Source organism: Rhinolophus sinicus, linkage group LG09 (assembly GCF_036562045.2).
Source record: "Rhinolophus sinicus isolate RSC01 linkage group LG09, ASM3656204v1, whole genome shotgun sequence".
NCBI classification, from domain to species: domain Eukaryota; kingdom Metazoa; phylum Chordata; class Mammalia; order Chiroptera; family Rhinolophidae; genus Rhinolophus; species Rhinolophus sinicus.
The window spans coordinates 113,687,198-113,759,286 of NC_133758.1; the positions used below are offsets into that span (position 1 = coordinate 113,687,198).

Below are 72,089 nucleotides of genomic sequence, written 5' to 3' on the forward strand. Positions count from 1 at the left end.
CAGAGAATTCAGAAATAATGGGGCTTTGCAGACATGAACAGCAGTGGATCCTATCACCTAAGATATTATTACTGACATGGCATAAATGATATGAAACTTGTTATCTCTGAATATCAATAGATACGTAACCTATTGTTACATAAAATTTTCTGGGGCCAAGAGATGGTAGGAAGAGGCTGACAAGTCCATTATTATATCTAGAGTTTATTAAGGGAACTTCCGTATGAACCACTCTGAGGTGGCAGTCAGAACACATGGCTATCCTCCATGGCAGGTGGCAGGCGCTACATGGTCATATAGGACTGGGCAGGATGGATGGGGTACTGGGACATGATCTGCCCCACATATGGGGACAAACACCTTACATGCTTGCCCGAGGGCTGGGCAAGTGCCTGTTCCAGGAGCCAGCGCAAACTTGCCCTCTGTGGGGTACAGGGGAGGCGTCAGACAGTCTCTGAGGGGACTGAGGGAAGCAACCTCTGTTCTGGCCCGGGTCTGCATGGCTCTAGCCCAGGGCCTGGTGGTGATCAGGGGACAGTCAGGACATGGACTAGTTTCTCCTCCACGCCTATGTCATGTTAATACATAAATATATGGAGAACAGCATTTGTTTCCTGTTACTATTGTAACAAATCACCACACACTTAGTGGCTTAAAGCAACACAAATATACCCTTTTATAGTTTTTCCGAGGCCAGAAGTCAGAAATGAGTCTCACTGTGTTCAAATCAAGGTGTGTTGAGGCTGCATTCCTTACAGAGGCTCTAAGGGAGAGCCTGTTGTCCCACCTTCTCCAGCCTCCAGAAGCCGCCAGCACTCCTTGGTGGTGGGTTCCTGCCATCTTTGAGACCAGCAATGCCACCGAATCTTCCTCATGCTTCTCTCTCTCTAGTTCTGACTCTTTTGCCACCATGTCTCCCATTTAAGGACCCTGGCGATTTCAGTAGACCTACTGAGACAATCTAGGATGATCTTATCTTGAGGTCAGCTGGTTTGGTAAAGGGCAACCTTACTTCCCACCTGCCCTGTAACACAATATTTCAGCCTCTGGGAATTAAGGCCTTGACAGCTGTGGGGAGCATCATTCCACCTATCACAGTAGCCTGGACCATTTGTTTGTTCTATTGGAGGATTTTCTACTGGTCCATTTGGCTGTTATTCTTGAAGTCTGTCCTCTGACCATTTTTAAAAAGACATATCCACTCATTCTTTTTTGGCTCAGCTGTTGAATCTCAGAGCACTGACCCTGAATTTGGAACAGGGCCCCACATGTTTCCTTATAAATCTCCTCAATGTAACATATGTTCCGGAGAAGGCATTGCCAGAGATTTTGAGGTCACAGACCGGGGAGTAAAAAAAAAACCCACAAACAAACACATCACAGGATGCCAGTTCTTACCACACTTTCATTAACATTTTCAGACAAACTCATAAGGTGGAAAAGAAGAAAGATAAAGCTTAAGCTGAATTTATCTTATTACATTCAAATTAGAAAATGTGATGGCAGTTTGAGTTCAATGAGTACAAATTGACCCTGAGGACTCCCCGAAAAATTCTCCATTTGTAAGAACCTTATGGTAAAGGGAAGCAGTAGCTCTCAGAAAATAGAGAAGAAGTCACAGCCCTGGTTATTAATTACTTCTTACTGAATAGGAGCTCATTACTCCCTTCTTGAGTTTGTTTCCTTGTGATACTAAACTACCCATTCAAGGAACACTTTTCATAGATTTAGAATCAAAGCATAAACCCACCACTGCACCCAGTACCAGTTGGACACAGGCGGGGTTCTGGAGGGAAGAGAGCTAGAGGGATGGCCCAAACACAGCTGGCCTTGTCACGCGTCACAGCAGAACACCCCTTCTGGCCCTCATGGTTGCTCATCCTTCATTCCTCACTCATTTCTCAGCCTGGATTCTCCTCCCAGCACGTGAATTGTTCTCCAAAGACCTGCAGTATGAATCCCAATAAATCCACCCTCTATACTGTTTCCAAAGGATGGATTATAAACCTGGTTAGGTTATGCTCCAGCGTTAAATGCTTCACTTGTCTGTGTCTGACAGGGTAAAATTCTAAGTCTACAGTAGCACAGAAATCTTTCTATGAACTGGCACTTGACCTCTTGGATGGCTTCAGTCCCCTTCTATGCCTTCCACAATCTTTTCTTCCCATCTCCTGAGTTGTTTGTAAATTTGGGGGCATGTTTTGCTGTTTAGACATCTGTGCCTTGGCACATGGGTCCCTGCCAGGATGTTTATGGCAATCGTCTTACCCTGAGTTTCTTTTCTATTAATTTAACTCCTACACAGCTTTCAAACCTCAGCTCTAAAACTACCCACCATTGGAGACTCTGATTTAGAGATTCCTTATAGGGGTTGCCTTTGCAAATGTCTCTCACAGCATTTAGAATTCAATCATTTGCTTGTACATCAGCCTTCTGACACTCTAGGAGGACAGAGGACATAACCTATCTTTCTTTGTATTGCTAATAGGTTGCACATTAGCTGTCACACAGTAGGTGCATTAATACCTACTGATTGATACAGACATACTGCATTGGGAGGTAGACTTTCATATCTTCTAATTTTTCTATTCTCCCTACCTCAGATCCCAGGAAATATTAAATTTACCACTAAGGCTGTTGTGTCATTAATGTTGAAAATAATAATGTCAATGACAGCATTTCATAAAAAACTAGTTTGTAAAGCTTCTTACTAAGAATAATATACAACTATTTTTTAGCCTGTGCTGGCACATATTAAAAAGAAATAGACAATTACACTCTAATCTGTGTTATCATGTTATGGTAGGGTTGGCTCTTAAAGTTGAGTAGAGTTTCCTCTTAAAGTACTTTTTAAACAGGTCAGATCCTCAGCAATTTGTTGGAGAACGGAGAGATAAATGGAAGAAAGGATTTTTCAGGACCCTAACAATCTCATGTTTTTATCTGCTATCAGGATTAAAATAAGTCAGACAACAAACAAGCTCTTTCTTTTACAATTTCTCCAACCACTTAGGTTGAAAAGACTTTGGGACCTAATCTCTCCACACTCATTTAACATCCAGTTCTGACTGGGAGTTACATATTCATAACACTCAGCTCTCATCAGTGATCAGTACAATGAAACTAAGCTTTTGTCCCCATAAAGAAAAAGAAAAAAAGTACAGTGTAACAACGTTCCTGCAGAGCAGGATGGTAGCTGATTTAAATTACAATGAGGCTCAAGTAAAAGGCATGAAACAAAAACATTCCATGAGGTTTGCTGACTATAAAAGCTTAAGTCAAAGGGCAACTTTCATTCCTGTAAATGCCCCAGGTGAGTGCACGTCATACCCAATCAAATGAAATGGAGTCAGAAAATGTTATAGTTGAAAAGAATAGTTCAAGTTACTGAAACAACCACCTTACTTGTCCTACAAGAAACTCAAGTCCCCCACTTTCACCACCTCTTGAATCCTTCAGTGGAGCCCTGCCAGGCCACAACAAACACACGTCCCTACACTTTCCATTTGTCATCTATTGTCATACAACACATTATCACAATTTAGCCCCTTAAAAACAAGAATCATTTATTATCTCACAGTTTCTGTGACAGCAGCTTACCTGGGTGGTTCTCTGGAGGTTGCATTCGGGAGGTTGGCCAGGGCTGCAGTCATCTAACGGCTTGACTGGGGTGGGAACTCTGCTTCCCAGGAGGCTTGTCGATGTGGTTGGAAAGTTGGTGTTGGCCTCGGAGGCAGGTATCAGTTCTTCACCACAGGGACCTCTCCGCAGTGCTCATGCTATGGCAGCTGGCTTCCTTGGTCATGATTGATCCAAGAAAGGCCAAGGTCGAAGCTACAGTCTTTTAGGCCTCGGACATCACACATAATTCTTTCCACGGTGTTTTATCAGTGGCACAGGGCAGCCCTATTCATTGTTGGAAGGCACTACATACTGGCGTGAAAACCAACAGGCAAGAATCGCGGGGCGAGGGTGAATCTGACAACCACATTCCAATGCCCTTTCCCAGGGTTCCTTATTTTCCCTGTCTTATCTGACTTTTCCCAGTCATCGTGTAAGGGGGAATGCGGGGAATCAATAATGCAGCTAAACTTAGCAAGTTTGCAGTTAGATCCGCCCTGATATTCAGCTGTTTTCTCTTTGTTTCTCCCCTCACTGTTTAACTGAAGAACTCTGTTTTGTTTCCTCTCTCAAGGCTGCCCATACCTCCTTAATCCATTTAATCAGCAGAATCCCAACCTGAAAAGAGCAATTTCTTAATCCTCAGGCACTGGGACACCAGAATCTGTTTTGCAACTCTCTTGCAGTTTTTACTGGTGACACATAAAGCCCCAGACCACGATGGCCAGTCCGAGCCAGGAGTCCAGAGACAACATTATCTTAAAACAGACCAGATCCCAGGAAGGATATGAGCCTTCGGACCTGCCTGACCGACTCCCCCTTCCCTTTGTTCTTCTTGTTTATCCATAAAACCTTCTGCCTCCTCTAGGAACGGGGAGATGGCCTTTGCACTGGAGTCCGCCAGCCTCCCAGAATGCCAGCATTTGGAATAAACCTGCTTTTCTTTCCACCAACCTTCTCTCTTGCTTTTTAACTTTTTCAAGTGGTTGGCAGCAAGACTGTGGGGGCAGAGCCCCAGAAAGTAGTTTCCAGGCTCTCGGCCTCACATAGACAGGTGCTGGCTCAGGTAGTAAATGGCCAATTGTGATTGCATGGCCATCAGCTGTGGCTAGTTGGCCGTCAGCTGTAATCAGTGAGCCATTGGCCACTAATATAACTGCTGTGGCTACGCTAGAAAAAATGGGGGCTAGCAAGAAGATGGTGGCTGAGCCTGCAAGCAGCAGAGTGAGGCTTGTGGATCATGTGGCTCCTGCTCCCTGTGTCTCCAACCCAGCCGCCAGCGAGAATATAGTGGTATGACTCCCCTACCTATGGCTCCGTGGGTGTTCCTTTTTGGCCACACCATGTCCTGTGTTCTCTTGTGGGGAGTGGGAGCTGAGACCCCACAGGCTTCCCTGCACAACACAGACCCTTAGCGGGTTCCCTGTCACTTACATTGCAACCTTCTCAAGTGACGGCAGGTCCCTTCCACCTCCATCTTTAATCCCTACGCCAAAACTTCTGTCAATTACAAAGTTGATTAATGGGTTGAGTCTGTCCTACTCTCCGTTTCTGCTTTTAAACAATTCTTCCTTCATACTCTTATAAAAAGGACAATGCTATTCTGGTTCTTGTCAGAAACCAACAGGTCATCAACCAACATGTCAGTTACTCCCCAACGTTCCTAAATTTTCTGTCATCTGCAATGGGATCTTTTGCTCCACCTCAAGCCCTATCATTGTCTGTGGAAAATAGCAAACAAAATCTCCCGGAGTCTCAGTTCTTTAACCTTGTTGTCCCCAAATAAACTGGTTTATTCTACTTAAGTTACACATTCACATGAACAAACCTTAGAACTCCAAAATCAGGTCTCTATCACCCAGAAAACTGTCTTTCCTTCTCCCCTATTTGATCACTTAAAAACAAACAAAACACACACTCACACGAAAACAAACACAAAGACCGCTCACTCTATTTTGGAATAATTATAGATTTACAAAAAGACGATAAATACATTGTAACCTTAGAACCACCTCAAAAAGGCTCTGTCCTGTTTAACTGAGACGCTGAGCTGCTTTTCAGACACAACAGATTAAAACCACAGTCATGCAGCAGAAGCCTGTGTAGAGAGAAGAACTTTGACCTCCAGCTGCACCTGGAACCAATATTTTGCCCCACCCCCCAAACAAGCAGGGAACCAAAGGACAGGGCATAGCCTGAACTTGAACACCTGAGCCCTTTCAGAAGGAAGGGGCCGCTGTCCAGGAAGACCCGGTGCTGAATCTCCTTACCATACGTGGCCAAGCTCCAAGGTCCTCCAATTAAAACGTGCCCGCCAGCGCTTCCCCGTGCCTGTTTGCCCTAAAGCCTAAAAATCATGCCCTGGACCCTGGATCAGGGTGCTGGGGCTTTTGAGTATTAGCTTCCAGTTCTCCTGGGAGGTGCCTGTGAAGTAGCCAATCTCTCTCCACTGCGTTTCTCGGTATTAGTGTTTGGCTCAGCCAGTGTCAGGTGGTTGAACACTTTCTGTTTGGTAACGATATTATTGGGTTTGGTAGTATTTGGTATTTGCCACGTTTTTGAAGTGTAAAGTTTTTATATTTACCCTTTCCATACTGTATTCTTTGGAAGCAAGTTACTAAATCCAGACCTCTTTTCAGGGACTAAGGATTAAACTCTACCTCTGCTAGGGTAAAATATCTATCTATCTATCTATCTATCTATCTATCTATCTATCTATCTATCTATCTATCTATTATTTACATTTTTTCGGTAAGAAAGAGTTGTCTCTTCCCCACCATTTGTGTATATATGTATGTATATATCCATTCATATCATGATGGACTCATGTATGTTTTTATACTTAAGTTTATAATCTTGTTAGCTCATTTGTTTTCCTAACTACCCCACATTTATGAATATGATAAGGCCATCAATTTGTTGTCTTTAACATTGTCCTTCAATCTCTCTTTTCTGACTCAGATACTATAGTTGGCTGTTTCACTAAATTCTTATGACTATCTCAATTTCTATTGCAGTATTTCTTTTTCCTTGCATCCATCTGTTGAATCCAGGGTTGCATTTACTGTGCTGAAAGTCCGAAACAAAACAAAACATTAAAACTGCACAGGGACAGACTGGAAACTCTACAAATTAATTGTTAACAAAAGAAATGGACCTTCAAAATTTCTGAATAATCATAGTAAGTTATACTAGTTGATTTTCCCATTTATCCCAGCGATGGCTTCATTTTCAAAATAGACTTTATTATTTTGAGGTAATTTAAGTGTACGAAAAAAATTTATGCAGAAAGTCCAGGGACTTTCGAAGTATTCATTCCTCTTTCCTCACATAGTTTCTCCTATCGTTAATGTCTTGCACTGGTGAGGTACATTTGTCACAATGGATGAACCGATATTAATACATTGTTATTAAAGTCCACAGTTTACAATTTGTTGTATAGTTCTTTGAGTTTTGGCAAATGCATGATATGGATGCATATCGTGGTACTCACCATGATAACATCACACAAAAGAGTTCCACTGTCCTAAAATGTTCCCATGCTTCACCTCTTTATCCCTTTCCCCCACCCACTGAACCCCAGGCGACCATGGATCTTTTGATTGTCTTTAGAGGTGTATCTTCTCCTGAAGTCATACAGTTACAATTATACAGCATGCATAGCCTTTTCAAATTGGGGTCATCCACTTCGCCAAATGCATTGATATTTCTCCATGTCATTTAAGCTTGATAGCGCATTTATTTGTATCACTGAATCATACTCTATTGTACAGACAGATGTGCTATACTTTATCAATTCTTTTCCCAAAGGACATTTTGTTTTCTTCCAAAATTTGGCAATTGTGATAAAAAAGGGATAGAAAATTTCTTGTGCAAATTTTCATGTGGGCAAAAATTTTCATCTCATTTGGTCAATACCTGTGAGACATGTTGCTGAATGTTATTTTATGCCCATGTTTAGTTTTGTAAGTAACTGCCAGACTGTCTTCCAAAGTGGACGCACCATTTTGCTTTCCCACCAGCAGTGAGTGAAAGTTCCTGTTTCTCCACCTCCTCACCAGCACTCGGCATTGTCAGAGTTGCATTTGGGCCATTTTAATAGGTGTGTAGTGGTTTCTAATGTTGCTTTAAATTATAATTTTCTATGCACATATAGTTGGGCATTTTTTGTATGCTTAGTTGCCATCTATATGTCTTCTTTGGTGAGGTGTTTACTCAGATCTTTGGTTCATTTTGTAATTAAGTTGTTTATTGTCATATTGCTGAGTTCTAAGAATTCTTTATGTATTTTGAATGCAAATTCTTTATAAGATATGTATTTTAGAAAGATTTTTCTCCCAGTTTGTGACTTGCCTTTTCCTTCTCTTTATAGTGTGGTTTGCAGAACATAAGTTTTTAATTTTAATAAAGTCCAATTTATCAAAATTTTCTGTCACAGATCGTGCTTTTCGTGTTGTATGTAAAAAACTCAAGATCATCTAGATTCTCTCCTATGCTACTTTGTAGAAATTGTATAGTTTGCTATTTTACATTTAGATCTATATTCCATTTTTCTGAAAAGTATAAAGTTTGCATCTAGACTTTTTTTTTTTTTTTTAATGTGGAAGTCCAGTTGTTCCAGCACCATTTATTCAAATAACTATTCTTTTTCCATTGTATCGCCTTTGCTCCTTTGTGAAATATCAGTTGTTCATATTATGTGGGTCTATTTCTGGGCTCTCTATTCTGTTCCATTGATGTATTTGTCTATTACTTAGCACATTGACTTAAAAACTGTAACATTATAGTAAGTCTTGGAGTCGGCAGTCTTCTGACTTCATTCTTCTTAAGTAATATGTGGGTTGTTCTGGGTCTTTTGCCTTTCCATGTAAATGTTAGAATCAGTTTGCTGATGTCCACAAAATAACTTGTTGCAACTTTTATTGGGATTGCCTAGAATTGGTAGATCAAGTTGGGAAGAACTGACATCTTAATAACATTAAGTTGTCATATTTATGAACATGATGAAACATAAATTTATTTAGATCTTACTCAAATTATTTCATGTTGGTTAAGCTCTGGTAAATAGTTCCCTTCGGGTTCAGTCCTCTATTTAGAAAAGAGAAAGCTCTGGACATATTTGAAGATGGTTGCTTTTCTACTTCCCCACCAGAACCACAGCGGAATTTTTTCTCTTATCTTCCCCATGAGAACCAGATGTCACTCCTGGAGGTAAAACTCATGAAAGTGCGGGTGCCCCTAAGCCTGAGCCTCCAGGAGTTTGTACTCTCCCAAGTTAGCCCCCCTCAGCCTCTAGCAGGTTGTTACCTGATAAGTAGAGATAAGTATCTCTACCCAGTACCATCTCCAGCAGCAATGGCTGGTGGTTGATTCTCCCCATAAGCTCGGATTCTCTGTATCCAACTGTCTTTCCAATTTGGGGAGTTGTGATTCACACTGAGACCTTAATTATCTAATAGATCTGAGGCAAGTTGTTGATTTTATTTTAGTGTTATGGGGCCAAGAGTAACGACTTCCAGTCTCTTTACATGTAAGACCATAAACCAGAAGTTAAAATGACATTTTTAAACTTTTTCCACAGTCTTGAAATAACTACTTCAACCCTCCTCACAGCTCAGTGTCAGTAAAATAAGGTTTCTCTTACTTCATGCCCTTTATCAGGCACATTTATCTGTTTTTATATGAATTCTTTACATTTCCTTCCCTTTTATTACAATCGTGAAACTCTTTTTTTTCCTTTCTACAGCTAGTGTCAACCCTTAGGATTTTCACCCCACATTATTATCTTATACATTGCAGAATTTATGAGCAGTTTATCAAAATTGTGTTATTATTTTGTATCCATACTTTTGGCCGAGATAGGCCTATAATTGACTTGATCTGTTTATTCATAATACTTTAATATATGATTTTACTCATTTCTATGTATTATTACCAGAGGTTTACTTAATTTTAACCTTGTAAAACTACCAATTTTTAATTTCCCTACTATTTTTCTATTTCTTTACATTTAGTTCTTTATTATAGTCTATTTGATATCAGTGTTTTATTTTGTAAACCTTTTAACTTTTATATTTGAGTCTTAGCTTATTGATTTTTACCATTTCTTATTTTTCAGCAAGTTTTTAAGCATGTGAATCTCCATCTAACACTACTTTAGCTGAATACAGTTTTAAATGCTCTATTTTAGTCATTTAGTCTTAGTTTTCTTTTATATTTTTGTTTTGATTTATATTTTTATCCAGAATATACTTAGAAACATGTATTTCTCTTTTTAATTCACAAAGATTTATTTTTGTTATTGATATCATCTGAATTTAATTGTGGTTAGTGAATATGGTTTGTTTTATATCTATTTTTGGAATATATTGAATTTACTTTATGGGAAAAACATAGTCAATTTTTATAAATGTCTCATAGCTGCTTGAGGAGAACCTATAGTAAGTATTGGGTATGGGGATACTGTCATTATATTAAGATTATAAAATTTGTTACGTGTTTTCTACTTTTATACTATCATTTATAGAAAAGCTTGACAATCAAGCTGACTCAGTGACCACACTAACAGTATATGTTTAAAATGACAAATTATTTTTTCTCTCAAAATGACATTAATTTAATTTAGACATGATATTAAATTCATTGTCAAGTGGAATGCAACGTCACAGCAAGGTGTTATCAAGAATAGACGTTGGTTGAAAAAAATGATTGCAAAACTGCTCTCCAGAAACGTTCAGGCATATGTCACTCTCCCTACTCCTAAGGTAAAGCTCCCCATTCCTCCTGATTTTACTGCGACTCCTACTTCAAGCCCCTTTTTTCTTTCTTTGAGAAACCTAGTGCAACCACTGCCCTCGAGGTTAGCATTTCTCTGTGATGGAATTTTCTCAATTGTTTGAGGTCTTTGTCAAATTAATCTTTCCGTGCCTCAGTTTTTGTAAAACAGTTTTAATAATACTACCCTACTTTCTGAGATTCTTGTGAAGGTTAAGTGGGATAATATATGCAGAGCACTTGGAAGAATGCATAGAACATAATGATGTAATGATTCTTAGTTATTATAAGTGATCAGATTTTACGATCGTCATCTCTGAATGATTTCTGTTTTCATGGCTTCCTATCGGTATGATGATTTCTCAATGGCAGAAATCGTGGTGCACTTTACTTTTGAATTAGCTAGGCTTGGTAGGATCTAGTTTAAGGTCTAGAAATTGTCTACTGCCATTGACCTAATTGTGATTGTGTCCAAGTATTGAGCTGCCAACCTTCTTATTGACCCCAAGGATGCAGTTATTATACCTGCATGGGTCTGATTCATCACTTATTTTCCTACTGGAGTTTTATAGCTTTATTATTATTATTATTATTATTATTATTATTTGTTTTTTGGAAAGGACTAACACCATTAACTATTTCCTTCTAGCAACGCTGTCTTGCTACCCAGAGAGTGAGCTGTATGTCTGAAAAGACGAATAAGTACAGTTTCATAATTTCATTTTCATATTTTTTATGATCCCTTGGTTCTCTTCTCTAAGGACAGAGTGATTTAGAATCACACGATGCTCCTGAACTTGGGTCCCCACTGCTACAACTGGCTCTCATTGTACAGGAGCTGACACACAGGAGGGCAGTGTGGAGAGAACAGGATTCCACTGGGGCTGGCTTTCAAGGAGGCTGAAATTGATTTTCTAGAGTGAAGAGAAACTGAGGTAGCAGAAACTCTTTAGGAGCCGGGCCATGAACCAATGATGGTGACTGCCAGGGTCCAGTCGGAGCTCCTCTCCATGTAGACCTCATTCCTCTCCGCCGGCAGACCTCGCTTACAGCACAGATCCAATGGTGGAGCTGGGCAGGAAACTCATCCAAGTGTGCCTCCTTCTGCACATTCTTTGGCAGGGTAGTCTGCACATGTTTGCTTTCATGTCCCAAATTTCTGGCCAATTTTTCAGGAAAGGAGCAGAATGCAGTTGATTTTATTGGCAGTTGTCAGGGCCAAGGATGGATGTCTAGTTTCTCTTTGGCCTGGACATTATGACAGATCTGTGGGGTAATGTTTCTCATCCAGGCATCTAAGGCCAAGCATAAGGAGCACAATGCAAACCGTTTGCCTCGTTCCCCTTCATTGGTATGATTTATGGCTTTTTGTTAAAGCGGGAGAGAGAATTATATTTTTATTTGAAGATGGTGCAATCCATTGTTTAAAAGTCTTTAAATGTAAAGGAATTATTTCCTATATTTTTAAAGAGGAAGTAAAACATCTGGGAACCAAGTTTTATTGCTTAAACATATGGTGTTTCCCTAATAGGAAAAAATATATTACCAAATAAAACAACAGAAAAGTTATAATGTGTTTAAGATTAGAAGGAAATAGAAGCCCAATATTTTGAAACCAAATGAAGTGAGAGACGTTTGCTATTTAACGAAACACAGTCATACATCTAACACACTAAGAAGTACATATCGGCAGAGAGTAGGGAGCTAGAATTGTGTCTTGGAATTATTTATAGGAAACAGCCATCCCTTTGACACAGCCATTGGTAATCACGGGTGACAGTAGTGTTGGACACAGTTGGCCAACAGGAAAACGTTACCTTGATCATGAAATAATTAGATAATAAGAGACTAATGTGCCGCTTCTTAGGGAAGTCAAGAATTGAGAATAAAACTAAATGAACCACATTGAAAACAAGCAAATGAAGGGCAGATACATTCAGACACACTGGCCCTGGGGTGGCATAAGCGAAGGAAGTCCCCACAGTGCCAGGACAGCATCCAGCCAGGAAAAGAACCAGCATTTCCCAGTCTCTGCTGCTCCCAGGACACAGCCAGCACCAGCAAATGGGAGCTACAGAAGCATTCATTTAGTCATGCCCAAATCAAGACAGAAAGTCACCATGTTTCTTTTTTAAAGACGAACAACCAGTTCTATTTCTGCTACATTTATGAACTGTCAGGTGTACACCTACCTCTCACGTGACTAATCACAAGCAACGGGCCCATTTCTGAGAATCACATCTCATCTGCCACCAGCAGATGGATTGCCTGTCGAAATGTCTGGCCCTGGGTCTGTTATATGAGCTTCCATAATTACAAATCACGGTTATTAGTAGCTATTTTCTGATTGTAAAGAACAGAAGAGCATCCATTTGCCTAGAATTCAGGCCCAAAGTCTGCCCAGACTCAACTGAACCAAGACGATGAGAGGAATCTTGGATAAAGAATCAGGAGCAGTAGGATAAGAGTGGTAGAAAAGAGTGTTGAAAGATCGGAGAGCGGCGAGCCTGGGAGAGTGAAATCTCGGGCCACCCAATAGCTGTCTCAGGACTTGCAGAGGAGGGATTGTCCTGGCTTTGGATCCTAAGCTTCAGTTATAACCAGTGGGGACAAGTCATACATGAAGAGATTCAACTCGCTGTAGGAAAGAATTTGATTGTAATTAGAACTACTTGGAAAATAGAGTGGGTTTTCTCATAATATACTCAGCATTTATAGAGTATACAATAAGCTAGAACCCACTACGGGACACTCCAAGAATTTTGTAAGATCCAGAGTTTTTTCTATTGATGACAAAATAAGTGTTCCCAAGGATCTTCCCTGGTGGTGTTGGAAGTATGGGGGTGACCACAAGCTACTGAAAGGGCACTGGGCCCCAGGAACAAGACACCCAGCTGCAGGAGGATTTTCCGGGGAATTTCTGCACAAGAAACAATGACAAAAACAAAACAAACAAACGAAAATCTAAAGTGGCTGTTGAAGTTCACTGAGGCATTGGCCTACAAGTATAAACGGAGAACACTGGAGAGTGGCACCGCAGAGAGCAGTGCAGGCTCCCCAAAATGGTTGTCCCCCGCCAGCAGGCCTTGGGAGGAAGTCCTACTTGTCCTAGTCCTCTGGCTTCTGGCCCCAACCAGGCATCTCTGTCCATTTAGTTTCAAGGAATGAAGAACCAGTAAAAAGTGAGAGTGATGGTAAGACAGTAGGAAAGGAAAAATGCAGGTTACCCACTGATCATACCACTGCGAGAAGAGAGAGGAAGAAGAATTATATCCAAAGGCTGATCCAGGCGGCTTTTATCATCTTACTTTTCAACTAGTTACATTCTTAGGAAGAATATAACAATTAAAACATTTAAAACAACAATTTGAGTCCTCTCCCTCTCCATGTACTTGTGTGCCACTGGTAACTACTTACACATCTTTTTTTTTTTTTTTTTTTTGGCTATAGATACATATTTATTTATGTATAGGGTTGGGCCTCTGCTGTTTTTCGTTTGTTTGATTGTTTGTTTTTGTGTGTTTTTCTGTTAATGGGATCAAACTGTATTTTTTTTTTTTATGCATTTTAAAAAATTACCACTGTTTTGAGGACTTTTCATGAGTGGCTCCCTATTAATGCATACCTACTTGAAGATCTATTAATAGACTTTATTAGCTTCTAAATATTTTCTTCCAATTAATTTAAAGTATTGTCTTTCATAGTTAAGTTTTTAATTTACCTGGAATTAATTTTTCAGTTTCTTATGAAATGAGGATCCAACTGACTTTTTTTCCCATGCAGAAATCATTTGTCACAACTACCAGTAAATCTAGCATTTACTGAGTAGAATATTAGTCATCGTTGATCTTCAATGCCTCCTTTGCCACCTATCAAGATTAGAGATACATGGATCTATTTGTAGACTTTCCTTTATTCCATTTTATAACATGGGTTATTTATTACAAATTTATAGTAGATAATACCTGGTACAGGTAATATACTTTGATTTTCTTTATGAATGACCTTGGCCCATATGGGGGCTTTGCTCTTCTCTTTTAGGGGTCAGTAAATGCTATCTGTAAAGTGCTGGAAAATAACACTGGTTTTCAGTGAACAGCATGCAAATAAAACAACCATCCTCACTTTCCGATACACACACCATGAGAACCCCAAAGCCTTAGGCACCAATCAGTGACAGAGGCATCGGATCACAGGACAATGGTTTTGTTTAAAAGTGTTGGTCCAGCAAAATGCTAGTTCTGAGGAATTACTATGAGTTCCCTCTATCTTAGATTTTACCTCTAAAAAAATAATTGACTTTATCATTTTTAGCAGGTTTAGATGTACAGAAACGTTGAGTAGGAACGACAGAGTTCCTACATACCTCTCCTCCCCACTCGCCTTGTTTCTCCTATTAACATCATGGCGAGTGTAGTGCATTCGTGACAGTTGATGTTTGTCTTTTTTTTTTATTTTAATAATTGTGTTTTGACTCAGCATGTGTGTGAGTGCTGTGTGAGCAGCGCTGCCTGTATGGGGGGTAGACCGGAGCTTCTAAGTGGTGAGTGGTTATCTTTGAAATCCTGCCTGTGTGCAAATTTAGTCTGGCTTTCTGCAGAGCCATCTCAGTTTATCAGCGTGCACCTCTAAACCTGATCACCCTTATTTATGCCCCACTAACTCCTTTACTCCTTGGAACCTCCCACTTTTACACTGTATAAGGCTCTGCCTTTCCAAGTTCTCATCTCTTCTCTTTCTACACTTTAATTCCTCTAGTATTAATAGTTGATGTCTCACCGTCTTTGAATGCTTCCTCCTCAAATATCACCTTCCTCAACTTTCTGAACCTGAAGGTTCTCAGTGCATTGGCCAACCGAGGTGCCACCAGTGGACATGGGAGTTTTGATGTAAATTTCTGGTCAGTGGGAATGTTATTTGGAGACAGAGCTTGCTCAAGGATTAGATGTATTTTCTTGCTCTCTTTTAAATCAAATCATATAGTTGGCCAGCTGAATGGCCTATGCGTTAGATGAATTTTGGTTGGTATTTATATAAGAAAACTAAAAATATTCTGGAAACACTATTCTCTTTAACTGACAAAGCTTAACTTCCTCAGATCAGAAGATTTCCCAGAGAGATGCAAACATGGAGAAACTTTCTTAGCGTCGCGCTCCCTTCCTGCGCTCCCCTAAGGCAGCTCAGCCAAGCCATGTAAAAACGTGTTGCCGTGGAAGGAGAGACTGTGGCATCACAAATAGCAGTGCACAGGGGAGAAAAAACACTTAGCAAACTGTCATCCTTTCTTGCTTTGTTTGCACGGTTTTGTAGAAACTCCTAAATTGAAAGTCTGTAATTTTGACCAGAGGTGATAGTCGAAATTGTAGGGATTGCCGCTGAAAAAGATCTGAAAGCTATTGCTCAAGTGAAGCAGCAGTGGCTTCTGGTAGTGATATCTTTAAAGTAAGAAAAGAAAGGCTCGCAATTCCCGGTGACAGAGCGATGTTTGCAAGAGCACAGACTTGTTCTTTGCGATTATACAACAATCAAAGCTGAGGTTCAACCCAAGCGCAGTCACACGTCAGAAATAGAGGCTAATGGAATGGCAGTTAGAATTAGTTAAACATCTGTATTACGTGAGAGTGGGGAAAATACCCAATTTTAGAATCCTAGGATTTCTAAACAGAGGCTACCTCTAAGGTCATACCATTTGCAAATGCATATCTGAAGAAGGTTTCCCTAGTAGAGATATTTAGAAATGCTGACTTAATTAAGATATGAATCAGATAAATAACAAACCGTCTTTTACAAGAAATATACAGTAACTTATCTGTCATAAATTACTGATATTTGGGTATCTTTACCCCAATAATCATTGTATCTGAAAAGGTATAGCACACATAATATAATATGAAATACAACCCACGAATATGCCAAGATGAGTTATATTGACAAATGGAATCCATCACATTTAAGTTAAACTAAAAGCAGAAAGCAAAAGAAAAGAGAAAAGCCTTAGTTACAAGAATGAAGCAAATAGTTTATTTTCCCAGCACTTGCAATGCATATATTTATTAAAAATACTATGTATGTACACATCACATACTGGGGGTGCCAAAAAATGTATACAAGTGAACACTGTGGTCAGCATTGCTCAAGCAGTAGTTCACCATAATCAGAAGTGTCTGGATGCTGATGGTAACCACTTTGAGCACCTCTTGTAATTGCAGAAGTCAACGTGACTTGTATCCATCTTTAGTTAACGGCTTATATTGAGTATTACAATTTTAATACAGTTTTCCTTTCTTAAAATGTGTGTACATTTTGTTGGCGCCCTCTGTATATCTGCATGTCAAGGTGATGGCAGGGCCATGTTTCATTGAGCAGCTCTAGAGCAATAACTTCTCTTGCTTCTTCTGGCATCTGCTGGTTGTAACCATTCCATAAAGTGTGAAAAACAAAGGGCCTATAGATTAGAAAGAAAGGAAGAGAACTTCTACCACTTCAGCAATAACATGACAGCATATGTAGAATATCTGAAGGAATACACAAAAATACCTCCTAGAACTAGGAAATGAGCTCATCAAGCTGACGGGTAACAAGATCAACACAAAAAAAATGAATTTTATATTTTTGCATATTATCAATAAAATTGAAAAATAAATGAAAATAATATGACTTTGATGTACAATAGTTTCAAAAACAATGAAATTCTTAGGTATCAATCTATCAAAATATAGACATGATCTATATGCTGTAAACTACAAAATTCTTATAAAAGAAATAGAGCATCTGAATAACTTGAAAAGCATATTATTTTATGGATTAGAACACTCAACATAATACAGGTGTCAAGTAACCCCAAATTGAAATATAGACTTGTTGCCATTCTAAACAAAATCCCACGATGAATTTTTATAGACATAGTCAAGCTGATTTTAAAATGTATGTGAAAGCCAAAGGAACTGGTACACCCAAAACAATTCTGAAAAAAAGGAAGACTGTTAGAAAAATCATTTTACCTGGTTTAAATACTGACTAAACTGACATAAAGAGAGTGTGGGACTGGTGAACGGTAGAGGTATTGATCAATGGAACAGAACAGAGTGCAGATAAATAGGCCCATACAAACATGGCCAATTGATTTTTGACAGAGGTGCAAAGACAATCCAGTTGATCAAAGTATTTTCTTTAACAAATTGTGTTGGGACACATGGTGGACAACTATCCACACACACCAAAAGAACTTGAACCTAAACCTCACAATTATACAAAAACTAACTAAAAATGAATCATGAGTTTCAATGTAAAATAAAAATTACCCAACTTTTAGAAGAAAACAAGGAGAAGATGTTCCTCTGGTGGGTAAAGGGTATGAGACACAACATCAAAGTCAAAATGCATTAAAAGCAATAATAAAATATGTTTATTAATGTTAAAACTACTATCCTGTGAAATGCCTATTGAGAAATACTTAAAAGACAATTTTTAGATGAGGAATACAGCTGAAATATAAAATAATGTTGAATATCAACAATAATTAAAAAAACAGTCACGGGCATGTAAAGCAGAGCATAGGGAATATAGTCAATAATATCGTAATAACTTTGTATGGTGTCAGATGGGTAATAGACTTATTGGGGTTATCACTTTGTGGGGTATATAACTGTCTAATCACTATGTTGTTTTGTACATTTGTAAATTAAAAGAAAAACATTTTGAATTTACATATCTGACAAATATTTTATTTCCAGAACAAATAATTTTAAAAACTCTCAGAACTCAAGGTAACTAAACAACAACATATTTTTTAAATGGGCAAAATGTTGAATAGATTCCACCAAAGAAGATATACAGATGACAAATAACCACATTAAAAAAACATTCAATATCACTAGCAATGCAAATTGAAGACCACAATAAGATACCACTTACACATCCATCAGAGTGACAAATCTGTAAAATACATCCTGAAAATACCATGGATGGGATGTGAGCAATGGAAATCTCACAGAATGCTGCTGGGGATGTGAAATAGCAGAGACACCTGAAGAACCATTTGGCAAGTCCTTGTACAGGTAAACACATACCTGCCGTGTAGCCTCCCCATCTCACCCCTAGGAATTTTTCCTGCAGAAATGAATCCTTACATTCACACAAAACTCTGTTCATGAATAGCAATTCTACTTATATTCTATTTGCAGCAATTCTACTCACAATTGCTCCAAGCTTGAAACAATCTCAATGTCCTTCAACAAGTGAATAGATAAATGTAGTACATCCGTACAACAGAATACGATACCGCAATAAGGAGTCAACTACTGGTGTGCTAAGCAACTGAAATGTATCTCAAAGGCATTATTCTAAGTGACAGAGCGTGTATGCAACAGCGAACACATACTGTGAAAGTCCATGGAGAACAGATCAGAGGCTGCCAGCAGGTGGGGGCAGCGGGGGGAGCAGAGGTCGTTCTCGGAGTGATGGGCTGTTCCGTCCCCAGCGTGTGGCAGTGAGCACACGAGTCTGTCACTGTGTTATCAGTCGTGCAACTGCACACAAATCAAGTTTGCTGTATGTTCATTTTAACATTTTCATGTTAAAACTTCTCTTGCAGGACAATCGTTTTTCTTCTCTCACTTTGAGTAACAATCCTCTGTTGCACTTAGAACATTGTATTAGGTTGGTACAAAAGTCATTGCAGTTTTGCAATTATTTTTAACCTTTTAAACCACAATGACTTTTGCACTAACTTCATAAATGGCCCTTTTGCAGCCTTAGATATGCTTATGGGGAAAAAAAAAAGAAAACACACATACACGTAAGAATTCCATATAAAATGATCAGGAGAATATATCTACAGTCCGTGAATAGAGGTCACTTATTCTGAAAGAATAGGGTCTGAGATAATGAGATTTTACTCTGCCTAATGAAATACCTACTGCAGGCCGGAGTCTTATTTATTTTTTTTCTAATACTCTAATATCGACATTGAATTCCAACTCAGGCACCAGGCTTATCATTAGCTCAAATAACTCTGCTAATTGGTTAGGTTCCCCTCGCACTATCTGCTGGGCCATAACTCCTAGCATTTTATGAGAAAGTCACACAGATGTCTTTCTCGTTAACCAGCTCATCAAACACAGAGAACCCCAGAGAGCACGTCCAGAGCCCTGCCCCCAGAGGGCCCTCACAAGGGGCGAGGTATAGAAGTGGCTTCACTCCAGAATGAGGCTGCCTTCACGCTCTGAGTGCTGACCAGCATAGCTGTCCTGCTCTGTGTCTGCTGTGACCCCACTGGCCTGGCTCTGTGTGAGTGCAGTCAGAGCACTCTGTGTTCACCAAATCCTGTCTCCTTCTCCTGTAATTCATGGTCTTCTAGGGGCGCAATGCTTTGGAATTTACATGTAATTGTGCATTATCATATTATGAGTCACTCTCATTTTTTCTTTGCAATTAAATCATTATATATATTTTTGAAATTTGCTTCTATGTGGGACATGTTATCTATGATTCATTTCAGAAAAATAAGTGGGGCGTTGCACAGCCTTGTTGGACAGTCGGGTAGACGGGCCAGAGTTCTGACTACAGCCTTGTTTTGTCCTGTGGTCCTCTCATGGCTTCCTGTGGTGACTGCCTCACTGAGACAAATAAGCAAATAAGGCTTGTGACACGTGTCCTCCTTCCGAAAGACAAATATTAAAGATGCAATTGGCCCTCTCGAGGGAGTGGCGCATAACTCCCTGGCACTGCAGTGTGAGCTGTGTCTCAGGGTTTTTTTCTGGGGAGGGCACACAGGCTGCCCCCAAATATTCTGTAACGGCATACTGATTACTTAGAACTGAAGTGAACTGAAGTGGCTTGACAAGCAGCTGGTGCCAGAAGGCATGTTCACCCTCCCTTGTCTCCTTAATGCAGCGAATAAATCCCCCACGGCACGCACCCTCCTTGCATCTGGAGATGCCCTGATCACTAGAGTTTAAAAAAGAAAAAAAAAGAAAAAAAAAAATATCTATATCTATATCTATATCTATATCTATATCTATATCTATATCTATATCTATATCTATATCTATATCTATATCTATCTATCTCCAGGGCCGAAGGAGCCAGTATAAACAAACCTTGTTACCACTTTCCTAATTTACTACCCAGCCCACATCTTGCTTAGTTCCTTTCTAGTGAGCACTTTTTGTTTTGTCCTGTCGATCCACAAATGTACTGGTTGGTGCATGATTTCTCGGGACATCGTTTATGATTCTCCCAGGACACATGACACTGGTTTTCTTCTCCTGCTAATCTGGCTTTACATCAATTTTATTATTTGTCTGGCCAGAACTTAAGAAAGACAGAGGGGAAAATTTTTTTCCCCCTCAATACTTCCAAAGAGCACAGTAAGGAAAAAGTTAAAAATAAGGAGTGAACGTCTGAGACATACTCTGTCAGCCAGACGATCAAGGTTAGTTAGTGTTAGCAGGTAAGTCAGGTTGATAGCATATACCCTTGATAAAAATAAGAATGGCATTCCACCTGTGTGGCCTTCTTACCCCAAACTTTTAACCCCCTTGGATTCGTGCGAAAGAAATAAGACAAACCCCAGTGAGGGACATTCTACAAGGTATGTGATTCATACTCCTCAAAAGTGTCAGAGTCAGGGAACACGGAAAATCTGAGAAACGTGACAGTCCAGAGGAGCCTCAGGGGACCTGACTGATGCGAGGTGGAACTTGGGGACAGAAAACAAAAATATCGGATAAAAACTAGGTAACTCTGAATAAAGGATGGACTTTATTAAATAATAGTGTATCAATACGAATATGGGTTCATTACCTGTGACAAATACACCAGACCCGTACAGGTACAAGCATCAGGAGAAACTGGGCGTGGGGTTACACAGTTACTCTCTGTGCTATATTTGCAACTTTTATGTAAAACTAAAGTCATTCTAAAACAGCTTATTAAGAAATCTTATCCTTTCTCCATTTCTATTCCCACTATGCCACTTCCTCTATATCTGTTCAATGTTAAGTCTCAATCAGTAAACGGAAAACTTTTGGGGTCAGTGGGAAAACTGATTTCTCCCTTGTGACTCTGTTCCATTGCCTACAATTCCTGTCAAGTTGTAACCACAATGTCTTTTTTGTCACATGCATTTCATTCTCTGTATTATGTCATTTATCTAAGGAAGAAAATTCCTTCTTGTCTGGACTATTGCAATGACGGCCTACCTGCGGCCTGGATCACTTCTCCTTAATGTCTGGCTGACTCAGGTTCGTCCACGCTCTCTACTTAACTTCCCTCCCACTAGCCCTCTCGCTACTCAAAATGACCCGCTGCAATGCCCCACCAGATCTATGCTTTCTCACCTTGAGATTACAATCATTGACAATTTTTCTGTCTAGATCTCTACTCTTTCTAATTCCATCAATTCTGCTTCCAAAATTGCCCTCTGCATAAAAAAACATTTCCAAAGTCCCTCGCCACAAACAGTATAACCCTTTCTTTTCTCATAGTCCTTTCTAGTTTTACCACTTAATATAGCAAAGGTTGTGTCTATGTTTCTTGAGGTCAGGATGTCTCTTATAATGCACCATGCACATAACTGGTGCCTAATAAATTTTTATTGAAAAAAATATTTAGTGAGTCAATAGTTAAAAGGGTAAATAGTGAAAAAATGGATGGCTTGGGCTTATTGGTTTATACTCACTGTATTTTGATAGATTTTCTTAGATTCCAAAATGAGCATTTATTAATTTAAAATTAGAATGAAACAATACATGTCTTGCCGACTCAGTTTTGTACTATGTACGCACATCTTTTTACCTTAGGCTTAGGTTCTGTGCTGGGGGAGGGAAGAAACTGACAGACTGGAGAGGGAGGTGGGGGTGCTTGGTAAACAGGGAATGAAGCCTCCTTAGAAACTGGATGAGTGAAACATAAAAAGACTGAAAATGTTACAAGTGTATTGATACCTGAGCGCTCCTTCTGCATTAGTCCCACTGAGTTACATTTGTGTGGAAGCTACTGACAATAACTGACAAATATTCTAGAACCCAACTCTTGTTTCTACCAATCCTTTTCATATTATTATGCAGTTGTGATTTAGTAGTATCCAATTCAAAATTCCTTCTATGGATGACCATTCATTAAACTCTTGGAAAAGTAAGCTCTAATCTCAGTGTTAGGAATGACATCCTCTGACACTTTGTTGTTGTTCAGACAACATCGTATTTTGCCTCTTTTACCCAACTAAAGAGAAAGTTTCAAAAGGACATACAAGTTTCAGTCAGTTCTCTGCTGGCAGGGATTCGCTTAGAAACCATCAAAATGCTAATGACACATTAGGAACAACACCGATTGTAATACTTTTGCATAAATAGTGTTTAGGAAGATTATTAATTCAAATGAAATCCTTTGTTCAAGGAAACAGAAAATGTTCTTCACGCACCAGCATTTGTCCTGTACACCCTACTGGCCCCAGCAAGAGATGTTAATATGTTAAAAGTTCCCTGATGTTTGTGGTGTCGAGAGACAAGGCATATTGCTTCTTTGATTTCCGGATCCGATGTGAGTTACCTATTCAATCTTCTGTGCATTATTACACACAACATGCCTGTCATGTACCAACTTTAGGATGTTTTCTTAATGTAGGTATCTCAAGCCTAACGCAATTAAAGCAGCCTCATTGGGGAAAGCGGGGCTGCCCACAGATAAAGGCAAAAAATGAAAGAGCTTGATTTTCCATTAAAATAAAGAGCCAGCTGCAAGAACATAAGTGAATTGCACCCTTTTGTTCTTCTGCCAAGCGTGCACATCTGAAAACCCTGCTGGTTTTCAATAACTCCAGCACACAGAGCTTGCTGAAAACTTCCAGAGCACAGGTGAGTTCTAAGGGCAGGTGGGATGATAGCGGAGATTCTGCTTCAGTGAACAAGTTCTTTCCTCTGTGCTATGTACATGGCACTAAAATCTAATCTGGAAATTACAGTGCATCCATGCTGAGTTTCTGCCACTAGGTGAACCTTATCTTATATCCCAAATCCCACCCACCTCTTCGTTTTTAAACAATCTCATCTGCTAACAAAAGAGAAATTGCAAAATTTTGAGGGTAAGTGCTTGGGTATTGGAAAGCAGAATATGGATCCTGCTGCTGTAGGAAAATTGCTATGCATTCTTTCCTTAACCAGATGCTGAGAGAAAGATAGACGAGAGAGAGAGAGAGAGAGAGAGAGAGAGAGAGAGAGAGAGAGAGAGAGAGGCCTATTTTTATCCTTCATATAATCTGAGGGCAGAGCTTGGTTACTTTATTTTGAAATGCTACATATGACCAAAGGTGGGAGTTAGTAATGAAGGAAGACAGAATACCAATTTCAGAAGGATCTCAGAAAATAGCACACCTGTAGGGCAGGCATGAGTATGAACTTGCCCGTCCAACATAGGAAAGTGAACCTGTGGTAGGAACTCAGGAGAAGGTGTTTTATGGTATTGGATGCAGGGCTCATGTGCAAACACTTAAACACCCCTTCTCCCATCTGAGCTGGTGCCCAGGTGTCTGCTTAATTTAAAGTCATGTAAGGACTTTTTAATCCCAGTGTCTTCTACCATCTGTCTAATTTTTTTTTTTTCCCCAAATGCATCAGTCTTTTTCTTTCTTTCTCTCTCTCTTCCCCTATCTCCTTCTCTCTCTCCCCCCTCTCTCTCCCTCCATCCCTCCCTCCATCCTTCTCTCTTTTCCTTTTTTGATCAATTAGCTAGCTCATGGATGTGTTACCAGAAAATCTTCCTAAATCTAATTTACAATGTTGGCAACAATATCTGGTGAGTGAAAGTACCATTAATATTTCTCTTTTCATCCTTTACCAGGAATTAGGTAAACGGTATTAAAAGTACAGAGATCCATACCCAACAGGCAAGTACAGAGGACAGTATCACAGGTGGTCATGGAGGTCTCCATCGGGGAGACGGAACCACAGACATAGAGGGCCCTGGCTGGCAGGCAGCATCACCGAGTCTTGGAGTATGAGGAGGGCCAAAGCAATGTGCCTTAAAGAGTCCTTTGGGTACAGTGTAGAAGACATAGAAACAAATGAAAAAGAAATGAAAACTTGGCAGACATTGGCAAATAGAAGTCTTTCAGAGCTAGCTATACCATGAAAAGTATCACCACCACTTCTAAGATGCTGAACAATTTCCAGGACAACAGAATGTTAGTTTGAGTTCTGGAAAATGAAACATCCAAGGTGAGAGAAGCACAAGACACCCTTTTATAGTTGAGAACATAATGTTACTACTTCACATGTCAGCTATGCGTGTTGGAAGAAAACTTAGTCCCCAGCAAACAGAATGACCTGCTCCACCTGGGATCATGGTGGGTCCTCTGGAAAGTACTCCAGCTATGAGACAAGCCCCAGGATTGCTTTCTGAAAGATTTACAAGTTCCTCTTTAGGAAGCTGGGCTTCCAGAACAATGAGAATCATTCCAAGTAAAAAAAGCAAATATCTGCTATTCCTCAAGACAGGTGTCGACTTGAGTTTGCATCTTCTAGTTCAAGTAAAGGTAAGTCTACTGAAAATGTCTTGTCTACAACTGTATCTGTCCACCTCGATTTAGAGAAAGGTTTTATCAATATATGAAAATGTGCTACATTGCATAATTTGAAACCAAACATTTTTCAGGGGAATCTTTCCAATTGGAAAAAAAAAATAGATTTGCGTATCTGCTAGTTAAACATATACATGCCTGAAAACGTAGGACACACTGTTTGTTGATGGGACAGGGAGAAAATTAACAGCACCAAAGCTAATGCTCTGGAATGCTTACTAAAACAGGTCATTTTTTAATCTAAATCTGAACAACCTGAACTAAGGAGAGATTTGCAAGGAGCAAAGAGTGGAGCGAAAACTAACAGAAAATTGAAGTCTATATCAACACACAAAGGAAGCAAAAGTGAAAATTAAAATGGAACAACAACAACAACAAAAAACAGCACTATTTCCAAAAAAGAAATTGGATGGATCTGTTAGTTCAAGCAGTGCTTACAATTTCAATTTGACAGTGGATATTCATCTCAGTCTTTTCAGGTAAAATAAAATGAGCAAGGATTCTAAAAGGGAAGAAAGCAAAATGCATCTGAAATGAATGTCTGTGAATCAGGAGGTGACTCTGATGACCTCTATTTGCCTTCTGAAAACACTTGCAAGTACATTCAACATCTCACCAGCGAATGACATAGGAGCCCACTCACCAGGACTCAGTCTAAACAAGCACTAAAATGTACTCATGAAAATGTTGGAGCACAGGGGATTGACAGCAATCGGTGCCCTAATCAGTGACCTCCATCAAAGCTTTCTACAGGACACTGTAACCCTTTGTGTGTGTGTGTGTGCTTTTGTTTATTTATTGTTTTGATTTTATCATATTTGTTAAGGTGGCAAACCAACAACAAAAACAAACAATCCAATTAAAAATGAGCAGAGGACATGAACAGACATGTCTCCCAAGAAGACAAACAAACGGCCAACAGACATAGGAAAAAAAATGCTCAACTTCAATAGCTATTAGGGAAATGCAAATCAAAACCACAATGAGATACCACACCTGCAACCCTTTTAAAAGACGTTTTGAGAAGACTTAGACTTCTCTGTGTTGTCCAGGTTGAAAAAGCGAAGATGCATAAATCAGAAACATATACACAAGGATTTCAAAGAATTTCATTGGGGGGAAATTCCAATTTTAATTAGCAAATCAGTATGTTCTCATAATCCTTAACCATAATAACCATTCTACAGCATCCCAATGAAACCCCAGACATTTTCCTACTGAAATAGCTGCACTGCTCTATCTCTAATGCACCAGAAATGACCTGGGCATATCCTATTCAAGACAAGCACTAGCTAGCTGCTTTGCTTGGCAATTCCCAGAAGCTGTGAGGCAATGATTAATTTTTAGCCAACCATTTTGGATATTTCATTTCCTTCAGTTTAAGAAAAATGATGCCTAGACTGTCCCTGAGCACATCTCCCATCTACGGGAAAGTTGTTGTGTTATCCAGAACACGGCCTCAGCCCAGTGCCCTAAACACTGCATTTTCTTGAAATGATTTTTAACCTGTTTTTACTTACAAATCATAATCTTGCGTTCCCTGAAATCTTGATTGTCTTTTTAAATTAGCTAAGGAAAATGACGTTCGAGAAAGTATAATACAGACAGGGGAGGCCATAGGATGCAATGATAGCAAACTACACACGCTGATTGCAAAAGCTGTCGCTCGTATTCAACTTGTGAGAAAAAACCAGATCAAATGAGCCAAGGCACATTATGCAAAGTTACTGCAGAGATCAACTACTGACCCTCACCCCCTCTGAGATCATGTCTCCTGTTGCTCTTGAGGGTCATTTTGAGTTTCTTGTTTGTATTGACTCTTTCTTTCTTTCTTCTTCTTTTGTATTGCTTTTATCACTGCTTTCTAACTCATTTACGCATTCATTAATTTATTTATTTGTTCATTCTTGCAATAAACAATTATTGCAACAATTATTGCCAGTTCAGTACGTGTCAAACCCTGTGTTCTATTAATAAATGAAAAAGTATCACATTATTAACATAAATGTGTGATTTCATCACAATTTATGTTATAATAAGGTAGCTATCATATTCAATTTACTTGGAGAGTTTAACTTAGAGGAATAATCAATTATGAATTAAGATTTCAACATAGTTCTCTCTGTTCAGTTCCAAAACACACTGAGATAATTAGCTCATGGCCTAATGGAAAGAAAAGAGGCCTGTAAACAAAGAATTCCGTCTCTTAAATGCTGGGTAGATTTAGTTACAAAATACAGAGAGAGAGAGTGATTAGCTTGTTTTATAATGGAGAAAGGACCTTCAGTTCAGTCTTAATGGATCAGGACTTATTTATTAAGAGAGAAAAGTGGAAATGTACTAATTCCAGAAGAAAAAGGGTAGGTACAATACAAAGATATGGGGGAAAAAGACTTATTTGAAGACCTGTGAGCAATTTAACATGCTAACGAGCAGTATTCCTGGAGGCAGGGGAATAGTTAAGAAGAACAGGGACAGGAAATTGATGTCCTCCATAACGGGCATTAATCAGGTCAGCCTGTCATAACAAAAGACCATGGGCTGGACAATTTCAACCCAATTATTTTCTCAGAGTCCAAGAGGCTGCAAGTCCAAGGTCAAGGCTCTCCCTGAGGCCTCTTTTCTTGGCGTGTAGGTGGCCGCTGTGTTACTGTAGCCTCATGGCCTCTTCTTTGTGCATGTGCCCAGACGAGAGAGCCGGAGCTGCTCCGTGCCTCTTCTTATAAGGACACAGTTCTATAAAATCAAGGCCGCTCTGTTGTAACGTCACTTAACCATAATTGCCTCCTTCTAAGCCCCGTCTCTAAATACAGTAACAGAGGGGACTAGGGCTTCAGCATGTACATTTGGAAAGGACTCTGTTCAATCTATAGCATTCCACCCACGGTTCCACAATTTTCATGTCCTACCTGCATGCAAGATGCACCCCCATCCCAAGAGTCCCTCAGGTTTAAACTCATTCCTACGTCAAGTCTAAAGTCCAAAGTCTCATCCAAATAACACCAAGGTCAGGTGTAGGTGAAACTTCATGACCCTGACCCTCCAATGACAGCTTGGGTTGAGTTTTTGACAATGGAAATGGAGAAAATGAAGCAGACAACTGTTTGAGGTCAGAAGGAAGTAGAGTTAACAAGATTTCAGGACTAGCTGGATTGGAAGAATTAGAGGAAATGGAAGTGGACGAGATCACTGGGTGTCTAGCTGCGATAAATTAGTGCATGGTGTTAGCATTGACCAAACACAAGGGAAACAGAATAACTGCGGGAAGGTAAAGGATATTTTGAGAAGGCACACGCAACTGCCGCCTTCTCTTTTTCCTATAAATCTCCAAATCTAATGCATAGCTAATAGAGCATATCAATGTACTTCTTGCCTTTTATCAGCCCTTTCTGACCCCATCTTTCTAACTACAGGGACCTTTATTTATATGGGTTCATGACAAACTATACTGTGAGTCATTGAGAAAATAAATGGCACTATATTGTAAGATCTTGTTTAGCAGGTAGAATTTTGGAATTACTCTACTGCCCTCGGTCAGAAATATGAAAGGTGAGCTCTTAGCTCCTTTCATAAACTCAGCTCTGGCCTCCATGTCACTGGGACTGGGCTTCACTCTGGCTCCTGATGGATGTTTCAGTTCCGCTGGACCCGAAAATGGACTTCTGGTCACTGATGGGCAGGCTTAGCAGGATGACCTACCCTTCTCCTTTGCAGGAGTTCGCACCTGTCCCTCTCCTTTTGTTTAGAGGCTCTGATTCTGTTTCAACTCAGGTGGCCATCTCCTCCCACTCTCTCCTGCACACACACACACACACACACACACACACACACACACACACGGTTTTTTTTCCCACCAAAGTGTTGCAGACCTCAGAGCAGCCACCACCCTAGACTTCGATTAATTCTCTCTGTAGAGAGAATCCCTTCACTGAGGATGCCAACACATGTCAACACAGGTTTTCTTTTCCCAATTTGACATTATTATTCAAACTGCTTTGGAGTATTCCTAGGGGCGTCTTTTATGTTTTAATCAATGCCTATAGTTGGAGGTCCTCTAATTTCCTAAGTCTAAATTAGCCAAGACCAACGGTATATTGATAAATACTATGGTGATTTACTTAAATATTTACTTTAAGGAAAATTTTGTTTCTAGGCTCTGACGGTCACAAGTTTGGACCTAATTTGTGTATTTCTGTTTTGCTGTTTTCTGAGCCATAAGAAAACTTTAAGTTTTGTAAAACATGCCAAGTTAATAGATAATATATGAAAAGAAAGCTCCACACAGATAATTTCAAATATTATGGGAACAAAAAATGGTAAATTACTTGTTTTTTCTCATATTCTTTTACAATATGTATCAAGCATAGTCTTTAATTTATTATTATGTGAACCTAAATTATAGTGAATAAATAACTACTGATCGACAGGCTGTTACAAATCACCTGCAAAATGCATATATTAAATTAAATATTTTAAAATAGATAGTAGTAAATGTGCCATTTTGGTTGGTACTCAGAGCTTGCATTTGCATTGGACGAAGCTGACGATAATACTGAAAGGGAAAGTATTATTAGGAGGACCATTATCTCATTTCAGATTATTGCTTTAAAGCAATTAAAATTCTAATAGTTTTTCTGCTCTTTTGGACTCAGGGATGTATAAAATAAGAATATTAATGAATAACGATTTACCCTCTAGAAAAATATTCCTTTAGGGTTTAAAAATAATAACTGTGATAGGTACTTTCAATACAGGTTTCAGAATAGGGTTATATAGGATATAATTTGATTGCACATTTTTGTGATTTGGTTAAATATTTTGCCCAACAATTTTTATGTGTACCATTATATTGTCTAATAGGAATGGATGTGTTTAATTATTGCCATAAATGTTAGTTCAAAACAAAGTACAGCAATACCAATTCTGTCTATTACTAAAAAGGGTGGGAAAAAGGAAGAAATACAGAGACTACAGTAATCATAAAATACTGATAAGTACTTTGTGAACTCTAGAAATTAGAATTTTATATTATTCACTTTTCCTTTTGAAGATATTTAGGGTTGTGGTAAATATCTTTAAAAACATATTAGTTTTTGAAATATTTTGTTCATATAAAACTTACCAGGGTCATTCTTAGCCATACATCTTTCCAGAGAAAGCAAACACAAGAGAGAAATTGCTGAGAAGACAGCTGTTACCAAGAAGTACTTTTAAGTTTAACATCGATCTTTTGTTTGAACGATGATATTTATTATACTCGGTAATGCAACACAGAGGTTGGAAAGCAGTAGACATTTATGTTTCCACCTGCCTCTCATGCCTGCCCCTTCTGGTGCCAACATCCAGGTCTTTCTCTGAGAAACCACCTCTTCACCATTCTCCACAGTCCTGGTTGGACTCCTCAGCCAGGGATGGCTGTCTCCTGTCCAGGCCAGGCCAGGGCAGTGGGAATCACCTCCCTTTCCATTTCAATCTTGGGCCAAGTGGAAAAAGAAAAAGTTGGGATTTGATTCTAACAAGGCTGCACACACAGGAGGGTTCTCCTGGCTCCTGTCCGCTCTAGACATGGGTTGGGTTTTGGGAAATCCACCACTGGGAAATTAACTATGCATTTCCTTCCAATAATGTGTTCTTGTAAGTTAACCAGAGTTGGATTCAGTTGCATTTAATCAAATAATCAGAAACAACACCCTGAGGGTACACAGTCATTCCTTCTGAAATGCTTAGAATAGATTCCAGGTTCCAGAAATAATGGAAATAGAGTAAAATTAGGCCCCTCCACTATAAAAGGGGAGTAGGCACAGTGATAAAAATATCTTTCATGCTACTAGAATTTATGGGGAGTAGAACCAGAAGCCTTGTCTCTACTCAGATCCTTGCTACACGTGACCTGGAGTAAGCCATATAACCACGTTCCTCATTATTTCCCTTTGGTGTGGATGACTAAGACAGTGCCTTATGGTTCTAACACACAATTTTTGCTCAATAAAGATTTTTAAAATAATTAAAAGTATATCCTACCTACCATTTAAGTAAGAGAATTGTAGTGCACATCTGTCATTCTCTTGTTTCCTGCCTCATAAACCTTATTCAGCAAAATGACCCATCCACCCACAATCTGCTATAGAATCTGAAAGTGCCAGAGACAGACTTCAAGCAACTCCTTATATCAAGGATAAGGGGATGTAACGAGCTGAACCCAATCACATGTACCCATCTTTAACTCTGAATCAGGACTAAGGGAGGCATAGAGGCAGGGACCACAACAAACTGTTCTCTCCTGACTGTGGTATTGCAGGGAAAGAGAAATCTTCGGAGAACACTGGGAACGATGCTAGCAGTGGCGTCAGCGTTCTACCGCAGAAAGGCACAGAGGATGCATCGCTAAAAACATTGGTTAACCACTGCACTGTAATAAGATTCACACTTTAAAGAAGAAAATGTTTGCAATAACACTATAAATTGCAAGGAAATAGAATAACCTATTAAACAATAATAGTCCGTTCTCCCCTCCTCCTGCTAGAAGACTACCCATCCCTCTGCCATTGGCCTCCAAAGTTTCTGCTGAGATATATTCCTTTTAATCTTATTTAAGATCCCTTGTATGTGATGTCATTCTTCTTGCTGCGTTATTCACGTTCCTCTACCTTTGACTTTCAACAATTTGAATGTAATTTGTCTTGGTGTAGATCTTTTTGGATTTATCTTATTATAAATCATTAAGCTTCTCATATTTGTATCTCCACATTGTGCTCATTAATATTGTGTGTCAAATTGATTGGGCCATAGGGTGCCCAGATATTTGGTCAAGCATTATTTTGGATGTTTCTGTGAGGGTGATTTTGGATTAAATTAACATTTAAATCATACACTGACTAAATCAGATATTCCCCCTAATGTGGAATTAAAGGTATATATATATATATATATATATATATATATATATATATATATATATATATGTCACCCTCCCTCAAGTAAGAGATTATTCCTCCTGATTGACAGCCTTTAAACTGAGACATAAGCTTTTTCCTGCCTTTGGACTTGAATTGACCTCATATAGGTTAAGAGACCTACACAATAACTTGCAAATTAAGTTTGCTCTACTCCCTCTAGAATCAAGGACTGAGATCCCACAGTCCCACACTGGCAACACAGACTTCAGACCTCAAAACAGCTGGCAGGACAGAGAAGGGGTTGGAGGCAGAGGCAATTAAAAACACCACAAAGTTTCCTTAGCATTTTTAAGTTGTATTTTTTCTGGATTCAGCTTTCATTTGGCTGCTGTAAACCTTTGACTATTTTCCAGAGTTCTGACAGTGTTGTTTCTGATGATTTCTGCTTACTTCTTGATGTTTCTGTGGGGAGACAAGAGATTGGAGCTACCAACTCTGCCATTTTGCTGATGCCACTTCTTGGTCCCTCGTTATAGTAATATTTTGTGCTTGGGTATAAAAGTTCCTTAAGGTTGTGGTTCTTCTTACAGTTGCATATTCCAAAAAGAGTTGATTTAAGTGCTTTTATTTTGTGGTACTCTGTCAAATTTATGAGGAATCACCTCCCAAAATGTGCAACAATGCAAATGAACTAATAAAAGCTACTATAACAGCAATACATCACCTCTGAGTCAGGAAAGCTCAGAATACAAAACACAAAAAGTCTCTTTCATCTGTTCTCTCTTAGTTAATCCTTAAGCCTGCATTTAAGGAGCAGCTCATTAAAACTGAGGTCAATAAATGCCACTGACTGTTCTAATGATTGAATGACTGCTGGACTCTCATTCTCATCACTTGTTTCTTATATCACTTAGTGTGATTTTTTTTTTTTTTTTTTGCTGTAATCTAAGTGTATTTTATTTCAATTTAAATTTACATACATTTAATCAGAAAAAAACTTTCTAAATTATATAGAAATGGGTTTAACATTCAAAGTCAAAGTTCAGTGATTAACCTGAACCCATGCCCAGTGCTATGGCAAAGCCAAGGTCTTAGGTTTTTGAGGACCTTTGTCATGTTCTTTGTTTTACAATTCCCTGTACTTTCTGAAATGGCTTTTTATCTTCCTATCACTATTGCATTTTTTATAATGTAAAAAAATAGAGCTTTTGTCAATAACACACAGAAATAACTAATTTTGACTAGAACCAAAACCACTGCATTGGCATGTATTAAAAAAAAAAATCTGGATTCAGAACAGAGTAATAAATAAATGAATGATATTATGTCAAAGGGAAGTTACAAATTGATAATTACAAGAACCTACAGAGAAAATCAGTATGACAGATGAGAACCATGTATCTTTGGGGATAAAATGTGAGATAATTAAAATGGAAAGTCTTGAAACAGCTAAAGAAAAAGATTTATTTAAGGAGATATTCAGAAGTTAACATTTTTTTCCAAAGTGTATTTACGTATGTTAACCCACATTGGGTATTTCTACAAGGAAACAGAAATTGGAGATTATCTCCAGTGACCAGCATAGATCACATATACAGAAAGTGAAGTAGAGAGTAATCACCTTGCTTGACCAAGGTGAAGGTGCTTTTAGTGAAAGAATTACATCCATATTGTTGGCCTTGTAATAGCCTTTGAAGCATTTTGAATCATATTTTGGTTTAAAGGGGGAATTTGGTAATATTCCAAGTCTTCAGATCTACTTTGTAATAGGGTACGTTTTGTTGAATGGCAGAAATATTCAAGGTTACAAAACTTCAGGCAAGAATAACAGCTATGGGACTGGTTTCTGGTCTTAAATTTCTTATATTCTACTTATTCTCAAAAGATATCTTAACTGTTTTCTCTACTCATTTTATGCAGAAGTGGCCTTAATTAGCAGTCCCCACACCTCAGAAGGACCATTGTGTCTGATGCTAGTTGCCCACCACTGTTTAAATGTAATCCTGCCCTATAGATGGGAGAGTTTACACAGGGAAAGAATTAGCTGACATAAGCTACAAACAAAGCACTAAAGCACTGTCTTCCCAACAGGAATGCGGAACCAAACCTTACAAAAGAGCACAGCAGGGGAAAAAAAAAAAGGAATAGGCGAATGGAGGGTTAGGGTCCATATTTCTTAAATGAAATTAGCTTAAAGGGGAAATTATTGTTGTAAATGTAGAAAGTGATCATTGTAACAATAATGATGATATTTGAAGGTAACATTTCTTTCAAGTAAAGCTGAAACTACATTAGGAAGAACTCTTACAAATGAGATGGGTAGAATCACTAAAAGGATTTACTTTAAAGGTCAATATTCAATTAATGTAATTGCTGGGATACTGACATGGGGCCTGATTTATGGGTATTGGTAGGATAAAAATGCCCCGTTTTTAGAAACCAAAGCAGTTTTCATAGTTTACGTCATATGCTACAACCTCATACATCCAAATGATTGGGACTGAAAGTGCTGTGTGATCTGGAAAGGCCAGTCCCACGTGCACAGTACAATGGGCTGTGCCTGCTGCCATAGAGCCTTTGTAGCGCTGGAGTTTTGTAAGAGGTCTAATGTGTGTTTTAGACCCTACCTCAGAGCGGCTCTCACTTCAGTAAGAGCTGACAGATCTGAGTGTGAAAAGGTAATGCGCTCAATAAGTCAGTAAGTGGGATAGGGTCACTGCAATGGGACCAAACAGCTACGTTGCATCTACTCAACATTCAGTGAATCTTTAAAAGCACAAAGCCAAGAGTTCCTACGTTTACCCAAATGCTACTTATTACATACATGTGAATACCTCATTTGATGATTACAAGTGTCACTTTGCAGGGATGGGGACAGGAGCTAAGAAGCCTACCTTTATTTAGCCTTTGGACACAGAAAACTGGAGGGGTGCCTTTGGTCATGTAATCATCCAAAGTAACTGGCTACTGTAAGAGTGTCCTCAGTAGAAGTGAACCAGTTCCATAGCAGGGCTTTTAAAACATATCTAGTGGTGAAACAGGTTATTCAAGCATTTGGTGGTAGAAAATTATAAGCAAATAAAGTAGAGCTGCTTCGATCAAAGGGGCTTCGTATACCCAGAGCCCCATTTGTTCACTAGCTGGCACTTTGAAAATAGTGGGTCTATAATAATCACAAAGTTTAAACCTCTGTAGTTCCTGCTGAAAATAAAGGGGGCAGGGGGAATCAAGTACTAGTCACTAGACAATCTCTCAATCTGATTTGTCAGTTCTACTCTATTTTATTGAGCATAGTATCTGACAAATTTAGACTAGCTCCTGTCAGGTAAGGAAGTCGATAAGTGCTTATAAAATGATGACTACCTTGTTCACTTCCCAGTAATTATATGCACGTCATCTTGCTCTAGCCCTCATTACTAAGGATTTCAAAGAGACTTAGGATGCACTTTTTTTATTTTTACCCTCAAGGAGGTTGGAATAACAGGAGTAAGATGGTACAAACAACTGACAAAACAAGCAATATCAAATGCATACTACGATGTAGGGAAAAGTAAATTGCTTTGGGTCCCAACCACAACAACAAACAATGCTAATGCAGCATTTGGTAACACTGCCTTGGGGGCCAGTGGAATCAAGGTGAGACTGTACATCTTAAACCTCCATAAACTCCAGTGGCCTCCCCTGTGAGGTAATGATTTCCTCCTTATGTGACGACTACGAAGGAGAAATGTGAAATGCAATGAGGCTCTTAGTCTGCAGTGGCCGGAAAAGAGGTGGTTCTGTTGACAGGCAGTTTAGATGAGGAAGGGAGGACAAGATTTGGGATTGTTGACGGTGAGGTATAATGGAAAATCCATATGGAACTACAAGGTAGCTCCACATGCAGAGCAAACCATTTTCAGAACATTCTGCTATCCCTCTATGTTGTTTTATTCGGATTCATTCTCCCACAGCCACGTTCCGTCTCCACCCTGCCTCAGATGTTGAGTGTGGTGACAGGAGGGAGATAAGCAAAACCATGCATGTCTGGATACAGAGAAATCCTGATTCCAATTTGCTTCACTCATTGCTCCATCGTTTTCTTATTGGTGGCTTATTTATTTCTTCTTGGCCATGCATATTTAATTAATACCCTTTTACTGCCAAATTCATTTTATCTCTCCCCAGACTCTAGTTTTTCTTGCTCTGCTGGCGTTTCTCTTGAGTGTACAGATTTGAACAAATAGTATTAGTTTAATTTAGCACACAATTAGTGAATTATATCTAGGCATTGTAGATGAATCCAGGGATACAAAGACAAAATAAGATATAATTTTTGGCATCAACACATTTAATGAGAATATTTTGAATTTTGTAATCCAGCCCTTAACTTTTTCTGCCACATAAATTCTATACTAACATTTTCTTCCTTCCACTATTGATTTCTACAAATACACATTTAACTCCATCTCAGTATGCTCTGGATGGAGAGTCCTTCCTTGGGCTTTGTTGCTGAGAACAGCAGGACATCAGTGATATGAACTGTAAGGTTGGAGGGAAGACTCAGGTATTGGAGGTGGCCGCTATCTGGGAAATAGACTTGCCGGTAGAGCTGGTCTGCAAAAATTGCCAGGAAGCTCAGTAATGGTGTTGAAATGGTCATTTTTAGATTAGGGGACACCCTGGCCCCAGCCCATATGTAGACAGCACTCAAATGTCTTCACCTAAGGAAAAACCCCACTGGAAGTGAGTCACATTGCTAGCCCCTCTATTCCAGCCCTCACAAATCCCCTCTACTTCCTTCATGTTTAGGAGGCCTCCTGAACACATGGGGACTTAATCACTTCTCAGCTTAATACACATACAGAAGTATCCATCACTAATGCCTAGTGCTACCACTCATGTCCTTACAGATGTGTGTAGTGCCTTTGCAGGTCCTTGTGTCACAGCCCTGAGAGCACTGAGGTCCTGGCAATGCTGGGAATAGCAAGAGGCAAAAGCAACAAGATCAAAGGAATTTCAACAGCAGAAAGAAGTTCACCAACCCAAGGGCATTGCGGGGCTAAGGCTGGCAAGCAGGCTGGAGCGTGAACTCAAAGGGCTCAGGCCGGGAGAATGAGAGGACCAAGCCCAGCCAGGGTGCAGGAAGAGCCATGTCTTAGGCTGAGCAGAGAGTCAAAGGTGAATCAGCTCCATCCCTCACTCAGTCTAGAGCCTCTTACCCATTTTCTCCCCAGTCCCGGCATTCTAGTTGCATTAAATAAAATATATTTGTTTCATAGCTAAAGCTGTTTCAAATATTTGAGCATCTTAGAAGCTACTTCTAAACATTGTAAATATTGAGGTTAACAGACTAAAGGAACTTAAACCAAAGTATCAAATTAATTGCTTCTTGAAAATTGAGAAAATGAATTTAGGAATATGTAATTCAGGATTAAGTACTACAGAGAACTTGTTTTAATTAGGGCATAAGCATAAATAAAAGAATACATGACTCACCCGAAGCTTTGAATGATTAAATCTGTCGAAAATGAGTGTGTTTACATGTCTTCCATCAGTGACACTGCAGATATAAATGTTTGCTGAAGGCCCAGAGCCGTTCTTGCTTCTCTGCAGCAACCTCTAATCCCTTCGGCCGGATAAGGTTTCCTCCTCCCTGTAATACTAGGAGTGTTTGTCCAATTACCGTATCACATATGGACGTGAGATTAACAGGGTAGACTTGGGAATCAGTGTTATTCAAACTCCAGCTCCAACCCTTCCTAGCTCTGTGGCCATGAGATTTACTTAATTTCCTTAAGCCTCACATGTTTATCATCTGAAAAACGGGGATAACAATGCATCAGGTATTATCAAATCTGATATTCAGGCACACCAACCGTTCACACATTGAATTGTTCTGTTTGCGGGGCTCTGCCACTCTGGTTGCCCAGGACCCCTGTATCCGTGTTACCCAGGCAGCTAGAGCATGAACAGCTGGCCTAGGATGCAGATGTTTCCAGATTTTAACCTTCTGGTTGGCGGTGCCCCTGCCTTATGAGTTGTTAGATATTTTTAAATATCGCCCCGGCTTCTTGCCAACATTAAAAGGACCACTGTTCCCACAGTCCTGAGCACTTTCTGTGATTTGAGGGAGGTAGTTTTTGTTGTTGTATCAAAATATGATTTGTCGTTTATGATTAGTGTCTAAGTCTGTTCACTTCTCCCATTTTATTGTGATTTCTATTAGGGACACATTCTCTTTCATTATCTCGGTGACTAACACAGTGTTTCGCACAGACTAGGCACACAGTAAGTGAACACTGAATTAGTAAAGGAAAATTACCAATTTATCCTGCCTAATGGATGTGCAGTTTTGTAAATAAATTGTCTTTTTGAGCAACCGTTTTCTATGAGAAACCGTTTAACTATGAGCGGCTTAGTACCTGGGAATACTGGCCTTCATGTCATTAGTGGGGGAATAATATATGGTCTTACACATGGTAGAATCTTTGTGAGAAACCAGATGTGAAATAGCAACCATCTTGAGTAGGCTATAAAAAGTTATGTGATTGTTTTATTTTGGTTTAAGTATTGTGAAGTAAAGACATTTACAGCAACAATGGTTTATCTTCAGATAGGACCTCTCAGGTTTGAGTTGGATTGATAACATCAAAACATGACGATATGGGCTCAGCCTTGCACAAACTCATGATTGCCGTACAACCAGGTGTAATATGACTATGCTAGATCGATGCCCACAAACCAGACTGAAATACCAACTACATTGTCAACATCTTATACACAAAGCGATATATAATTAGCAAGCAATATGGATCATTATGTTCAATGACTGAAAAACACTCTCTAGCAAATTCCTACTGGAAGTCAACGGTCAGGAAGTTGTTAAAGAAACATTGATGGTGCTACGATAAAAGATGCAGAGTCACTTTTATCCACCTTAGCAATCACAATGGCCACTGATGTGAAACAAAAAACCTCACTATACATCTTTCTTCCAATCCTCTTTAGGCCAACAAGTCACTAAATCCTGCCTATCGTTGGTTGCTGGGTTCCAGAGGACAGCATGAAAGAAGAATACTGCTCACCCTTTATGGAGGTAATTGTTACAACTTTCAATTGAACCATCCCTTTAATCCAATGCTGAAACTAGGTGATCTGTTTATCACCCTGCTCTCTCCTCCTTTTCTCTCCCATCACTGCCTGACCTTCCTGTTTGTTCTAGCTTTAACCAACACTCTCTGTGAAGGTTCCTCACTGACCACCTTACCTGCTCCCCATCTGAGGAAGCACCCCACCTCTCCGACTCAGGTTACCGTTATTGATTTTTGGTCCAAGTCTAATAACCAGAGTCTTTATGACTTTACAGCTCTCTTCCAAGCTTCCCCAGCTAGAACCCAGGATTGACCCTATATCTTATTGAAAAATGTCATGCCAGAATTACATATATCATCCACGTAAGCACAATTCCTACAATTATTCTATAGTAAGAGAATTTTAGCTGTCAAAATGTCTGTGTTTGCTTTTGGATGTTATTATTTTTATCATTTTCTTAAATAAAAATTAAGTGTGAAAGTTTTATTTATGATAGGAAAGGGATTCCCTTTGGTAAACACATTACTGTTTTTATTTTACCATTTTGAAAATTAACATTGCTCCATTTCAGAAATCAAAAATGGCATCTTCAATGTAGTAGAGACTGTTCATAGGTCTCCAAACCTTCAAGTAAATGATTCATAGTAAATATTTAATTTAAAAATTAGTATTTTATATTATATATAAATGAGGTGATTATAATGATATAAAAAAATAGATGTCCTATTAAGTTGGTGACATTCTCCATTATTCCTCTATTTAATTATTTTTGCTATCCATCAATTCATTTTTAAAAAAAATGAATAATCCATAATTCTAAATAGATTTTGTTATACTATCATCTATTATCAAGCAAACTTCCTTTAATTTGCTACGTGCCTGTCTGCTTGGAACACAATCACACACACTTGTTTAGAACTCTGTGCTCCAAAGTTTTTTTTATTGTTATTTTTCTTGTAAATATACATGTCACAGATGTTATAACAAGAGTGTGTCAATGCTAATTAGACTTATCACAGCTGGCAGTTTCTAGTCATTTTTGCTGCCCTCATCTTTCTTGCTACATAAAACCTACATTTTAGAAACCGCTGATTGCCGTGACCTACTAAAGTATTCTGACACCTAACTGTATCCATGTCCTGATTTCCTGCCAAACTCCATGATTTCTGGATTTGATTACTCATCAATGTTGATTTCCCTTTAATAGTCTCTTCATGACTCTTTCTAAATATTAGAATGAAAAACTGGGCCTCGAAGTAAACATTCTTAACACTCATATGGTACTAAAAAAAAAAAAAAAAAACCTAGGAAAATGCAACATCATCCTTTGTATGGAAAGTTACGTAAGCTCCTCATTTAAATCATTATAGTTGTAGTATGAGGTCACAGTGTAGCATGCGTTTGAACTGAAAATTGGCTGGGGATGCCATCATGTAATGCACATTTGGTTTCGTGTTTGCCAAAAGTAGTTCAGAGTCTAGAAATCAGCAGAAGATAGTGCAAGGAAAGAACTGCAAAGATGCACAGTGTAGCTGCCTCACTCAGGACAGCACTGGGGAAGGATCTAGCCAGGCGTTCTAATCCAGCCATTTGTCGTCTGTGTCTAAAGCATCAGAACTGACATTTAGACTTTCGAAATCTAAACAATGAATTAGTATTGCTGAATTTCATCAGAAGGAACATTTAATATGACATGGACTAAATATGAGGCCAGCTATTATATCTTCTCTGAAGAAAACAACTGTTTAATTAACAACTTTCTCTGACAATAGCTGTTGAAATGATATACTATTCTTGGATTACTGTTTTTTTCAAATACATAATCACTTTTTCATTGCAAAACACCTTAAATAATTACCTGAATAGAGTGATATTTCAGATGAAGACACACTCACCAAAGACTCACACAACAGTTTGTGGTGAGAGACCATTACGAGGAGCAAATTGAAATGTGTGCCATGTCCAGATGAACCGAAATATTTGTTTTGTATGTTGACATGAAACAAAGGAGACGAAGCAGCTGCATTTCTGGGATCTTCAGTTTGTTGTAGGTACGTGCTGGTTCCAGAGGCTCCTAGGCCCTCTCATGTTTCATCTTTACTTTGCCTCAAGGGCATTTTTCTGTATTATTATTATTATTGTATATAATATATGCATTTATGTTATAAAATTATCTATCTCGATATATATGTCTTTATCTATATCTACATCATCTATGTCTATATCATATATATATATACATATATTACACATATACAGTTTGAGTGCAAGATGACCACAGGCTTTAAAAAGGTTGAACAATGCTTTTGAAATGCTTTCACCTCTGCTGCACGCCTCAAAATGGAATATAAATGCAAAGTAGGGCAAGAAAATTTGATGTCGCTTGTTGTTGTTTTTTCAATCCTATGTTTCCAATTCTTTTAAAGACAGAAGCAGCTTCTTCTAGTGTAACTCCCCCCCACCCACCGCACACACAAGCAAAATGGTCACTAAACACAGCTCTGTGTTGGACCTAAAAGTGGATGACCCACTCTCCACAATCTTGCTTGTACCCTCCACACACGTCCAAGTCTTCTCTTTCCAGCTTGACAAGTTCAGCAAAGGGTCACTACATAAACAAACTGTGGGTATATTCCTTTGAATAGTTATTACTTATGTGAACTCGCCTCCATTTTTCAGTTGATAACATTTTACGACGGTGTGAGCAATATCCATAATACTTTTCCCTGTAAAATTAAGAGAAATAAAATTTGAGTTGAATGTGCCAGCACATCACTTAGCAGGATCTTGCAGGCTAAATGCAAGTATTTTTACATATTGTGTTTACACACACAAACCCACGCAAGAGAAGCGTGTCAGTGTCCTAAGGTGCTTTCTGTCTGCAGACGTGTGTCTTCCTGTTTACCTCAGGAAGAAGGTGGACTGTTTTGCCACAATTCATTCTGTCCCACTGCTCTGCTGCCTTGGTTTGGGACTCTTTCTAGTCTTCCCCTGCATCGTTTTGACCTGTGGTTCTCTCCTGAATGTTAGAAGCACATTCCCTCACACTGACCTTGTTTCTTTTTCCTGATTCAGCAAAACCTATTCTGCTATTGTTGCTGAGCCAACCTCCTTTTATTTCAATATGTCAACTTGTCATCACATTTCTCATTTTCTTTTGTACAGGAGCCTCTGTTTACTAAAATTAATTTGAATTCACAAGGCAAGTAGGGATTAAAATGACCTTTTGTTCCCTAAAAAAGAATTCCCCCCCAATATATTTTCTCTCAGTAGTGTGTGTGCGGTGTTCCATTCTATCACGTATTAGAGAATATTTTCACATATCCACCTTGTTGTTCCTGATTGCTTTGGAAAAAGAGGAGTTATTTCAGAATAGGTTCTGGCATAAACTCAGAGGCCCTGATTTCTGCCTGAGCCCTTTCAATATTTCAACATATGTTAAGAAGGAAAAAATAGTTCTTGAAAAGGATAGAAGGTAAAAATTGGAACTAAGTGGAAAATTAGGCCTTTTTTTTGGTTTTAAACATAATTCTGAAAATTAAATATTGAATAAAAATAAGTTATATAAATAAACTTAAATTTCAACATGAAATAACTTCAATTAAGAGGTGGAAAGACAGGAGAAATACAGTAATGCTAAAAATTCAGTGATTGCCAGGGTGTCCACAGGTGAATAGGTGAAGCATGGGCGGCGAGGGGGGGTGTGTGCTTGACTATTCTGTGTAACACTATAATGAAAGATATATGACGCTATACATATGTCAAAACCCATAGAACTTTTCTTTCTTTTCTTTTTTTTTAAATTTATTGGGGTGACAATTGTTAGTAAAATTACATAGATTTCAGGTGTACAATTCTGTATTACATCATCTATAAATCCCATTGTGTGTTCACCACCCAGAGTCAGTTCTAAAACCCATAGAACTTTAGAGCAGAAAGAATGACTCTGAATGTAAGAATTTTCTAAAATATCATTTAGGAGGTTGGGCAAGCCTAGGATATAATGTAGACTGTGACAAAAGAATCTGGCTGCATTACAAATACATGAAATAACCTCCCTGAAGGGAAGGGGGATATATTTTGACCTAAATAACTTTGGAAATGAGTAGAGACTGTACAACTAATAACAAAATGAAGTGCACATAATTTCTACTAGAGGGAAAATGTTTCCCCTGGGGTATGGAATAGTAATTCTAACCGGAGTATATACTGGGACTGAACAGTTACATAAGTGAGTGGCACATGGTGGGAGCCAAATCTCTCCGTGTAGGAGTGAGAGGCTACAGATAATTGAGGAGACAAGGGTGAAATGACCAATGAGGGAACGGATTAGAGTCGGAGACCTCGGTAAGAACTTGCTTAGCTTAACATAGAGGGAGATGGATGCATGCAGAAATGCTTATGGAGAGGCAGATACACACAGGTGGGTGCACACATGCATTTCCTTGTTTTGTCAGCTGAGAACCTCAGCAGTAACGGTCCAGCGGCCCCAAGCATGGCCAGCACCCAGACTCCGTTTCCAAATGTCATCCTCCAGTAAAGGAGCTGGGGCTCCTTGGGGAAACAGCTAATTCGATGGCTGGGGCACAGTGTACAGGAGAGGAGCCTGGAACATTTTGTAGTGCTCAAAATAGGACACGCTCAAAACAAACAAACAAACAAACCAAAATACGGCCCTGGGGAATGTCACAGGGACCCAAAAGCCAGATAAAAAGCTACCAATGATGAAAGCTGAAATATATAGTTCGAGCAATGAATAAATAATGCAATACTGGATTACATTGCTATGTATAAATAAATAAAAATCCATAAGCCCATGGTATAAATGAATGCTTTGGTAAATTTAAAAATGGGGGATAAGAGATAAATCTCCTTTTGCAAAATAATCCCAAATAATTTATGCAGAAACTGTCCCGTCAAGAAAGACTTGATAGATGAACCCGAGGGCGAGCTAGTGCTTTTTCTTCCATTTGGCAAGACCAGCCATGCAAATTAGACTGAGGTTTATTCAGAGGGTATGGACATCTATATTCAATTATATTTTCCGATCAAATGATTTTCTTTAGCTAACTGAAATATCCATGCATTTTACTCTCACCTTTAAGTCCCCCTTTAATTTGCTTTTCTCTTCAGGGGGCCAAAGTCATGAAGTTTACCATTAATCTGAGCAGGTTGCTGCTTAATGGTTTTAATTGCAGGACTGCCAGCGATCAGAGATCTCTGTCCAAGCTTTTCTGTTCACAGACAAAATCCCTTTTTTAAAAAGACAAGGCTTGTTTTTTCTAGAGAATAGTGCTTAAAATGACCCCAAAAAATTTGAACGCAAAGTCTACTGTAACCTGAGAAGGTGTTTTTACCCAGTCAAAGGAAGAGTGAAATGTGTTGTAATAGTTGATTCTAGGATCATTTACCTATCTGCCCTTCTCTCATTTTCCAACTTCGATTTGTTGTTTCTTTCCTGGCTGGCTAGAGGAACCAACATGCCTCTTTTCCTCCCAGGCTTTCAATGTGCACTCTAAAAATAAACCTGCCTTAATTAAATTGCAAATGCAATCATCAGGGTTTGATTCAATAAATGAGGCACGTGTTGGCCTTATGTAAAGTCTCTGTGAAGCTGCTTAGAGCCCGGGAAGCACGCCTTGGCAAGTCACCTGTCAGGCCTGGAGAACCAAGGCCAGCGCGTGGGTGCGCGCGGACAGGTGCTGAGACCTCCCTGAGTTCAGGGTTCTTGATTTCCAGAAGCGACGGAGAAAACACAGCTGTCCAGCGCTGCAGCTCACTGTTCCCAGTGCTTCCACAAAATCTTGGTGAGTTGGAGAAAAAGGTGCAGCTTTCCAACAAGACCTTGCGAAGGTCCCCGAGAGCTCACCACGGCCGAGGCCCAGCAGTTCCCAGTATGTGGGTCCAGAGCCGGGAGCCCAGGCTGCAGCCTGGAGCGGTCATGGTCACAGAGCCAGATCCCAGGTGCCCTGGACACACACAGAACTTGTAAGGAAACAGGTTGCTGATTGACGTGAGTAATAAAAACAGCAGCGAGCGCCTTGCTTTAGGCTACTAACCAATAACACTTCTGAAAGAGGCGATCAGAGCCCGGTGTGGTGAATGTCCATTTTGCGGCCGCTCCAAGGGGAGACCGCTGGTCCGTCTCATCCAGCTGTTTGGCATCGTTCTCGCATCCTTTTACAGTGGAAATGCACGTGTTGTCAGGGTCTTTGGCCTTGCGCTACACTGTGCAGCGCATCAGCTTATAGGTAGATGGAGAGAGTAAGGCCAGGTTCCCTGGAATAGGACCATCAGGCAGTAGAAGGAAATAAAATGACGCTTTACTATTTTAAATGGAAATCGAGCAGACAGATCGGTTGATTATTAAAGGTGACAATCATGAGGGAAAAAAAAGCACGAAGTTTCATCTATGCTTCAATGCATTGCTAAATAAAACGGTCCATAATGGGCAGAGTGGAATTTCTATGTGGCACATACATCTCCCGTATCTCTGTTGTGTGTTGGTCTTGGCAGGTCTGGGCTCAGGCCTGTGCTCAGGCCTGTCAATGCCCCTGGAGGCACGTGAGAAACTAGAGGCTTGATGTCCCCAGGAATCAAGTCCAGGCTGTGCGACAAAGATCCAAAAAACCAGGTGTTTCCTACGCAGCTGACAGTGGGCGGGGAGCCTTTCCAGTGTATGATTTCTCTCTTTAGGCACAGAAAGATAAACAGGGTGGGAGAGCTTTTGGGCCATGGGCAAACCAGACAATAGAGCTGTGGACAGGCATAGTCTTTTACTCATTTTCAAGAAATCATCATGGCCTTTCGTTATTTTGTAAGGCATGCTTCCAGATTTGGGGCAACCAAAGTGAACAACATGGAAAACGAATCCTGTCATCATGCCAGCTTCCACAGCGGGCACGTGTCCTGCCATCAGTCACTCACAACCCACTGTGCCACTAATGCAGCAGTGTACCAACTCGAAAGCTGAACAGCCATTTCTGACCATCTGAGAGAGCGTTGGCTGGATAATGGATATTGATGTAGATGCTGCTTATGGAGCATGAAGATTTATAGTCATTATATCATCAGAATCTAATGTAAGTTTTAGTGATCTAAATGCATTCTAATTTTTCTCTGTTGTAGTTTAACTATTATTAATCTTTCTACACATATCCCCACCTCCCATTTCTTTTGCCCTGCTCTGCTTTGCCATGCCTACCTTGTTACATTTTCCCTCGCTTTTATACTTCGTTTTACATATAGTCGTTTTTGCAACCAATAGAGAGGGGTATTTTTAAATTGGTTCTAGGATTTGTGTTTTGTAGAAGGCAGTCGTTTTTTTTGTTGTTGTTGTTTTAACTATCACCTTGGTCCAGGTTTCATATTTTTGTGTTTCTTTTCTGTTTCATGGTTTCATTCTTTCTGATATACGAACCCTGTAGGTGCAGTGTGTGTGTGTATGTGTGTGTGTGTGTTTGTGTAATACTTAATGCACATTTATTTTCTAATCATTAACATTAGAATTAAAGACTATATCTAGACTCTAGTATACTGTATTAATAAGCAAAAACAAAAACAAAACACAAATACAATCTTACTGTTGTTGGCCAAACTTCCTTGGCTCAGATTTTAAATTTTTAACATATTGTAGGACTTTAGATATAAGTATCTAAAATTTATAAGTATTAAATTCCTTTGTTTTTATAGTGTCACTGCACAAGTAAGAAGAGTTGTCTAAATTACGTGAATTTCCAGGAGGGATTTAGCTTCTCCACAAAGATGATGAAGGGTTGGGAAAAGAGCCAACCTGATATTATTTTGATATCAGCTTGGAAGTGACTCAAGAGGCTGGCAGGCTGGTGGAAATTTCAATTATGCACATTTTCTGTAATTTTATTAAGGTTAGGACAAAGCGAGTGATCAAATATTACTTCAGTTTACACTCATATTTTAAGTGTTGCCCCTTTTATGTTTTAGAATCTTGTCATAATCTCATTTTGGATGTGTTTACTTATTTATTCATTTCCATCTATTAACCTTTGACAGACAGAAGGTCATGTCCCATGAACAACAGATGGAGGAGATTTTGCCTGCATTTCCTCACTGTGTCACTCATTGCTGTCAGCATGCTTTCACCTGGAGGGCTGGTAGCTACAATTTTATGTGGTCCCTTCCTCATCCAGGCAACCTGGACAGAATATATATATATATATATATATATATATATATATATATATATATATATGTGTGTGTGTAATCCCTGTGGGACAACTTTATCTCCCTCAGTTTTCTTGTCTATGAATGAAATGTCTACTCTAGAGGATGTCATTTTTGCTTTGTTTTGTTTTTAATTGAATATTTGCTTTGCTCAGCATCCATGGAAGAGTACAGCATGGCTATATCTAGTCTCCCTCAATATATTGCTGCATACTCTAACAGAGGAAATGTCTGTTTCATAGAGGAATGCCTCTTCCATGTCTGGGCTGTAATATCTTCATGGTTTTCTGAGTAGAACCAGCAACTTTCCAGAGCCTCTATTCTCAATTGGTAGAGATTACAGTAGCTAAAGGAATTGACGAGTTTTCTCTCAGTATCTCTCACAGCTCTTCAGCCCCTCAAATGACAGGATCTTGACTGTATTCCACTAGGCTATGTCTTCTCAGCCAGTGGACAAGGAAAATCTGCAAATAAGACCTCAGCATTCTTCTACAAGTTCTAAATACATTTCTCAACTAAGTGAGCAATAATTATTATCCATTATTTTTAATTTATCTGATCAGCCTGGCCAAGATGCCTCTCAGAAATCTTTCCTATTTCTTGCCCACAAGTTTTACTGCTCTCGAGTTTGGATATTATGGTTGTAAGTGGGATCTGAGCTGGAAGGGGAAGAAAGTGAAGGCCAATAGGCATGAGCTCGAGTGTCATCATACTAGACTGGACTATGAAATGGGGGTGTGGGCACAAATGAAATTAGTTTATCCTGGAGCCACTGTTGCTTAAAAAGTAACAGATTTTGCAAGGAAAATCTCATTTTTCAAAAACACAATAATTTGAGACTATAGCAGTGTTGGCAGAGACATAGATTATTTTGACTTTTGGCAAATAGTCTTTCAATTTTGTTAGAGATAGATAACTCACATGGAAATATGTGAGCTGAAAAATAATACTGCTGATTATATGACTAACAGCAAATAGTAAGAAAAAAGTTTTAAAAGTATGCTTTGGAGTAGTATCTTTGGCTTATACTGCAAAGATGTACGTATTTATTTTTACTTGCGTGAGGGTGAAATTCCAAGAAAAAACCAATTGGAGTCGATAACAATTTAAAAATGATCCTATTATGATGGATAGTGTAGGATGTTAAATTAGATAAAAAATTTGAAGAAAAAAGCAATATCTTAAAACATTTTAATATCAATAAACACAAATCATTACATTTGGCTTCAGGGAAAAATACTATATGCTATATGAATAAAACATCATTCACTCATTAATCTCAGAAAAATTCTGATAATTCAAATACTGCACTAGGTGTTGGGAATATATACATTATGTGTATGCCCTGAAGGATTTCACATTTAGTGAAAGAGATGGATATACATGTAATCCAAACACTACAGGGAAATATGCGATAGTAGTCATTTCTACAGGTTAATCAGAAGGGAGGAGAATGGAGCATTAACTGTGTCAGAGAGGAGGAAGTCAGAGAAAGGGGTCCATTTGGGAGCATTGTTTTGTTAACTGGATGCCATGCAACTTTCCTCCCAGCACTGATAGTTTTGATTCTAATGAAAACAGGGACAAACTAACATTGATGGGACTGCTTGTATTAAGACATAAATGTTTATTAAGGATAATTACAATTATTGATAATTATTGAGCATTGGGTGTGTATGTAAATTTATGATCACATCTATAATTGACATTTTAAAATCGAAATTATACTAATGCCCTAATTCAGTTAGTGTCTTTTATCTTCAAACTTCCAACACCTCTCCCATCATCATTCTCAGAGGATGGACATTCTTTCCACCTGTCTGATTTAACTAAAACAATCACAAGAGAACACGAGAGAATCCTGCTACCTCATCTACCCACTCACCAGCATTAGAGCCACAGGCTTTTCGTGTTCTTTGTCACAAACCTAAGCTCTGCAGACTGTTGCCCCACTTCCTCTCCAGAGGACCACCCCCCCACCCACACAAATATACACATATTCAGTACATCACTCTAGCAACTATAACCATTCTGTCCTAAAATTATATATATATATTTATTTATTTTTCCCTCTCTACTGGAATATCTTCAGCATACAAACATGCTGGTTTTTTTTTTTCTTTTTTAAAAAGCAACAATTTAATTAATCTCAGATACTGCCCTCCTTCTATCTACCATTTTGAAGTAAAATTCCTCAAATAAATTATTTGTTCTCCATCTCCAAATTCTCTTCTCCCATTTTATCTTCAACCCACACCTCTTCATTCCCCTGTAAACGCCAAGGTCACTGATGACTCTCATGGTACCTACTACATTTAATCCAGTTTACTTAATGGATTTGCAGCCTTGGAAACAGGTGCTTACTCACTGGGGTTTCTTGGAAAGCCCAGTCTCTGGGTCTCCTTGTTTTCTACGTCTTACTGGTCACTGGCTACTCTTTTTTAGTCATCTTTCCGATTCCTCCTGCTGTCCCCTTTTAAATATTCTCAGTCCTGCTATATTCTGTGTCTATACGCCCTGTGTTGGTGCTCATGAAATCCTGTGGTATTCAAAGTCACAAGACTCCATGAGCATGAAGGCAGTGAGGAAAATACATGTATAGAAGAACTCTACCCTGCTCTCTGTACTTGTACATCCAACTACAGGCTGCACATCTCTTCTTAGTTGTCTCCAAATGCTCCAGGATGCCATGAATCTCTATTGCTATTTCCTTTAAAGCACTGTTTAATTTCCAGGTCTAGCTGAGGTTGTATTAAAGGGGATTGAAAAAGGTAATGATGATAGTGGTGATACTGATGGTGGCAGTTGTGGTGATGATGAAAATGATTGTTTTTTTCTTTTTAAATACATTTACTCATGCTAATAAGAACATTATCATTTTTCAAGTGAATAATTTAACATCAAAGCAGTTAAGTAAATTTTCCAAGGCCGTACAGCTAGAAAGTTACAGAGAGAGGCTTTGAACCTAAACCTATGTGATTTTTGAAGTTATCCTGAAATTATTCTCACTAAATGAGTGACTACCACTTTTTAAAAAGCAATTACAGCTTTGTCCTCCACAGCATCCTAAAAGTAGACAAAATAGACAAAAAAGAACACTAATATCTTGGGCCTTCACACATGAAAATCTAGCCCAAGTCCTGTTTGCTTTAGTGACTTTCTTAGCACATTGGAATATTAGCAACTTCGATCATTTTGCTTTCTGTTTCACATGCCAGTATAGCCGTTCTCTTTTTTCTCTCCTGTCACTTACCCCGCTCCAGTATAGGAAGAGATCCTCAGGTGACGGGAGGTAATTAATGAGGATTTCATGCCACGATTATGAACATGGGCTTTGGAATTTGAGAGTTTCATGTTTAAATCCGAATGCATCCCTTAAGAGTGCTGTAATTTTGACAAGGTATGCAAATAACCTGTCTCAGACTCAGTTTCTGCACACGAGGGATAATAGTGCCTGATTTGTAGAACTGTTGCTTGGATACAAGGATGCAATCAATATAAAGTCCTAAGAACACTCTTCACATATTATAAATATAACAAAATCATGCGCTATTGTGGAGAGTTTTGCTGTCTGCACCATTTATATAATAATATACTTGCAGTGAATTAATGGATGCTCGCTGGGGTACAGCGTCTACAAACCTCTTGTCAACACTTTTTGATCTTTTACTAGGTTTACCTCATTTACTGGCATGCGTCACATGCTCATGGGTAAAGGGTTCAATAAGGAATCTAAAAGGTTAGTGCACTCATGTCAAAAAGATGGAGGCATAGTGACTGAGCTAGAAAAATGTGTCCTAATTGATGTGTGAGGATCCAGGTTCTAGCGGAGGCTGCTCAGGAAATGCTTGTGTAAACGCTGCCCCTTGTGCCCAGCCCACAGCTGCACACAGACCACACTCCTGCCAGACACACATGGAGGCTCAAGTTAAGCCCACGCAGCATTTGGGCGTCCCCCCATCATGCATGTACACGACAACAAAAGAGTCCCTTGTCTCCAGTAATACTGTTGTTCAATCTATCTTCACAATCTAAGAACGTATTTAATTTCCCTTAATGGGATTAGCCATCCCAGCCTCTATTACAACACAGGACATAATTACCCTGCTTTAACTTAATTTATCGACCTCATTACCACCCTTGCCTTTCCGCTGTGATTACAAATCTCCTAAGAATTGAGAACTCTCTGAACAGTAGGAGATTTATTGTGATTTATTGTTCACCCTGGCAATCCTGAGAGCAAACTGATTTATGATGGTGGATCCCCACTGAGAAGAGCAGATTTTGGGGGGCAATGGAAGGCTTCTGGGGAAGTGTGCTTACTCCTCTCAGACTCAGGGTCACCGTTTAATATGGAGCCTGTTGCTTACTGCACAAAAGCAAGAAGGGATCCCAGGAGGACAAAACCACTAGGAATAACCAGCTCGACAATGTCATTTTTGCCACCGGGAAAGTAATTGTAGCCCTTTATTGGAAATGAAAAGTGAGGCAAGTCTTAAATATTCCAGCTGACATTTGTTTTCCTACCTCCCAGGGGACGGCTTTCACCCGTAGTCTGAACAGTCAACAAGTTACGTGGAGCAGGACTTGCATTACTAGTTTCCATTCTTTTTGTGACAAAAGAGCACATCTCCACATTTTCTCAGGAACAGTGATGATTTGCTATAATGATTCTTAGCCAGAAGATCAAATGCAGTGGCATCACAGCTGCCCTTAATGTCCAGGAGAAAGAACTGTGACTTTCAGAGCTCACGTTATTATAATGAGTGTTTACAGCTACCACACAGTGCATGCTATTAAATTAAGTCTTCTATCATTTTCACGATAGGTTTACAGTCTGAACTTTGATGGTGATGATGGGAGAAAGAAGATTTTGTTCAATGCAAAATAAGTTTTTGCACTGCCCAAATCAAGCCATTTTCTAGAGGCACGGTGACATGTTGGAGTTCTTCAGATTCTGTGAAAGAAATGGCAGCATCTGGTTTGGCGAGCGCTCAAGAACACATTGTGTTACTGCCTAGCTCTTGTGAAAGAAGCCAGGCTGATTCAGAAGATTTACCCAAGGACATAGGGTTGGCAAGCTGTAAAATGTTTCATAGTTTTGAAAATGGATCCTAACAGTGAAACCAGTAGTTCTTTTGTTCTTTAGCTGTTTTTTCTTTCTTTTGTCCATTTTTGTTTCTCAGCAGATAATGCCAGGTCTCCTCACAGAACTCCAGACACCACCCGATCTGCTGGGTCAAGCTGGCTTGAGCAGGTGCGGGTAGCAGTCATGGGACCCGAAGCTGAAAAGCGAGCCCAACGAAACCAAGGTTTCTGGAACTAAAGTAACAGAGCTGCCACGGTTTGCAATCCAGAATGCTTTCAAAAGCGCGAGGTCCATCCATGCGGAAGATGCTGTCTCTAGGCTAAATATGGATGCATACAGGATTGATCAATCAAAGTCTGCCAGGCTGAAATCACTTTCTTCTTCCTGCCCTCTTTCGTGGTCCTTATCTTAGGTGGCTTAGCTCCGAGATTACCCAGTCAGACGTGTAAATTAGACTTAATACCTATCTGTAACCCCTCTTCACCTTATTCTATAAAGTGCTTCAAATCGTTATTCTGGGAGGCTGATTTGGGGTTTCTCCCTGTCTCCTCATCAGGCCTGTTGCTTCAGAGTCTGGCCACACAGAAACTTTGGTCGGTGACATTTTTTTTCCCTTGAACTCATTCCAGTCTGCCGTAGAAAAGCTGCCAGAGGGCTCCATTTGGTACGTAAATCACTATTGACTTTTATAAATTAAGAAAAAGAGTTGGAGACATTTAATTGTGCAATGAATTTGTATTAGTTGTCAGATGCCCAAAATTCAGAGAGAGAGAGAGGGGAAAAAAAAAGATTCTTGCTGTTGTTATCTCTTCATACCAAAGAAAAGTGGTTGTGACTCACTGTGCGTAGAGTTAATGGAGTGTGTGCTGATGGAGAAGGGATCTCTCTCCCACCAGGACTAAAGGTTTGCTCCTGACACTCCTAGCAGCTCTGTGCCTTGTTTCCAAAGCCTTTTACAAATCATCATAAAAGAGAAATGATCTCAGAAGCACTTAAACCCTTTTTTACACCCACTTTTCCAATAAATCTCAAACACATTTTTCATTTTGATCACAGAAATGCAAATTTTCTGACAGGCAAACTACAGTATGACTAAGTCCAAATGGAGTACAGTACATTTACTCAAGTGGAAAGGATAATGCAATGAAACATAATGCAATGAAATGTAATGGAATTCACTCAACTTCAACTTCCAAACCAGGCATGCTTTCCTCATTGGCTGATTGTTTGGCACAGGTTTTCGCACATATTATTGTGAAATGATTAAACTAGTATAGGAAAAAAAATAATAATAATGTTCCCATACTGCAAGGACTTTGATATGCTTGTTTCTACTTAGATGTGTTTTTCCTGAAATTTTCATTCATCAGAAAGTTAGATTTGATAGTAGTAAAATAATTCCAACCTAATCGGGGATATAAGTTCTCATTTTTGGGAGGCTAGATTTCATAATAAGTACAGGACAGGAACTAAGCAATCTAGTCTCTCCTTGGTGTTCAGGATGATGGTTGTTAGGCAGCCTGCTGTTTGCAGAGAAAGAAAGAATTTCTTATCTACAGATATCTTCCATGCTGCCTGGTTGTCTGTTTTTCCATCTGGATTTCAGTGGTGGGGTGAGGCTTGTTGAGCAGCAGCAACTTCATGGGTGGCACACACCAACCCATATTGCAGTGCCAGGGTCAACATACACAAGTGGGCATTCCTGAAACAGGCGGTTGCTGAAACTGACAGTTGTTTCCTGGAGACGCGAGCCTCGTAATACCTAAGAGGCTTAGAAGCTTCATTACGAATGTTCTCCTTGACTTTCATTTTATCAAAGCAGTACATGCGCCCTAGCTGAAGTTAAATAGTACAGTAAATGGATTATAACTACAGGTTCTCTGTGGCACCACCTCCTTCCCTGTGCCTTCCTCTCCAAAAGCAGCCAGTCTTGCCTCTTTTTGTTGTTCAGTCGCCATCATTCTAAGTCACAGGAGTGAATGGCTGTCATGGATTCATTAATTTTAGATGTTGTCCCCCGACACTTGGTAGGGTAGATGGGGATTTAGGTCTCTTCCATTCTCATCATTTTGATTTGCCACCCTCATTCTCCTATTACAATTTAACATTTGGGGTAAAACAGTGTTTATATTATTAAAATGTATAGTGGTGTCATAATAGGGTTGCATTTACCTTTCTTTCTTCAATTTGTCCTGAAGTTATCTATGTTTTGCTTTTTGTTGTTGCTGTCGTTTCTATGTGTTTAGGCCCCTTTATACATGTTACTACATTTTCCCAACATCTCTTATCCTCTCGGTGTAATTTTCCTAAAATTAATAAAATTCAGGAAGCTGTGAATTCTGAATTTTCTGTGGAGATCTGACTACAAGGACCCTTCTCCTGCATCCTCTAGGTCTGCTCCCAGCTGTCTGCGTTGCAATTCCATTTACTGTCATCCTAAGTCACATAATTTATTTCCTGTATGTCAAGAATTCTCCTTTCTTGGTTTACACAATTGTTTGGGTGGAGGAGATCCTTGATTAGTTTCATCAAGTTTAAAGATTGTCCAAGGATGGAGGCTATGGTGATGACAATTCCATCCTTTCTCTTAAATTAACTGCTCCAAACCAGACTCAGTGTCCTCTCTGCCTGGAACACAATTGTCTCCTTATTCTCCTTTTTCACTGTCCTGTGGACAGTCCCTTTGTTTATCTCCTGTGTCGAGTCTCCCATTTTGGTGTAATTTGGTGAATTATCATAGTCTCCCTAATTTTTTTCCCCTCTCTGAGTTACTGAGCTATGACTTGAGAATGACATGATTGTTTTCCCATAGTTTTCAGCATTTCAGTGCCCTTCATTTTAATAAGAATCAATAAGTTATCACTAAGTGTGTCCTGTAATCCAGGCACTGCAAACTGTTACAACACTAGTTCATGGCTATTATCACAATATTTTGCAATTGTGAAAAGAAGTGGCTCAAAGAGATAAAGTAACATGAAATAAATAAGGTGCAAAGGCAAGGTTTACACCAGGTTCTGTCTGATTTCTTACCATCTTTCTTTACTTACTTTCCAGAAAACTGTAAACTAATATGAGGTGTGTTCAAATAACGGAATGATCCAAATTATGACTTGTTTATCAAGTTTATGAATGATAGACATTTTAAACTGTTAGTTTACCTATCCAGTAATATAATCTAGATTCAAATTTATGTTAAAAGCATTTGCCCAGATCAACAGGACTAAGATTAATATGGATAACTGGATCTCCAGTATTTGCTCACCTGACCTCTGGCATCATATCAGTTTCGTGAAGTCATTTGATAGAATTGTGGAAAAATATCTACTAAAGAAATCGTTGAAAATTTTAAAAACATTGCTTAAAAATGATTCTTCTGGGATTAAGTCTAGTCTCCAGATTATTTAGTTCTAGAGTGTTTTTGTGGCTTTTCAAATCATGATCTTTCATGCATCCAAGGCAATTCTTATTTTGGTGGGAAAGTTGCATTAGTAATAGTTTACATTCTGAAGGTAGTGGTGAAGAAAATGCTTCTGCTAAAAGGAATAACATTTGTTATCACTCTTTCCTGTTTCACAAGAGAAAAAAGCTTGTTATAAAAATAAGTCCGTTGCTGAAAGAAGAATGCTTAGAAACGTGTGTTAGAAAAAGAAAAAATGAAACTCTATACACATTGGTGTATGACCACTCTTTTTTTTATCTTTTTTAAAGCCTCAGGTGGAGAGAGAGAGAGATGCCGAGCCTTTGAAGGACTATTTCTAAAAATACTTACACAAGAACCCTCTTGTCAGCTGCTTCTAAAATGAAATCAAGATCAAGAAATTACATAATGTTGAGCTATATAAAATGAACCTGTAAACCATTTTATGAACTGAGATTTTAAATGTGAGGGTGGGCTTGGAGTTAAATGTGTAAGTATGAAGAGAATTCCTTCTTCAGGACTAACTTAGACTTTGACACTAAAGGAGCAAAAAGAACCTATTTGATGCTACTTATCTATTTTGCATACAAGATGCCTGTAAAATGCTAAAGTGTGTTTTCAGGTGTACGCCACAGAGTTGTGTTGTGTTCGGTAGAGTAGACTTCTTTGTTCTTGTCTTTATCTGGACATTAAGTATGGCTTAAGGAGATGTGTATGGGTGATAAGCTGCCAACGTGTGGACTTTGAGAGTCCATTTCATGTGTCAACTCAGAGGGTTGTTTTGACTGAGATTAACATTTAAATTGGCAAACTGAGTAAACTGATTGCCTTTCATCATATGTGTGAGCCTCAGCCAATCATCTCAAGGTCTGACTTGAACAAAGCCTGGCTTCCCCAAGCAAGAGGGAATTCTCCAGCAGACTGCTTTCAAACGTCATCTGTTCTACAGTCTCTCCTGGTTCTCCAGCCTTGGGCTCACACTGAAGATATGGCTTTGTCATCCTGCACAATCACATGAGTCAATTCCATGTCAATTAATCTCTCTTACTGGTTTTTCCTCTGGAGAACTCCGACTATACAAGTATTATATGTGTATCCACAGGAAGCATCACTCCCTCTTATCAAGCCCCTCCCCCAACCCTGCTATCCAGTGGGTCTCATCTGCCTTACAGATCGCCAGGAGTTTTTTCTCTTTATCACCTGGCTCACATGTCCTAAACTGGAAGCATATCACCTTCCTTATGCATTCGCTACCCAGACCTTCACACATCCATGACTTGTAAGCACTCTCCCTGACTCTTGTAATTCATTTTCCAAATCTTGGTCAGAGGTAAAATTTCTGGATCATACACGTCCCCTTCTTCCTTGTTTAAACACTTTAATGACATGTTTTCCTCAGGCTCAGTTCCAAACATGGCTCATGACAGTCAGTGTGACAGGACCTGCCCCATCTCTCACCACTTCCTCTCACCATGTTCGGATTCTGTGAGCTATGATACTTGTTGCTGGCACAGTCTCTTTCCTGCAGCCCTCCATGAATGGCTCTCCTTTGCGGGTGTTTGGTCAGGGTTCTGCAGAGGAACAGAACCAACAGAACATATATACACATATAGAAGGAGATTTATTATGGGTGATTGGCTCACACGATAATGGAGGCTGAGAAGTCCTACAGTCTGCTGTCTGAAAACTGGAGAACCAGAAAGCCGGTATGCAGTTCCAGTCCAGGCATGAAGGTCTGAGACCCAGGGGAGCCAATGGTGTAAGTCCCAGTCTGAAGGTTGAGAACCAGGAGTGCTGATATCTGAATACAGAAGATGAATGTCCCAGCTGTGCAGAGAACAAATTTGGGTCTTTCTTCTGGATGGATTGGATGTTGTCCCTTGCATTAGTGAGGGCAATCTTCTTTACTCCATCTACTGATTCAAATGCTGAGATCTCCAGAATCAACCTCACAAACACTTTCAGAAATGTATTATCAGCTATCTGGTCAACACTTAGGTCAGTCAAGTTGACACATAAAATTATCCATCACAGGAGGAAACGTGGTAGTTCTCCATTTTGTTCACTCCCATTTTCTCAAAACTTTCTCAAAGCTTCTTCCATAATGCCTAAACCTTCTTGGTGCCCTCTTACCACACTCTGGCAAAATGACCATCACACTTTATTGTAATCAGCTTACTAGCTGTCTGTATCCTTCACTAGACTTTTAAACTTCACAGTCGATACTGCCTGGCACTTAGATGGTACCACATAATTTTTTGTTTATTGAATAGATGACAGAATTTTATGATTTTCTCCAATTATGAGTAGTGAAAAAAGGATACTGTAATCAAATGCATGTTTTCTTTTTCTCAAATACTTAGTGTAGGGGTTTTAGAAGACAGAAAGAAAACATTCATTCTGGGATTTAGAAAATGGAAATTTGTACTGTGTTAATTAAGTTGTCAGGTCAGAGGTGTTTTTCACTTACATGAATGTGAGCGATTTTCAAATGAAACTCTTCCGCTTCTTGCTTGGTTGAGCATGCTGCTTAAGGAAAAAAGGCTGCGTTTTCTGTCTGATTTTTGTTCTTTTATATTTTTTTCCTGCCAAGGAGATTTGGGACACATAAATCATTAATGTGTGATTTTATATATTCTCGTGGTCAGTGATGAGAGAGCTTAAGGTAACATAAATCCCTTTTGTGGGTATTTACGAGATGGACTTTCTGAGTGTAGAATTCGGTGCATGTCCTATGGATGACCTTCAGACAAGAGCATGGTGGGAGCCTGTACATCTGGAAATGGACAGAGTCCATTTTTACAATCGACTTGTAGTAGAATATCCTAGCAGCAGCAGCAAGGGCCATAACTCTTCCATTTCACTTTTACAAGACTTGTTATTTTCTTAGCTAGTGAAGGAGTAAAAATGTGTCACCTGCCCATCACTGACATCCAGTACAGAACAAGTGCCACAGTAAAACTCTGAGGTAAATTTGCTCAGAAATAGTAGGAAGTGAAATTTTAGCTTCATCTATGAAAAAAAAGCAAAAAACCAAACAGCTAAATTCTTATGTAAACACGTGACAGCAATCAGCTTATGGTACTTGATATAACAGTCTAATTGTTCTTCAATTGTATGGATATTCAGCAACACAAATAACGTCATAGCTCTTTTTTAGCTCCATGTGTTACCATACTGCTTGAAGGTTAAAAAATATATTTCCCTTAAAATGTATAAAGTCAGACTTCTTTTCACTCATCTGATTCTTTATAACTGCTTGGTATTCACTGGATTTTAATGTAGTAATCCCAAGGCATACACACAGCAACATTCATTATTAGATGAGATGTCTAAATAGGAGAAATAAAGGACTACAATATTGCAATAATTTCAAAAAGTAATTCCATTTTGCAGAAACAAGATGCTAGGCTTAATGCCTCAAAATATTTCTATTTTGTTTCAATGTGATCACCTGAAAATGGCCTGACAGCAATACATGATATATAGTACCATTAAAAATTGAACCATATACCTTTACAGTTTTCGTACGAAATCAATACAAATGCAGCTGTTACACAACAGATGTCTGCGTGATTATAATGGCAGCTTTCTTACATGAGATCTCTCTTGCCTTCTCTCTCTCAATTAAAAACTAGGTGGCATTATCATTCCTCTTGCTTCTAGAACAAAAGAGATTTTAACAACCAATGAGGCAAGTTGACAGATGTATTGCAAGATCTGAAGAACACTGTTTGATACATCAGATGTTACTGCCCATGTCATGTGCTCGAATATTTGCTCCTGGTGGTCCGGCGCCCAGAAACACGCATAGACCGTGAGATGTGGTGTGTCCACGAGCAAGTCGTTTTCTTCCCATAATCACTGAATTAGACTTTCTAGTGCAATCTGGTTTTATATTCATCTCTATTCAGTTCGTAGGTGAAAAAATGCCATACATTAATATACAGTTATTCCATCTCAGTGAAGACAGCAAAACTGTTCAAAAATAAAGAAACCAGCAAGCAAGTATGAGCTAGCATGGTGAAAAATGGAATGATTTTTTTATTACCCATTCTTTTGGCCAAAACATGGCTAATGTGTCCTTTCTATCATTATAAACAGTGTGAATTTCTGGCTCATCCCTAAAATCTATTCCTGTAAGTGGCTTAGAAAGACAAAAAATTAGTAATTACCTGGGACTGTCCAGGTGGCTGCGGACACTGGGTTAGATTTCCTGGGCTCCCATCCCAGCTCTGTTCTGTAACTTTGAATGGGACATGTGCCTGCCCTGCTCCTCAGATGGCTGGTCTCTACAGTGAGGTTCACACCCATCCCTTTCGCTGCTGTGACAGTGAAATGACATTTCATATAAAACCCGTAGGACACCTCAAGCACACAGTATATGCTCAATGGTGATTATCTATAAGTGTCAATATTAATATTACTAGTGTTATATGTATTTTGAAAAGTCCACGGATATAAATACCATTCATTTGGCAATTTTCCTTCTCTCTAGGTCTCCTTGTCTGGTTGAATATTGTGCTTTTAGTGCTCTCATGAACTGAATTGTCACTTTTTATTTTCTTGGAAGAGGTTGTACAATAGCAGAATAATCTGTTCCTTAAAAGTTGGTTGAACTCAGCTTCGAAACATTCGGTCCTAGTATTTTTTTCTTGGGAGGACTTGTAGTTACAGATTCAGCATTTTTAATGGTTTAAGACTTCCAGGATGGTGTATTTTTTCTAGAAATCCTCCCATCCTGTCACACTTCTCAAATTTGTTGGCATATAATTTCTTATTAAACTCTTAGTGTCTGATGGACTTACATTCTTTTCCAATTTTCATTCTCCTTTGCAGTTACTTTTAGCCCACTTTTCCTCCTCCATCCTTTATCCCCAGCAACCTTGGTAAAGGTTTGTCTATGTTATTCATCTTTCTTAAAAGCAGCTTTTATTATTTTTTATTTCCCTTTGTGACTAGTTTTCTATTTCATTAATTAACATCCTTTTTTTCCCCTATCATCAGCTATTGTGAGTTATATTCTGTTATTTTTTCATCTTCTTAATTTTATGCTAAGCTCATGAGCATTCCCTCAGTCCTAGTTCCTTATATAGTATTTAATGCTATTACTTTCTTTTAAGCATCACTTTAGCTGCGTTCCAAAGTATTAGTGTATTCTACTTTTAATACTATTTCTTAGTTACAAGTTATCTTTTTACATTGTAATTTCTTCTTTTATCCCTGTCTTATTAAAAGCATGTGTATGTTTTTTTCTCTCTGCTATACTGGAACTTTTTATTTATCCCCTCTTTAACTAACTTCTAATTTAATTATTTTGTGGACTAATTAATATCAAATCTTTCATTTTGTTTGCCACTTGGCATATTGCCTACTAAGAAGTTAAATTTTGTAAATATCACATGGGTGCAGGATTCTATCTATATTATTCTAATAAGTAAAAACCTGTTAATATCATTATTCAAAGTATCTCTTTTCTAACTGAAGTTCATTCACCTTGAACTTTCAATAATTTAGACATGTTGAAAATTCCAATTTGATAGTAAATTTGTCAGTTTCATTTTCTATTTATATATTGTTTTATTTTTATTTTATTTAATTTTTTAGATTCTTAGTGCATTGTCCCATAACGATGTCTTTGTCTTGTCTCTCTTGTTTAATGTTAGTATAGTACAGAAAAGATTTTGATATTCATATGAGCTTATCTGTTTGTTTGTTTTTTCCTTCTCAGTCGTCATTACACACACACACACACACACACACACACACACAAACACACACACAGGTATGTTGTTTTTTCAACTTTCAGGTCCTTTTTAAAAGTGTCTTACTGAAGTATAATAGACATACAGTCAAGTTTAAAACTTGATGCATTTTTACAAATTGAACACACCCATGTAACCCACACCCAGAACAAAAACAAAGAAAGAAACAAACAAAACATGACCAGAATCCCAAACATTCACTCTGTGCCCCATTTCAATTACCACCCACACTGCAGAGTTAACTATTGTGACTTCTAACAACTTAGGTTGGCCAGCAATTGACATTTATATAATTGGAATCACAAAATGTGTGCTCTTTTGTGTCCAGATGATTTAACTCAATATTGTGTTTGTAACATTCCTGAATACTGTTGAATTTTCTCATTGTCATTGATGTGGAGTGTTACATTTTGTGACTGTACCTGAATTCCTGTATTCATTCTAAGGAAGTGGGAATTTGTGTAGCTTCTGACCTGGGGTTCTTTAACACAAGACCCCCAGGGATATTCTTGTGCACAGTGTTTCGTGATCCACGGTCTCATGTCTTACTGACATCACTTAAAAATATTATTCAGTGACGTTTTTCCCGCATCCTATCGGAAAATCTCCTTTTCATAGCTCTTACCTCACTGCCTTTTGAAGATGTTATTCAACATTTTTATTTGCTTCTATTGTTGCTACTTTAAATTTGTTGTCCTTCAAACTGGCATTTCTGTGAAAGTGACCTATCATTTATCACTGTCTGCTTTAATTAACTTTGGTTTTTCATTGCTATTCTGTCTATGGTTTCACTAAAATGTGTCTAAGGAAGAATATCTTTTTTTTTATAGCAGTCATTAATGCAAACCTTTATGAAAACATTTCAATATGAGAAGAACAGTATGGTGAGTTTTATTTGTTTTTAATTGCGGTATAATTGATATACAATACCATATTAGTTTTAGGTATATAACCTAATGATTCACCATTTTAAAACATCAGGAAATGAGGGCCACAATAATTTTAGCTACCAGCTGTCACCCTACACAATTGATACTGTATTATTTTCATTTTTCCTGTGCTGTACATGACATCTCCACGACTTGTTTATCTTATAACTGGAAATTTATACCTCTTGATCCCCTTCACTGGTGAAAGGGATTAAGAAAGAATTTCTTGTTTTCTTCCTCCCTTCCTCCATCTTCCTCCTCCCCTCCCCAACCTCATCCCTCTTTTTCTCTTCTCTCTCTCTCTCTCTCTCTCTCTCTCTCTCTCTCTCTCATAAATATCAGTTTGACCTTATCTCTAAACCTGCATTTCATATGTCTATCATCTTGTTGCTTTTTATTACACGCTGTATCATTTTCTTATATATTCTGCCAGTCCACTATTATTCTCATGACCTCAGCCTGATGTTTAATGCAGCACTTGAATTTGGAATTTTACACATTTATATTTTGAGCTAAACTTTTAAAATGTTTTTAGTTATTTTATAGTCTGCATGTGATAATGACGTGTTATTTATGTTGACTTTTTCTCATGGTACCTTCTTTCCCTGTGGGTTTGGAATCTTTTGTTGTGATCTTGTCTATGGTTGAAGTTCATCTTTGAAAATCCAGAGACACAAATTATGGCTGTTTTCTTCCAGGAGAATCTGCATTTGCTTGTCTGGAATCAAAGGGTATTCCCGCAGTGGGACTATTTTAGCCCACTTCCAATATTTCTAGTTCATTCTAAAAGTATCTCAAGCTGTCCTCTGTCACCTTGCTTTTGGCCCAAGGCTCATCATCTTGTTTATAGGATTCATATTGACACTTGCTTTCAGCAGCTCTAGTTTTCATTCAGATTACTTCTATGTCTCTTGGAGATTTCCCTTACTTTGTGGAAACCCATAAATGCAATGAAAAGTGTATTATATGCAGTATCGAGCTGTTCTGCGAAATGAAAATCCTTCTGACTATATTGGTATCTTGTTTTTTATATTGTGTGAAATGGATGGTGTCAGTTTGGTGCTTTTGTGTGCATTATAATTTTTATTATGTGTTTTACCTGTCTCAGGGTGTGATATCACACACATTGTCATCATTGATCCATTAATCAAAAGGAGTCATATGCCTAGGTATAATATTTAGCATAAAGTAGAACATATTCCTTCAGTAGGAGATGGAAAGATGGTTATTATGTAAAAATGGGCAGAAATTCTTGTAATGTATTGTTTAAAAAAATAATACAAGTAGCATTCATTGTCAGAGACCCAGCCTTCCATACACTCTGTCACATTCCCCACTCCCACGTGGCTGGGCAGGACCAAGTCACAAATTCAGACCAATGGGCTAGAGATGACATCACCTGTGTCTCATCTGGGAGCACACAGGACAGAGATGAACAGGCCCCACTGAAAAGAGCCCCCAGCTTGCCGTTTCCCCTCCCACATGACAGAGAAGAGCCATGCCATCACAGAAGCCAAGCCTGCTGAGCCATGTCACTGACAGCCCTGCCATGCTTGTCACTCAGACCTGTGGCACCTGCTCCCCTGAGCCGGAAGAGACATTGACATTTGAGAGTTGGTTCTTCCTACAGCAAGAGCCTAAACTGAGCAATAAAGTACAGCGTGTTTTTAGGGAGAACTCTGAACAGTTTATGGACATGAGTTTGTTTTTTTTTCTGAAATATGACATATTCATGTCCTCTCTCCACCTCCCACCTTCCCCTTCCAGGCGATGCAGTGCCGTGATGTCGGAGTCCTGTGTGAGACATGAGCTACTCATCCTGGATGGCACCCCAGACAAATACTGCAGCACTGTCATCCACAGCTTTATCCTCTGGGACATGACAATGATTAGAGTACCTGTTTCAAAGGATTGTTGCAAGATTGAAAATGGTGATTGCAGGTAAAACCTACATCACAGTGTCCAGTGCAAAATATTTCCTTTTGCGTGGTAGCCAGTGTTAGTCACATGTTAGCAGTTTCCATGTACATAGTTTACAGTCACCCTGGAATAGAGCTTTCCCAAAGAAAAAAATTATCTCACCCTCACCAGCGAAAAATGGAGCTTTCACTTAAGAACAGATGGGAGAGCTAACAGTTAACAACAGAACATGAAACATTTCACTCCAAAATTCCTGATGAGATTACACTCATGATACCTCTTACTCCATAATAACTTTCTTAAAATTTGGCCATTCCCTTCCCTTGAGCTGTCGAATCTCCCTCAGCTCAAGTGCCATCTTATTATATCTTCTCACTGGACTTTGCACCCTTTTCCTCTCTATCTCTATTCCAGATCTTTCCATCTAATATCCTTACATTCTCAATTTAATATGTGAAAGACCAACATCAATAAAAACCTTTCAGATTTCTGGTTTCAGCTTCAACATGCAAAAACTTGGACATTGTCATTCCTGTACTTGTAAGATGGGAAAAAAAGAAAAAAGGGAAAAATTATGGCTTTTCTTGAATCTATCAGAGGTATATCTTAGATGTGATTAATGTTTAAATCAGTAAATTTTGAGTCAAGTCCATTACCCTGTGTGGATTGGCTTTGCCTCCCCCCGTCAGGTGAAGGCCTTAGAAGCAAAGACTGCAGTTTCCTGAAGGAGAAAAAAATGGAGCCTCAAGACTGCAACATAGAAACTCTGAGCTTCTAACCTGCCTGGTTTTCCCTGAACATTTCAGATTCGAGGCTGCGACAAGTCCATCGAGTTGTCAGTGAGAAGAGTCCACTTCATGGTTCATGTACGTGACACCTACTTTCACACATGAAAAGGAGTTCGGAGAAAATGAGATGGTCCCATCTTAGAAACTATTGCCGTGATTGCAGTCGTATGACTCTGGACTGTTTCACCAGTTCCCTCCAGAACTCTAAATCAGAACAGGTAAGGAAGCAGAAAATGGACTCTCCACAGGCCTGGGAAAGGAAAGGGCATTATACAAGGGCCCACGGCATGCTGCTTTGGAAGAGCAAGCTTTGCCAAGTTCATGAAGTGGCCTTTTCCTGGGTTCTTCCGACGCTCATATTTCCCCCTTGCTCGGAGTCGGTGCCTTCCTGTGCTGTCGGCCGCTGCCTGGCCTTTAGCTACTATCACCATGTTCTGAAATGACCCGAGGCCAGCGAAGTAGCTAAGCCTTTCTCTGCAGTTGTTAAGTGTTAGGCAGGAGATGGCATGCCCACAGGGGCTGCTCTCCGGTCCCAGGGCTGGACCCGAGTGATGGACATGCAAGCATTCTTTAGTGAACTTATTTTTGAAATGTTTGTGACAAGCAGGAACATCTAAGGCACAAAACTCAGGGCAGGCCCCTCCTGCTGAGTCAGAGCAACAGGCCAGAAGGGCTGGCTTCTCAGTGCTGAGGCACTCACGCTATGTCACATTAGAGGACTTCCCCTGTTTCCCTGAGGTATGACCAGGGCCTATATAGGCGAGGACCAAGTAGATCCACTTGTGGATAATGGATATTTCCAACAGAAAGTAAGGGAGAAGGCAGAGTCTCCCAAGCAGTGCGTTAGCCTAGTCTTAGAACGTCCCTGGGCCCAGCATGAAGATAGTTGTATTTTAGATCATTACTTAAAATTACCAAAATAATGTGTTTTTTTCAAAAGTGATTTCATTTCACAGAGATTACAAGTTTACAGGGTACCACTATTAGAGAGATCCTGAGAGCTGCTTCCTGATTAAAGAAATCCATTTCTGGACCCTCAAAGGAATTTAATTATGTATATTTATGTAAATCACATGCAAATCACCCTGTAAATAAAGTGTGCAAGGGATAAGAGTGATGTTCCCAAGCTGTGACTTGTCAGTCTAAAGCTGTTTAGTAGAAAAGGATGTAAACCCTGATATAAACAAAAGCTGAATTATGGAAGATAAACCTTACCACCTACATTTCTTTTGGAAATAATTGGATTTGGGTGAGATAAGTAGTTTTTCTGGCTAACAAGATTGTAGTGCCTCCCTGGTTATCTTGAACACTAAGCAATACAGATTTTTCTAACACAGCAACAGTCAGCTCAATATGACATTATGATTCTCAGCATAGCTTTGGTGTGGTATTAAGGGGACTTCAAACCCCCTTCTGCCTGGAATTGGCCATGTCAGCACAGTAACCTTTCCTGACCTTCCCCAGGTGTCAGCTTTCCCCATCTGTATTGTCTCAGGGATGATGCAATGGTTCATTGTTGGAGCAGCGAGGCCAGGATCCCACACCACACCACGTGCTCCGTGCTTGGTCACAGCTCCTGTATTTATCTCTTCTTAAAACAACTGTATTGCAAACAACCTATTGACTTTGCCTGTTGGTTGTGCAGGCAAACATAAAAGATAAAAACTGTAAATAAAAATAACTTATAAGAAAAGGTGATCACACACCATCAGAACCTCTGAGGAAATCTTTACAAATACAAAATACAGAGAATTGGCTTGAAAATGGAAAGAGGCAGAAAAACCAGAGCCCCGAATCCCAAAGGGAGTGCTCAAAGCTCACAAGGGACAAATCTGCAAACAGGAAGCCAAAGAGCCCCTTTCTTTTCACATGTAAATCGGGTTAGTCCCTCACAACATTCCGTTTCTCATCCGTTGTCTCTCCCCAGGGTCTGAGTTCCCTCCAGACAGATCTGAACATCAAGATGGGTGGCCAGCGAGGGGAATGCTGTTGCTGAGCGCTAGAGCCCTGCTCCAGGGGCTTCCAGCTTTCCACCAGACACGGAAGAGTAAAAAGCATCAACGAAAGGCTGCCCTGCTCAGCAGGGACATACTTTTCCCGAGTCACCATTGTCCTAAATGCCACTTGTGGCGGTGGAACAGGAGAAGTAACCTGTGCAGCTCCTTCCAGGAATCCATTTAGTACTCATACAAGAATATGACGCAGCAGTCAAGATAAGCAGGCATATGAGGAGAGCCAAGGGCCTCCAGAAATAGACCAGCAGACCATAGAGCAAAGAGAGATAATTACAGTTGCTAAGAGAGTTTAAGCACATTTTAATAGTATCCTAAAAATACTTAGTTTATAAGCTATGTATAATAATGGATCTCAAACAGGTTGATTTTTTTCCCCTTGGCCATCCCCCAGGAGACATTTGGCAACACGTGGGGACACTTTTTCCCACTGGTCTCCAGCTGGTAGAAGCCAGGGATGCTGCTAGATATCGTGCATTGTACAAGACAGTTACACACACACACATACACACACACACACACACACTTAGAGAGAGAGATACTTACTAATAACATGGTACTAAAAGCCAAATCAGTGATAGTGATTTTGCTAATGAAAGCCAAGTATATCTCCAATAACTTAGATTTGAAGAACGGGGATATCAAAAACGATAGAGGGAACAGGTTAACCACCAGGAAGACAAGATCCAAGGTGTCTCAGGTCCATTAATGAGTGCACAGCAGCAGAAAACTGAGGAGGAAAAGGGGCATAATTGCGTGAACAGCAGAAAAATGATTTCCTCAGTTTAAGTTTGGAAAAGCCTATGGTGTGTCTCGCTTGACTAATAAAAATGTCTCATATTTGCAAAAGTCCTTCTGAAATGAAGAGTCTATTATGATAATGAAAAAGATAAAATCCTAAAAGAACTGAATGTACAGAAGTTGGAACAGGGTTAGGTACAGTTTACTTTCCCAGAAATTCAAACAAATGAGATGGCAGACAAAAGGCAATGCTTTTAAAATGCTGAGAGAAAATTAGAACTACACTTCAGTAATTAACCTAATAAAATTTGAGGACAAAATAAAATTTATTTTGGACATGCAAGACAGAAAAATTATTATGCAGAGAAATCAATATTTGCCTTGAATAATAAATCAAAATAAATTATCCTTTTACATGTTGACAACACAAATATCACAAAATACTAAACAATCATATTGTATTATCTAACATATTTATATAGTATTTTCCTAATTATTTGAATGCATACTGTATTCAATGGTTGATTTCTTCATATTGAGTATCAAGTCTTATTATGAAGTTGGGTACTTATTGAGTAAATGTATACATTGGACAAACATATAGAACCCAGCAATAGATTCACATATATGTAGGCATTTCATATCTGAAAAGGTAGCATTGCAGAGCAGAGATAATTAGGCAGTCTTCTCAATGAATGATTTGGGATCAATTGAATAGCCATAGGAAACAAATGAATCTTAAATGAATCTCCCTCATTTCATGTTTAAAAATAAAATTATAAGTGCATTAAGGATTTAAAGATAGAAGACAAAATAATAGAGTTTTTGAAAATACAACATACCATTATAACCTTGGGGTAGGGAAAACTTTCTTAAACAAGTCCCCCAAAGCACTAATCACGAAAAATAAAGAATAAGGAAATTGGAGCCTATTAAAATTTAAAATTTCTCTTCACTGAAGATGTTATAAAAAAGTAAAAGAGTGAAAAAGTAAACCACAAAGTGGGATAAGTGTTTGCAACATATATAATCCACAAAAGGCTCATAGCACGAATGGAAAATTAGCTCCTCTTATTCTAGATGAAATTGTCAGACAGTAGCAGAAAAAAATGACAAGAGACTTGAACGGATGATTCACACAGAGAATATTCAAAGTGCCAATAAACACACATAAAGGCACTCGATCTCATTAATAAAGAGAGAATACAAAGTACAATACAAAACGCAATGAGTTACCATTACAAACTCTTTGAAATACAGTTTTTCCTTTACAGCTCTTCAACCATCCCTTTATCACCAACAGCAATTCACTCACCTCACCTGGAATGTTTTCCAAAGTTCTCAAAGTTCTGACTTCTTTCTAGAAGACCTCACATGCCCTACATAGACCTGTCCTTAATGGCCATGGTCTCTGCCCACGTCCATCTCTGTGCCTGGCACTGAACATAAATACAAAGCTATATTCAGATATCTTTAGCAACTGTCTCAATCCTCAGTTCTAGTTATCCAATTTCTTCTTGTACATTGCATTTGTAGAAAATGCAAATAATTTCTGTTCATTCTTGATTATCTGTGTTTCTTGGAATCCTTTTTACTAGGTCTTTAAAAAAAAAAAAAAAAAGCTTGTTGGAGATCAACTTGTGCTAAAAATAATTGCTTTTGTTTGTCACTTCCTTTCTAACTTACAGGGATCTTCTAAGCTGCACATTTAGAATATCACTTTTAAAAGTCTCCTAATATTAGGACAGATATTACAACTGGAAATCATAAGATTGTTTTTCTTTTCTAAAACTGAAAGCTGCCTTCCTAAAGAGAAAGAAATAGGTCACGCCTTTTCTCCCAAGCAAGTTTTCATGTCTTCTCTTAATTCTGTCACTTCTATTTCAGCTTCTCTTTGTTGCACCTCTCTGTTCACAGTTCACAGACTTATTTTTTTTTTTAATTTTAAATAAATAAAGGAACAGAATGTTTTGGCATCTGAACAACAGATTTCAAGTTGCTGTCTGCGCTCACCAACATTTCTACTGGAAGCATAGCCTCTCTGCCTCTACTGCTTGCTGGGCAGCCATGTTTTGTAGGGAAGATCACCACTGAACAACAAACACACAATAAATCGGCCTGGTATTCAATAGCAGGCAGTCTTTAGAAGCCATGCCTTAAAAAGATGAAATATGTTATCATTTATGAACTAGGAAATGTGAAAAGATTTTCCCAATTGGTAGTTGAATCAGAGGTGAAGGAACAATTAGGAAAAGTTGACACATGGCAAGTTGAGTCTACATACAAGATACGGTTAAGACATAGGGTGGTTGAATTTTTTTCCCCTATGCTGTGGAAAGCAGAGCTCTATGTTTAGCTTCCTTGATTTCTTTCTTCTGTTTAGCTTTGGCAAAATAAAGCGTTTTGAACTATCGTACTAATTCTTCCATCATTTTTCTCTCTTCCTGTCCCCATCCCCTCTCTCTACCGGTCTCTCACTGTACTCCAATAACTCTGTCCTTGCCTTCAGACCTTGGGCGGTAATGTTCCAGAGCAGGTCATAAACCAGCATACAAATTTTCCCTTATGATTTTCCTACATCCTGCCCACACCTTCATAAATGATCATCTTATCTTCTCTCGTCACCCATTTTGAATATGCCATCTGCTTCCTGCCAAGACCTCACTTATTTATAAGTGGGGGTGGGATAAAGTATAGAGATTATTAAAATTGGGAGACCTCCATGATGAAATAATAACAAAGATGGAGAGTAGCTGCTTCCTAATAGATGACATGGTGTAGCCGAGGGCATACATATCATTTTTTAAATTGAAATATAGTTGACATACATATCATATTAATATTCTTTAAAAAAAAAAAAAAAAAAAAACACCGGCATGTTACATGGTTAATTAATGGCATCAGCAGGCCTAGAAATAAAATCTACTGATTTGGCTCACAGTGTATATATACACTTTCTTTTCTTAAAAAGAAAAAAAAAAAAATTCAGGCAGATCACTTAAGTCACTTGATTTTTCATGATATGCACAATGCAATATGCCTATCCAGATACTTGTTGTTTTTCTAGAGGCTGAGATGTCTTTTCAAATTTAAATTATATAGAAAATTGACAAGCACATTAATTCTACTCAACCATTCAGATAATTCCACTTTTCCAAATACAAGAAAAATAGGTGTGTAGAACTATTCTTGCAGTAAAAAAGCTGCTTTAGCTATCAGGTGAGTAATTATATTATAAAGACAATGAACCTTATAATCCAATTCAGATTTAATAATATTTCCCAACTCTTGAGAACAATTTCAAGGTATTAAATTCTATTCTAAAGCATCTCTAGTCTCAGGTTACCTATGAAGGAAAAAAAGACACTGGACACCTTTCACCAGAGATAACCACATTGCACCCTCATGAACAATGGATTTTACTTTTCAGATACAGCAAACATATTCACTTGACTCTCTGAGATTGTTTTATGCTAACAGCAGTTTTTATTTAATTTTCAAATATGTTCCACATGAAACATAAAGGAAGTCAGTCCAACAATAGCTTTGGCTGACACCTGCTATGAAACATGGTTGACGACATACAGTCATCTCTTTGTGCCATAAAACGGGTTTTATAGCATTATTATCTTTCACTAGCACCCATGCGCAAGAAAGAAAAATGACAGCCAAACAGAAGAGAAGCTAACATTTTTTTTAAATGTACGAATTTAGTGGTTTCATTAATCCAACTTTGGAGTGTGCCCCGTAAGTACTGAAGCAATAAATTTATCTGCATACATTTTTCTCACCGTGGTTTACATAAATTTGTTCAGTAGATTCTATTATCACTGGTATGAGGACACCCTACTGATGTCACTTTTGTCTTACACTCTGACATAACCCCATCACATATCTGCACGATTGTTTTTTTTATGTCTCATATAGTTTTGATGTCGTTTTTCATTCTACTAAGGGGCCTATTTTTTATTTGTATTATTTCACTGGGATAGCAATATTCTATTGAAATAATCATGGCCTAATCTTCTTGGACTCTTGAATGAAAGTATGTGATTATAAAATAATTTTAAAGGCTGTAAATAAATGCACTTTTGTTTTAAATTTTACTTTATTCTCTTTCTAGCTATTTTTGAAATGACGTTTAGAAATAAGAAAATCATATTCATCTGACATCCTAAATCAATCCATACTTGGGCATTGGCTAGTTTGGATGGGCATTTCATTGGTTAGAACTAGTTTTGTGGCAAAAATAAAGATTTAAATAAGTAATTTTCTTCCTGAA

The 72,089-nt window shown here is 38.8% G+C and overlaps 1 long non-coding RNA gene across 1 annotated transcript; it reads right to left on the reverse strand.

Moving 5' to 3' along the window:
- Positions 1-32,230: 32,230 nt before the first annotated feature.
- On the reverse strand, positions 32,231-37,472 carry LOC141573106 (uncharacterized). Its single transcript, XR_012498667.1, has 3 exons — positions 37,348-37,472; positions 36,453-36,572; positions 32,231-32,331 (listed from the first exon to the last, which is right to left on the reverse strand). It is a non-coding gene; the product is annotated as an uncharacterized LOC141573106 (long non-coding RNA).
- Between the last annotated feature and the right edge of the window lie 34,617 nt (positions 37,473-72,089).